General features: G+C 46.4%; 3 protein-coding genes across 3 annotated transcripts in view; 1 reads left to right on the top strand and 2 right to left on the bottom strand.

Annotated features, from left to right (window-relative positions):
* The window catches only part of LOC125758944 (uncharacterized), a 26358-nt gene extending 14639 nt beyond the window's left edge, over nt 1-11719 (bottom strand). Inside the window, exons 1-3 of the mRNA XM_049416731.1 lie at nt 11621-11719; nt 10411-10525; nt 10275-10347 (exon numbers count right to left, since the gene is read on the bottom strand). Of these exons, the coding sequence (XP_049272688.1) occupies nt 10275-10347; nt 10411-10525; nt 11621-11701 (269 nt within the window). The 5' untranslated portion in view covers nt 11702-11719. The remainder of the gene's footprint in view (nt 1-10274; nt 10348-10410; nt 10526-11620) is intronic.
* A 4056-nt stretch (nt 11720-15775) lies between these two features.
* LOC125758826 (uncharacterized) lies at nt 15776-35350 on the bottom strand. Its single transcript, XM_049416472.1, has 6 exons — nt 35290-35350; nt 35147-35222; nt 32408-32547; nt 19947-20126; nt 16669-16729; nt 15776-15925 (listed from the first exon to the last, which is right to left on the bottom strand). Exons 2-6 carry the CDS (start codon nt 35192-35194, stop codon nt 15776-15778), a joined length of 579 nt encoding a protein of 192 aa, XP_049272429.1. The 5' UTR covers nt 35195-35222; nt 35290-35350.
* Nucleotides 35351-43597: 8247 nt separating this feature from the next.
* Nucleotides 43598-44677, top strand: LOC119397168 (uncharacterized). The gene has a single exon (XM_037664607.2). It carries the CDS (start codon nt 43613-43615, stop codon nt 44675-44677), a length of 1065 nt encoding a protein of 354 aa, XP_037520535.2. The 5' UTR covers nt 43598-43612.
* Nucleotides 44678-72089: the final 27412 nt, after the last annotated feature.

Genomic DNA, 72089 nt, shown 5'->3' with positions numbered 1-72089 from the left:
CCCAAAACCAGGGTTAAAATGAACATATATACCCCAGAAAGGGAAAGAGAGGATGGCCGCCGCCGTAGCTCAGTGGTATAGCATCGGACGCGTTATTCGAAGGTCGCAGATTCGGTCCCTGCCGGCGACAGTTATCTTTTCGTGTTGTTTACTTTCTTCACGTTTACATCCTAATTACTACAAATAACACCCCGTATACTTTCCTTGGCGTTACTGTCTGTCAGTTCTCATTATTATTGTTCTAACGGCAATGAGAGGCAGAAGAAAGATTAGACACAGAGACCCGCAGTCCGCTTTTAGTTAACGTACACGCTGCAAATATTTGTTGTTCAACTACGCACAAGAGAAATCTGCCACCGGCACTACATTCCAGGTCAAGATCTAGTACCTCTATATACGCAGTTGCCAGTGAACGGTTGTGCAGCGCGAGCAGTCGGTTTCTTTCTATCAAGAAACTCGCTAGCAGACACTGCCTGCGTCGGCGTTGTCTCCTAGCAGGCGAGGGCACATCCTCGTTCTTTGCGAGCCGGTAATTCAGCGTTCATCGCAGGATGAGTGTTTACATAGGCAACGCGCGCCGTTCGCTCTCTCTCGCCACGCGGCGAGCGCTGAGGCAGTGGCGCGCTCTCTTGCGTTCAAGCAAGTGTGCCGTCACGACAGGAAACGACGATGCACGCCGAGACCCTAAGGTGCTTCGCCCCTAAAAGATGCATCACCAACTAGCCCCGCAAAGTGTCTTGTATTTCTGACCTGTCCGAAATGAAAACACTCATGGCATATAAAATGTGGGGCTAATACAATCTCGGCTTCCTCAGCATTCATCTGTAATCACCCCTTCCCCAACAGGCGCTGAGCCGTGCCCCCGAGACGAGAGGCAGAAAACACCAACTGCCTTTTGGTTTTGTTCCCTCATAATAAACGCGATATATATATATATATATATATATATATATATATATATATATATATATATATATATATATATATATATATATATATATATATATAATTATTTATATAATTCACGAGAAGGATCCGCCACCGTAGCTCAGTGGTAGAGCATCGGACGCGTTATTCGAAGGTCGCAGGTGCTCAAGTGAAGCGGACGAACAAATGAAGTCATGTTATATATATATATATATATATATATATATATATATATATATATATATATATATATATATATATATATATATATATATATATTGCTTGGAGACTCGCTTAGCTTCCCGCAATAACGATTCTATACAACGATGTATCTGTTATGTGCAATCTGTGACTGGAACATTGTATTTTTCCTAATTTATCGGCGGCAGCCTTATCTATGCTACATATTGCATGATTGGAATGATAACGAGGGGTGCGCGGATATTCGAAGTTTCGGATACTGATTGAATGTTTTCCTTATTCAAAGCATCTTCCATTCGAAATGTCCGTGTTTTTATTTTCCCTAATGTTGGCCCATGGTCAAATGTGCTCTTAAAGAGGTGAATATTCAGATAAGTTTGAGTATCCGAAGAATTAACGACTTACGAGCGTTAAGTATTAATCCTTTAACAGTACAACATCGCTTATACGAACCAGTTTTTAAATAGTGCGTTTAAAACGTAATTCCAACGCATCCGCTATCGTTGTGGCTCGCCCTGTGCCTACCGGTACTACGTACCACGATCGGGATTTGTCACACAGGTATTAAGATGAGAACAAACGGCGCTAGACACGATGCGATGATAGGACGACAGAGCCCAGTCTTTCGTTCTATCACCGTCCTGTGTCTGGCGCAGTTTGTTCCCGTCTTAATGATGTACAGCAACCAGCCCCGTTAGGTGCACTCCTGCGGCACGTAGGTATAGTTCGTCCCTGAATTCACCCACGCCACAATGTCCCACAATAGACCCTTTTCATAATCCGCAAGTGCGCTTCTCTGCGCTGCATATTTGAACAACTAATGGCGGCACCTCTCTTGCTTATAGTGGAGACGAGGTCCTAGTTGCACGTGCTGAGGCTTGTCTATTAAGCGTATTTATGTCAAGAGAGCCGAGTCTACATTTTCCACGTCATTGCGTAAGCAAAATGCGCTTGAACACGCTGTTTGCAGTAAGTGACTAGACGCCATTACTTGGGCAAACTGCATGGCAGGAAAGCTAGCTTTACAATTATAAAAAGGGTCTATAGGCCTTTCGTCCTTTGGAAAGTGCAGAGAAAGACCTATCAATGCATCCGACTTTGGCACTAGTGCCTGCGGCGATACCACTAACATAAGCCCCGCAAAGCACTAAAGGGTTGATGACGGCCACCTTTTAAACGCGACACTACCGCACAGCCCCATAACGACAAGAATGCCGATAAAAATATCTGCTAAACAGCGCGTGTAGCTCAGTGCAGTGGTGAGCGTGCCTTGAATAGGCGCCGATCCAAACGCACCGCGCAGCCATCCGATACCGGCTCATCGCAGGTCACTGTATACATGCGCGCGCCACGCGTATCAGGGTAGGCGAGACGAGAGGTCCGTCCGCTCTGCCACCATTTCCGTGCGGTTCGTGCTCCCTATTATAGTTTCGAAATGTTTCTGAGCATCGTCACCATGACCTATTGCAGCGTCGCGCCAGAAAGCCGGTATTTCCTACGTGCTTAATTAATATATTAAAGGTTTTTATAGTGCGTACTTATCGCCAATGGTATCTATCGCTGTTGTCTCGCATTTCTCTCTTTAGCAGCGCAGCACGTCAGGAGCTGCGAATTTGTACTTCGCAGTGTCTGCGTGCTACCGTTCGCTGCATTCCCAGCAATTGGCGATGTTTTATTGTAATCACTGAGAAATACGCATGACGCGCGCATTAATATCGTGCTCCGTTGCAGCCTTATCTCCCGCAAGCCCGAGCGACAACAGCGGTTTATTTTTGTTCAAGTTTTAGTCCGAAGCTTTCTCATACAGCGCATATAGTACTTTCGCGTTTTATAAACAGATCAAATAATTGTCAAGAATATTACCCGAATAATGTTTAAAAGTATGAAAGAAAAACAGCTATTTGTCAGCATTACATCCTTCCTCTTCAATTATTAGTGACAGGGTCTTTTGCACTTTCAGATGCGCTGTTACAGCACGCACAGAGTAATGTACTTGTTGGGGTTTTACGTCCCAAAACCATATAACTATGAGGGACGCCGTAGTGGAGGGCTCTGGCAATTTAGACCACCTCGGGTTCTTGAACGCGCACCTAAATCTGAGTACATTTTCGGTCGCATTTTCGACAGAGGCGAATATGCGACCGCCGTGGCCGGGATTCGATTCCGCGACCTTCGGGTCAGCAGTAGCACGTACACAAGGGTAGCACGTACATAATGCTTACCTTGTGACCATGCGTAGCAGTTCATTTTCGTGCATGATAATTTGCAATGAGTGCATTACCAGAGGTGCCTCAAGGTGTTGCAGCCTAATGAATTCCAGTTTTGTTAATCTATTTTGAAAAGTTGTTCTCAGTCTCTGTCTGGCATTGTTACAGCAGAGCTGTTAAGGTCGCGGTTTGCCATGTGTCGTAGATAGAAAGTTATCATCATGAACCGGCCCACACTCTCTTCATCTTCTACATTGCTTTCCTCTTCTTCACCTTCTACTTCGCCCCCAGAACACGCGCGCCGATTTCACCGGTGGGGGATGCAATAAATCTGATTGGCGATAGAACGAGCACAGAGAGAGAATAAGAAAGAGAGACAGGGAGAAAAATAGATAAAGAAAGAAATTCTTGGCGAAAAAAAATTCTGGCGATGTGAGATTCGAACCCGCGTCCCCTACGATCCGAAGGCGAGCATCGTAACCACTCGGCTATCCAGGCACTCTAGCAGAGCGTGCCTGGATGGTATAGTGTAGTACAGCAAGTGGGTGGTACAGGGAAGTGAAGGTGAGGAAGGCACATATGAGGATGAGAAGGAGGGGAGGACGAGTGCAGACACTGAAAGAAAGAGATAGAAAGAAAGGGAAGAAAAAAGAGAAAAGAAAAGGCGAGAGAACGACTACAACCAGGGAGAGAGCGAAAGAAACACGTAGAAAATAAGGGAAACAGACAAAAGAGAGAAAGAAATGGAACAAAGATAGAAAAAGATAGGCATAGAAAGAAGCATAGAGAGAAAGAGTTAGAAAGACAGAAAAAAGTTAGAAAGCATAGCCATGTATAGTATAGTATAGTATAGTATAGTATAGTATAGTATAGTATAGTATAGTATAGTATAGTATAGCGAGGGGATGGGAAAGACATGTGAGAGGGTGAAAGCCTATCCAAGCCAGGGCCAGCTAGGTGCCCACCAGCTCTGCTGTGACTCAGTTTTGCGCGACTTAGGGCAAGCGGCGCTAACTTCTTTTCTTTTTTTGCACAACACACACATTTTTGATATTTTGAGACAGTTTTCTGCCTTATTCGCACTCGACTCGTATTCAAAAATTTTAATATTCGCCCACAGTGCAATAGTTTGTTCAATCACGTGGATGTTTATCTCGCTGTGGACACGGCCCGTTAATGGTGAAACTAGGGAATCACTTCTCATGGTATATGCGGCCGCTTTCTTCGCTGTCGTAGCAGGGCGGGCTGTCGTCGGCAGCATGCCACATGTCTGCCTTGTATCATATGACTGTCATATGTCTGTGGCACGGAGGAAGGAAAGAAAGGAGATGCCCTGCCCAGCTCGCGCGCCACGAGAAAAGTGTGGAGGAAATAACGTCTTAGCGGCCATATACACTGGGCACAATGGCGGAATTGCTATGGTTACGTGGCGTGCCGTGTGATGGCGGCGGCGGCGGAATGTACGCTTCTTTCGGTCTCGCACCGAACCGTGACGGACAGAATCCATTATTCTGTCGCGTTGTTAGCTCTGCAGTGTGCTCCTGGCTGTAATAGCACCAAGCAATGCTTATAAAAGCTGTTGGTAGCCACGAGCTCTGAACAGTGCGTGGAGCGACCGCCTATCCACGCACCATGCAGCGCGAATCAGCATATGAATGATTTGATGTGTTCAGCAAAATCATGCTCAGGCACCATGAGATACCGGAACCACCGTGCGCGATGAACGCCTTGCAGGTCAGTGACGGCAGTATAGTGTTCCTGCTTGTGACAGCGGACGAAAGATTTGTGCCCCGCAAGACGAGATGAGGATATCATATATAGTTTCGTGTCCTGTGTTGCGATTGGCGAGCCACCCTCTGCCGCGAGGCGCCGGGACGGCATAAAGGCAGCCGCCTCCCTTTGCGGAGATAAGGAAGAGCGCGAAGACGCCCGGATGTTTCTCATACACCAGGAGGTGCATGGTTGCAATTGCTCGAAAGAACGCCATTGTCGCTGGTGTCGGAGCGGAAATGCGACACATGGAGCTTTTATGCCCTAGGAAAGGCCGCGACACCGAGTTTGCGCCGAAGACGGACCTCGGACCACCGCGTTGTGCGTCTCCTGCTGATAGGCAGCGCCAGCTGCCCAAACACATACCATTGGATTTGCCTCGCCTGCGGCCGCCGTTCCACAGCATTGGTGGTCGGTCCGAGGAACGAAGCGAGGGACTCGTCACACCCCACATGCTGGAGGCATGTTTCCCCCGATGCGACATCGTTGCGAGAACAATACGCGTGTTTGGGTTGTGTGTGTGTGTGTGTGATGGGGGCGCTGCCAGCAAAGTGACCCGCAGGGTTTGTCACCTGACTGGATGGAAACGTCGTCCCCTGTTGCCCTAGGTCGGGCATCTAGGGACCGCTAAGGGGGTAAAAGTCGCAAGCGGATGCATGAGAATGACTTTCTGGAACGAACTGTCAAATTGTACAAATGTAAATAAACCTTTCGTACGCTTCTTCGGCTCCTCAGCCCGGTTCCCTCCAACAGCAGCTCGTCTTGAAGACGAGGTTTGCAACCGCCTGCCTGGATGCGAGGAAACCAGCGCAGTCGGGAGAGCCTCAAATTCAAACACCTGTGTAGTAATGACTTGCTTGTGCGTATTAAAACACCTTCTCTGCTTTGCACCTTTGAAGCGGGCGGCGCAAAAGCAAGGACTAAAGAAAGGTACGACACAGCTTTTGTTTTATTTGTCCTTGTTTTTGCGCCGCCCGTTTCAAAGATGCACAACCAATTCCAACTTGCCCATACAGCAATTCTTCTGCAGTACTTCTCTGCTTTGCTTACGATGCTCACTCCTAGCAGTCTATTCTCGGCATTAGAGCACACGCGTTCAAGTGTAATTTGCACGCCTGCGCCGAGCACAAAGTCACCGGCTGCACAATGCTGACGTCGGTGTGTTTTACGTGGATCACGGGCACGGTGACCGGGCGCCCCGTGAGAGAAACCACGGAAGACGGCGCGCGGCCGATCGTGTTTTCTGTACAGAGCGTGAATGAAGTCGTAAAAACATTGACACCATCATACCGTATTCAGTGTATCCAGTCCGCAGCGTTTTCATTGTGCTTGCCTCCTTATTGGCGCGCCGTTTCGATCGCCACATTTGCCCGGTGCGTGGCCACCCGAAACTTGTTCAGTAAGTTAAAACGGTTCTTCAAGCCACGACCAAAATACGTGTTCGTGCAAGTCCCGGCACTGACAATTGGGCGAGTTGGTACAGATGCATGGCTTCAGAACGGCGCAACAAGGAAGACGAAAAGACGAAAAGTGTTCGTGTAATCTTTCGTCTTCGTCTTCCTTGTTGCGCCGTTCTGAGGCCATGAAAGTCCCGGCAGTTTAGCCATGGGTCTATATGTTTGAATGTACGTAACGTAAAGGAAACACGAGCGCTGCTGGTCATCGCCGAGCATTTTTGGTGCAGTGAGAATGCGCGGACTTTTTCATATCACCGCGTCCAGCTCGCAGTCTGCAGCTGAAAGCCCGAACAGAGAAAAATGAAGCAGCAGCATAGAACTAAAGCGTTTAAAAAAAGCTACGCAAATTGGAGGCGCTTGTCGTCGGAACAGTAATTTGGCTGGCCCGATGAATCATCATTATTTTCACATAAGAATAAAAGCAAGATATAACGGTATAATTTAAAATGATCATATAAAGTTATTTCGGCGCAAGAGGAGAATACTAGCACGAAATTATTTATAGTAGCCGGAGAGAGTGACGTGCTTTCTACTGTGCTGTTCGCATGTAAACCAGAGAGCAGAATCTTCCCAGTCAATATGGCCGACTTCCGGCTTCACCGCGGCTTGACAGAGAATGACGTCAGGGCCTCTCCTCAGTTCTTTCCTTCCTCCGCGTGTCTGTGGTTTCTGTGGCCATTGCGCGATCTGATAGGCGGGCTGATGAGCGACGGTTGCGGCTCCTGGCGGCGGTATGGTGGCCCAACAGGGCGCGAAGTGGGGACAGTCAGGCGAGCGGCCGCGGCGTAGCTCATCACCTTCGATTCACGTTGTGGTGGTCAAGGAAGTTCATGTGACCAGTTACTTTTCTCGAGAACAATATGTGCGGTCAGCCACGTCCGGCTTCGACTGCACATAATGCGATCGAAGCGAACAACGGCAACGTCCGACGCATTTCTTTGCGGACAATGAGCCTTATGCATGGTCTCGCGTATGTGATCAGAGAAAAATTCTGCGAGTTGTGCGCAGTATCGTGTCGAGCGGCAACTGAATCTTCTGACACGCACTTGAAGTGTCTTTTGGTTCGTGATTGCATTCTATAGAAAATCTGTTACAATCTTAGGAAAGTTGCGCATAAGCCCAGCGAACAGCGCTTGCTTAATACGTACCGCGCATGAGAAAGCGATCATATTTCTTGTCATACGTATTCTCGTCAGCGTGGCGTAAAATAAGGGTTAGCTCTTCTGTGAGTATATTCGCGGTTTCATTAGGCAGCCGTAATCGGTATTGCAAAAGGGTTTCCACCCATTCCTTGCAAGGTAGTCCAAACTGCGTAAAAAGGTGAAAACGCAACGCAAAGTGAAAAAACAAGGAGGGAAGAAAAGAACGTCCGGACTAGATTTGTAGACTTATTTATGAAGCCACTTCATAATACCTCCCACTTCGTTACACTGAATCTGAGATTTTCGAAATAGGCTTCCTGGCCGTGCCTACTAAAAAAAAAAAACATCGCTGATTCCGCTTTCATAGGAATCGGTATGACACGAATGTGAAACATGTCTTCGCAGGGGTAGTTGAGCGTTTATTGTGCACTGTTTCGCCACAAGGGCGAATGAATGAATGCTATAGCAGCAAATAGTAATGTCACGCAAAGAACGACAAGCAGCTTGAAACTTGCAGAGCGCTCTAAAGCAGAAAGGACGCACGAAAAGAACACACAGAGGATGAGCACGAACTAACAACTGTCACGATTGTTACTTTTTGTGTGAGCAGCGCGGTCCTTTCGCAAACGCGGCCACTACAGTGAGCGAAGTGACCTTCGTGCTCTCTGTAACGTCAACGGAAACTTGCGGTGAAAGCACAAGAAGTACAAACTGCCCCCGTCACGAGATAAGCGTGCGCGCACGAGAGACATCCCCACGTAGTGACGCACTCGGATTGCAACGCGCGGGGCGACGACCTTTAAAGCGCGCCTTGCACGCTCTTCGTACCATCTCGCTACTGATAACAAGAACACGCTGAAGCGCGAAAAGCCGGAGACAAAAGGGAAGAACACGGGATGAGCGCTCGTCCCGTGTTGTTCTTGCCTTTTGCCTGTAGTTTTTTGCGCTGTTTATTACTATGAATACAGACCAATTAGCCCAGCTTGCCACTCTCTATTGCCATTCGCATGGGGCATGGAATTCCATTAGAGAAAAAGAAAATTTTCGGGAGGTGTCCAATATATCAAGGCGCGCACCGAAATGTAACAGATGACAATGATAATTCGTCGCTAGACTAGTTCGTTCATCGTGATCAACTGCAGAGCGCAAATTAGGTACGGCACAAAGAATAACACCCATAGCGCTAGTCCTGTGCTGTGTGTGTTCTTATTTGTCCCGTATTTAATTTGCGCTCAGCACTTTAACATGTAATAGTTTCAGCCTCTGAAACGCGGTACACTTTCAGTTTAGGAAAGTAACAAGGCAGCTACGCGTTTCATACATTAATCTGATAAGTGATAACACTTCTTAATTAGCTACTTACATCTTTCAACGCCTCACGCAAGTAACGTCCGTCAGTTGAAGTAATGAAGCTGACGGACAGCAATTATCCTATCTGCCGAAATTAATATGAGGAATTATCTATGCTTTAGGAAGAGAGAGGGAAATAGGTGAAAAGGAAGAGGCAGGGACGTTAACCTGTGCTGAGTGACCGGTTTGCTATCCTGCACAGGGGTGGGGAAATAGGGGCAAGAAAGAAGAAAACACTCGCTTTACCAGTGGGGTACAGAGCAAACGACAGGAACAAAACCCTAGCAAGCTAGTCAAAAATTTGCAGTGGCTTAGCTCGGCTATGCCAGGATATATGTAGCGTTAGCAAGGGTTCAGCTGAATATTCTTAGCTTTCCAGATTTTCTAGGATTATTAGCCTTCTTCTCTTCATTCTTCGTACGCTGAACCGCTAATTGCCAGGCAACTACTTCGGGATCCGTTGAGATAAGCTTCTCGGCTCTTCTGCGCCGTCGAGCAGCATTTGCGCTCTCCTTCTCCATGGCGTTACCCACTTTCAAACGCCAGTCAGAGGCGCTATCAAGCGGCCCCAGCGCAGTGTCAGACGGCGACTGCACAGCGAAGGCGAATAGCTGGGCGCGCGCCGACGCCACTGTGTCTATGGCTGCGACGTCACTCCTCTCGAATGCGGCGCAGACCAGCAGCGGCGAGCCGCGCGCGGCGGTGGCGGAGTCAGCGCGCGCGCCGGCGCCAGCGTGTCTGCCGCGCCTACGATGCCACTCCTCCCGAACGCGCTAACCAGCAGCGGCGAGCCGCGCCCGGCGGTGTCGGAGAGCGCGTGAGATGCCAGCTTCGGTGACCCAGCTGTGTAACATCAATGATCCTCGCGCATGCGCAGCACTGCTCATGAGCATCCACGTGAAATCGGCTCCGGCTAGGCAAGTGTAGCTAACTTTACAAAAGGATGTGCTTCCAGTGAAAAGCTGCCAGACAAGCGGAAAGGCGTGTTGTATGAAAGGCTGCTCGAGCTTCGACCTCGACAAAGTTTTGCCTGGCCCATAACAGAGGCGAAATTGGCGAAATAGGCAGCCGTAAGTGATACGGTCTATTCCTCTGGGGGTGAATGGGTTTGTCTTGACAAAGCTTGCACGTCGATGTAATGGCCAGAACGCGTGCTTCTTACGAGCGAGGCTGCGCTCACTAAGCATATCGAAAAGAGACGACCGCCGCTGGCAGCTCACCTGCATGGCCTGGTACATTGGTTCTGGCAGAAAGGTAGCCAGTTCATTGTCTTCATGTAGTCGTTGCACTTCACTGAAAAACAAACAAACAAATCATCTTATGCATGGACAATGGGTAGCAAAGGATCGCACTCACAGTGAGCCAGGTATTCGCATAGGTTGCCCTTCAGAACGTGCTTCATAGAGTAGAGCTTGGGGTAACAGTCGCACTTGTTCTTCCACTGGTCTGCCAGGCACTTTTCACTGCATTCCTGTACAGTCAAAAGCACAAATTTCTTGAATATTTTCTTCCCTCAGATTTTTCCTGTTTTTAGCAGCGGAGCTGTTTAAGCTTACAATAGCGCGGTGTGTCTTCCGCGCAAAACACGGCGGGTATTAGCCACAGAAAGCGGGTATATGTCAAGCAGCTTCTAGCATAGCATAGCCATGCGTATTATAGTATCGCAAGGGAGTAGGGAAGGGAAGTGAGGGTGAGGGTAAGGAGGGAGCAAAGGAAGCGAGAAGGTAAAGCATGGCATAGCCTTGGATAGTATGTTTAGCCAAAGCGATGGGAAAGGGAAGTGAGGATGAGGAGGACTGATGTAAGGGTGAGAAGGAGGGAAAGCAGGAGGTGAGAGAGTAAACCATGGCATGGTATAGCAAGGGGTGGGAAAAAGAGGTGAAGATGGGAAGAGTGATGGGGGTTAGGAGGAGGGAAATGAGAGAGAGCAACATAGAAAGAAATAAAGAAAGAAAAATTAAAGAAGGAAGATGAAGATGATCAAGGAACATGAAGAAAGAACCCAATCTGCATTCGCCAGGTGGTGGCGCTTGCTCCACTGCGAGCGCCACCACCTGGGCAGCACTGGTCGTGAGATGGCTCAATCACACTGCGGATGTTTTGCTCCAGTACTCGGTAAGCGCCGTGTAAATGTGACAAGAGCTTGATGGAAAGACCGAGAGTAGTGCATGATACAACAGTCGAACCAGGCCTTCCGAGGAAATGTGGACGCTTGATTTTCAAGCTTCATGGCGACTCCTGTGTTGCGCAGGTAATGAGAGGGGAAATCGGTGACAGAAAATCGAGCAAGAAGCGGTAGTTATAGAGAATAACTATTTTGACCGTAAATTACTTCCTGTCACACTCCGTGGAGTCGTCAGTAAGACATAGAGCGCGCATGCGATGTGTAAATGCGGAGGCACGAAGCGCTCTCGCATAATTTAAACAGCCTTCGTAGATAAACGCTGTCAGATGCTTTCAGATGAAATGTCAGATGAAATAGAATGAAAGGGGCAGTCGTAGAAGCAAATACTGGTAGCGTTCCATTTATTTACATCAAGACGAAAATACAGACAAGTGCACTTACCTCTTGTTGGATGACGTCCTTTGTATAGTTGAATTGTCTGGTCATTTCTTCGTAGTCAGTGCACTGTGTTTCGTACGGCATCTTTAACGACAACACGTTGGTCTGTAATCAAGACAGGTGACAGATTACACACGGCCTCCATAGTAACTTTCAGTGAAACTTAACAGATTTTTGCCTTTGCGTGGCCGCTCAGCAGAAACACATGCAAAAATAGGGAAGTGTAACAAGAGGTTCACTTTGCACGCATAGTTAGAGAGAAAGTAGTTCATGCAAGTTTCATGCACAGCATATCAAATGTAACTTGACATTCATCTTAGTGACAACCTTATTGATTGTATATTAACCCACCCCTTATGTAATACCCCCTCGGGGGTCTTTAAGGCAATACAGATGAATCAGTGAATTCAGTGCCTAAAAATAGAGACGGGAAAATATATTTTGTAGAGAGTCTATAAAAGAGATGACTGTTTCTGGGCATGCAATGTCGCACTTCTTATTCGTAGGCGATCATAGCCTTCATTCGTCATAGCCCTCATTCATCGATCATGACAGACCTACAGTTTTTCAGTTCTGTTCAGACCCGCGTGTTCTCTGACACCTTTTGATGCTTTCGTGAATCAATTAGGCACACAAAATGTATTAACTAGGCTTATTAGGATGGTCCTGGAGAGAAGGGAATTGTTCCGTCCTAAAGGCATAAAGTTTTCACTTAGGCTGCAAAGCAATATCTGCCGAGAGGTTTTTTGTAGCCATGTTTATGGCTGATGTCAAGGTAGACACACCTGCTGTGCGCTTAGAGCGTACCGCTTCCCAGGTCGAAACATGGCGCTGCTGCTCACTCCGCCCGTGAACTGTCCCTGCTGGTGCAAGAGAGCCGACATGATGGCCTCCTTAGCCGGAACTCCTTCAAGCTCGGTTGCGAGCCTGAAAGTGACGCCTGCGCAAGAAATATTGTAGGAACGCATTAAAATGACTGAACTCGTAGGATCTTATTGCGAGAAGAGTCGTGCACAGACGTGGAGCAAGGAAACGGTGACACTTCGGAGACAGTGGTGACTTCATGTGTGAGGGCGCTGGTTATCGCGATTGATAACTTATGTTAGGATTTCAAGTGTCGTCTATGAATGCTCACCCGGCGATATCTGTGACCACGCAATTATGAAATGTAATCACCGCGAGCATGTGTAGCGTATTTTTTAAATGCTCCAGCGCGATGCGCGCCAGCGGAACATTTCACATTACTCGGCACCTCATGTCGAACGTTGACACACGTGCCAACGTTCGAGATGCCACAGAAGTAGAAAGTAATATTTATTGCTGAGAGAGCACGAGATGATGGGTTAAAAAGCACCTCTTTATTCTGCTACACTTCACTATAAGGTCCGCCAGCTCAGACAGAATTATCGCGAATCAGTGGGCTAGGGTAAATAACACAACTAACTGTTTGACTTATGAGTACAAAAATACGTTCATCTTTGCATCAACCATCGTGAGTGAAAGCTGCTGTCATTTCCTCTCGGACACTCGCGTGGCCTTCAGATCTGTATTACTCTGCATGAACGTCGCGCAGTACTCACTGTATTTCCAGGGCTCTCCACACGTACGATACGCTTCAGAGTGCGTTGGGTCCATTGTGTAGCACACGCCAGTTTTGTAGTAGGAATACTCGATGTACCACCTGAAGTGAGGGAGCACAACATAACTGTTTTAGCCAAGACGGTGGTCGCACTGCGCACTCTTGACCAATCTGTTGAATTTGCTGGCCATCAGCGCAGGCGTGGCGTTTTTTTCATTGTCCTTCTTACCTGTATGTTGGAAATTTGTGATGTAACATGGTCGATGTTGTTATCGTTCTATCTCTCATGTGCACGGCTTTCTTTCCTCCTTTTCTTCCCCTTCTTCTTCAGTGCTTCATGTGTAACTGACATAAGGTGATTATGCGTTTTCTGCCTTGCTTAATAAAATAGGTTCATTAACATGATTATTTTTATTATTACTTCATGTAACCCTTTCTACCTATTCTATATATCTGTGAACGTGTGTATCGCAATGTCTGTAGACCCTCTCAACCCCCTCTTGCAAAAATTTCTGAAGGAATTAGCAATATCACGAAATAAATAAATAAATAAATAAATAAATAAATAAATAAATAAATAAATAAATAAATAAATAAATAATAACGTGACACCGACAACTGTTAACTGAAGTCCTGCAGTACCGTGAACCGCGTTGGATATGTAGAAATAAGCTCACATGCCCCACTGGAGACACTAAGGGACATATTTTATTTATTTTATTTAGAAGTGCCTTACAAAACTATCATGGGGTAATTTGCAGGTGAGGTGGTACACGGAATACACAAGAACTAAAACACACCACCAGCCTAACAAAGCAAAACATCGATTAGCACAGCATGATATAAATTAATCCCAGAACAAAATACACGTTACATTAAGGCAGTAACAGTAGCATTCAAAGTTCACTAAGCAGAAATGAGAGCGCAACAACGAACACATAGAAAGCATTGACTCAACGGCAACAATGCTTGCTACAGAGAGCGGGAACTGACCGAAGATCGTTTCCACGTATTGCTATAATAATGTACAATACGTGACGCAAAATTCCCCCATGCGCTCGCTCAAGACGTTCTTCGTGTGCGTGCGTGCGTGCGTGCGTGTGTGTGTGTGTGTGTGTGTGTGTGTGTGTGCGTGCGTGCGTGCGTGCGTGCGTGCGTGTGTGTGTGTGTGTGTGTGTGTGTGTGTGTGTGTGTGTGTGTGTGTGTGTGTGTGTGTGTGTGTGTGTGTGTGTGTGTGTGTGTGTGTGTGTGTGTGTGTGTGTGTGTGTGTGTGTGTGTGTGTGCGCATTCAAGGTTCTTTCTTTGAACAGAGCTTCAGATCAGTGTAGCTCTTTGTGATGATTTGATGAAAATAATTGCTGATGTGAAAACAGCGTAAGTACCGCTGTCTGCGTGAGAGGTCACTGCCGATCTTGTCTCTGCAGTTCTGAAGCTGTTCGCGAAGCTGTTGACATGAAAAGAAAAACATTGCATGGCTTAGATTGGAACTTTTTAATTACATTCCTCGTTTCATTGAAATTGCCCTGAAACGCGACAAGTCGTCTTCAAATGGTCCTCGGCTTGTCGGGCGCAATGCCGGTTACCCGACGTCTTCGTTCAGTACAGCCTTGACGCCTGTCTGCTGCGCCGTGTCAACGTAATGTGCGGTGGTTCGGTGCGCCACCGAACTGAGAAATCACAGACTCTTCCACTTCACCCGCTGGAACCTTCGCTAAATTGGGCATAGACTTGCCACACCATTCTGACACTGCCACAGCAGACGCAACCCAGCAAGCCCACTCGACTGGATTAAATCTATCGCTTGCTTATCACGTGACTAGGACCTTCTTCTGCTTTAATTTTTAATGATTAGGCTTCAAGATTATCACGTGACGCCCTCTCCGTGTTTTTGCCTTCCTCCATGGTTGAACCCAACGGCACGCGTATGCTCCGGCTCAATCACAAAGGCGGCGCCGCCCGGCGTGTCACAACCCTAAAAGGAGGGACGCGGTACTATCGAGGCACCCTAGCGCACTGCGTGAATTCAACGACACTTGGCAAGTTTTCACTCGAAACGGAAAAGAACAGCTCACGCGAATGGTCGGTGCATTGATAAGCGCACCCAAGTTCAACACGTGGCCACCGACGTAGCATCTATAAAGGGAGCGCGCCTTTCCTTCCTGTATTATATGGCTATATAATTGACGTCGGCTGCATCGCATTGTACCTTCGACCGCGCATCGGTAACCTGGTCACGTATGACGAAGTCATATGTGCACACACAACACTGTGGCGGCAGTGCTACTTCGATTTACCCCAATACTTGAGATGCATGCTACCTCGACGACGAAATAGTATACTATGTGTAAAGTGTTGTCCGCATAAAGGGAGGTGCGTAATTGTCCGCCTTATCAGTTTGCCTTCAACACAACTCGGCAACACCACTTTGCAACATCCCTCTGGGGCATCAACCTATAGGCAGAAGAAACGCCTTCGTGTTTTTGTCTCATAAGAATGTGCTAAGGGATCCTCTACAACTTTTTACTCATTAGATGTATGGAGCTCTCGCCTTAATGGCATAACATCAAAAGTGGGAACACTTACATGTTGGTGCAATCAAACGACTGACAGGTGTCAGCGGTTGTCTTCATGTAGCAGTGCAGAACGAGGCTCTCGATGGGGTAGGAATACTTTATCATGTCCTTCATGATGTGTAGCCGGTTGTTTAAGATCGCTTCTTGGAAGTAGGACTGAAAAATTCGCCATTTAGAGTGCAACCACATCGTGTGCACGTCACACGCATTCACATTTCCCATGTTCATCTCCACATTTGAGATGTACATACCGAATATACATGTCCTAACACAAATATTAACAAAAAGCGTGTTTTTAATAAATGAGAACCTTTCGAGTTCCCATGAAATTTAGTAATGAAATTTATTTTGACTTCAGTATTAAAGTATCATAAGCCTCAATTACGCTTTCCCTTTTCCAGCTTGATTTATTCCGTCGTCCTAACCTTTCGCCGCGTAATGTCTCTGCTATAACATTCCTAACATAATAAGAAGTTGGTCGACACAGACGGCGTGAAAATTGTTTTATATTATTATTTTATTGCACTTGCAACTATACCACTGCAAAGTTCCTTAGGATAATTCAGCTCTTTATTTCCTGACTTTTGATACTTCTACTTCTGTAAACAGCGGCATTACGCAGTAAAACCTGTTAACTCTGAAATGCTGCAGCATCGGTCGAAAACGGAAAGTATACGTCAGCTTGTGACACATAACATTTCGATTCCCTCCTTATCATCCAGTATTGCATTTTAACAATGGCTGTTTACACGTTGTCGTATATACATTAAGTATTTGACCTCAGTTAAGTGTTTCCTGACTCCTGGGGCGTCGTTATTGTTCCTAGTAATCCTAGCAATCCAGACCTAGTAATACCTAAACGTGTAACGCCAACTGCACATGTAACAGGTAAGTCGTACCGTGTCCAAGGTGGCACATCCTTTTCCGGTGTGTTCCCAGCAGATCCGTGACAGATTAACCCTGCGCATGCAAACGAGAATGTACAGCGCAACAAGTCTTCAATAACAATAAAAGATCAAAAAGTCTTGCACATCATTGGGAAGGTTAAGGTTACACAACAATGCAGTCGATCTGATGACAAATGACGGGGGACACAGTACTCTAACGCCTTCTGATATTTTCATTCTATCGTCCACGCCAGTTTGCCAGCTCCAGCTACCATGCTTGAATAAGCAAGCTTCCATAAAGACACGTTGAGCGATGTCGAGACCTTTTTGAGAACGTTAGAAAGTGCTTTAAAATAAATGAATACTTTTCGCACGTATTAATTGGGCTGCTGGTACTTGTAAATCAGGTGACTGCTTCGTTTTGCTAGAACGTTCTTCAGTGTTGAAGCGTGTTGGATTCCTATAGGGGCGGCAAGGACGCTTGCTACACCGGATTCGCCTGGGCGTCGCCTTCACTTTCCTTTTTATTATATAATTTTAGCCTTTTTCTTTCTGTTGCCTATGAGCACCAAAAATGTAATAAACTTCGCTCAAGACAAGCTTACGTGAGTGGCGCCACCACCATAGTTCCGGCGACGGCCGCTTTCCAAGTGATGGCCAATAATCCGGCAGGCACTGAAAATCTTTGCTCTCGCACTCGTCAGTGTTTCGGACAGCCCCATCGCACACTCATCCCGCGACCACCGAAACGTGTGTTTGGCATCAAAGTTTCGCAAAGTTCGATATTTTCTTATGTGTACAGTCGTATAACTGTCCTGCAGAGGGCTTTTGTTCGAAATTCAGAAAATTTAATAAAGCCTTCATAGAAATACGTGTTATCATTCCATACTTGTTTTACACCGCAGATACAACGCATTCATGTAGGCAAGATATATTCATATTTTGCATGCACGGATGCGTATACCCTGTCTCACAAGCTGGTAGCAGCAGGATGGAAGCTACAAGGTGTAAAAAAATTCACCATATACGTAGTACCTAGTGTGAATTCTGAGCGCAGCTTCGTGTTGGGGCAACACCAACTGTGAAGTTTTGGCTATGCGCAGTTGTAGCAACGCAACAGGGGCGTAGCCAGAAATATTTTTCGGGGGGGGGGGGGTTCAACCATACTTTATGTATGTTCGTGCGTGCGCTTGTATGTGCGCGTGTATATATACGCAAACAAAAGTGAAAAATTCCGGGGGGAAGCTTGAACCCCCCCAACCCCCTCCCCCCCCCCCTCGCCTGGCTACGCCCCTCCAACGCAACATTCGTTACATATTGTCATAGAAACTGCCAGCGCTCGAGTGCTACGCACACCACTCTGCTTTGCAGGCGTCACGAACCAAGTGAGACGCCGACAGCCCGTTACGACAAGCGAAGCCAGCCGCAGTCCACGTGCCAGCCCTGCATGCGTTCGAGCTCCCACCGGGGGCCCAGCGCGCGTGACGGAGGAAGAAAGCGAGGTTAGAGGCCAGTGGATCGTTATATCGACAGACTCCGCGTTCGCTCTCTTTCGTCCTCGTTCGCTCTATCTGTTACGCCGACGCCAACGGCGACGCCGCTCAACGCAGGGAACGGGCACCTAAGAGCTGCGCTCTCAAAGCAACATGTTTGCGCAGCAAAACATAGCTGTTTGTGATTGCATTATAATTGCCAAGGTCAAGACAACTGCGTTTGTTTGCACGTGCTACGTCACAGTCATACGTGATACGCTAATCACGATTCGCATGTACGTCGTATGCATTTATTATTGTAGCATACCGCCAGTAATTGCAGTGGCGAAACAACATGGCAGCGCCCATCCAGACACTTCTATCCCACATTGCGTTTGGTACTTGCCCACTGTTTTGACATCAATAAAAAAAATGATGGAATCGGCAATCACTCTGCGTCATCTCCCGCTGAGAGCTAAGTATCAAGTATGTTTTGCCATTATTATTCAGATCAGCTGTGTGTTCAGCCACGCCTGCTCAACCTTGTCTCCGAGAGTTGAATGTATCTTGGCACCAGTGTAATGTAGCCACGAATACATTGCTGTCGAAGCGTCAGGACGCAAATATAATGCAAATACAAGCGTCGGTATCGAACTTACCGGCAACACATTACATGACCACGACATTATAAATCCGAGGTGGAAGGAACCAGCTTCGACGAGTTCTGCCATGTTATTTCTTCCGTGTGAGCTCAGACGCAATGAAGACATCGAGCATACGACGCGGCGCCGATCGTGAGGGAATTTCGCTCACCCTATTGGCTAAACAACCCCGTATCCTCCACAGCGCCGCAACCCGCAAGGGAAATCGACTATAGCGTATTGAGGCAACAGATTTTGAAGAACATTCACCATTTTTCTGGAATTGCACAGTGCTTTTATGTTAGCCTTTGAATGTTTGCCTGGTAGATTTTGCGCGATTATTGTCGCTAGGTGATTGAAGCACTGCATCATAGCACCTGTGGTAGTTTTTAAATACGAAATGTAATAAACACCATGAAAGAAAACAAAAGTGGGTGTGTAGCATAGTGGGTAAGACACTCGCCTCCGAGCTGGGGGGCCCGGTTTCTAACCCGAGCACTAGAGTGAAAATGTACTTTTTTTTACTTTTATGGCGCTGATCGTCTTTCCTGACAGATGCACGTACAGACGATAGTTATCTCATTGAGTCGGCATAGAAATGCTTGCGCGTTTAATAGTGCTGTACGATTAAACGACATTAATGAGTTAAAGCATAGGCCAGCCGTTTCCTTAGGGCCGGTTAGCTCGAAGACACCTTGGTGTCAGTCAATGAGAACCCCATAAAAAAGGCTACGTCAGACGCGGAAGCCTATTGGTGCAACAGCGAAAGTCCAAGCGCGTGTCCCGTGGCTGCGACATAAATACCGAGGTTGTCCCAATGGCAGCGACCAAGATAAACAAACTAGTCCGCTTCGCATATACATCATTGCTTACAACGTAAGTCATCGTTGTTTACAGTGTAAGGTTATAGCTAATAATACATCATCGTGGAACATCGTGTACAAGTGCAGCACATGCGACAAAATACTAAGGTAGCCTTTAAATAAACCTAGCTTGATGCATCGTCCATTCGTTCATTCATGTTTAGTGTAAAGTATCTTAATGCATTTTTTCGGCCTGTTTGAGCAGTATAGAGATACCGTCAGTGTGAGCTTTGGGTATTTCCTTGTGTTTTTAAAGATTAAACATTTTCTCTAGAAAATTTTCATTATTGCACAGGAAATGGAGCGAAACGTACGCTTCCTTGTTGCAAACGGTGACGGCTGGAAAGTGCGTCCCCTCCATTGAGTTCTGCAGGAGTGCCACGGTCGTCTCGAAGCGTTGGTAGTTACTGTAGTCCAGGTGTATCATGTACGCACAAGCGGCAAGGCTGGTGCTGTACGCCACAGCGCGCACAGCCTCCAGCACGCACAAGAGGCTGCAACAAAACCATCGTGCACTTAAAGGCACTGTAACAGCGCGCACTAAAGACAAACACATTGACAGAAAGGTGCATATCTAGAAAAATTGAAACTCCTCTTGACGACAGAGTCACTAGAAGAAACAGTTTCAGAGTACCACATTCATTTTCTTACCCTCTCATTGGCACATATCAGTCACGTGGTTCCAAGCACCGGCTGGAAAATACTGCACGGTATGCTCTAATTGTGCGCATGCTTAAAGGGACTGTCTACCGCTCGGAAAAAATTTTCTGATTGTGGTGAAAATGAGAAGATCGTTCGTCACATCGGCGGCATCCAGCATGCATTTGCCCCATAAAAAAATAATTATATTTTTAATTTCATGTTACAAATCGTGAAAGAATGACCGCTAGCGTCACTCAACAGCGATGTGGTCAATCTACTCGTAGGACAAGAAATACTCGCAGGCAGACCCATTTTGCTTGAAAACAAACATTTATAACTTGAAATTCTTTTTTGAGCACTTGAGGCAGCTTTCGGTTGCGTCAGAGAATAATTTTTCTTTTCTCACGCATCCAAAATGGCGCCAGATGGCGCTGCTTGCGGCGCCGTTTTCGATTTCGTCTGCTTAAACTCATGCACTATGCCATGCGGCCCTCCGCGCTGGTCGTACTGTGCCGCTGTATTGTTGTTAGGATGTCTCACATGTGCTGCGCTGTGAAGGCGTGCATTTATCGTCTCTTTTTGATGAATCAACGTGGCTTGGATTGCGGCAGCAGTGCTAAAATAAACGCATAGACAGCGATTACAGCAAAACAAGTGTTCTGTAATCGTATAATAAGGCTTCATTTAACCGCTAGCGCGCTGAAAAGTACTGTTACATTCATTACATTAGTGTTCAGCTAAAATAAAATAATCCTACAGAAATCACATGTGCTTTCGGTTTCAATTTTTACCGGCGCTACATCATCGCGTCCACCAACCAATGTTGTGGGCATGTTTCAGGCCAATGGAAGAAGACCGAATGCAGATCGAAAGATTGTGTTTTAAAAATTTCTACTGACTTTCGAGAGAAACCGCTGCAAGGTCGGACAATGCAAACGGTACGCTTTCGATTGCAGTACAAAACAGAAAAGCGATGAAGGACGGTAGACAGTCCCTTTATTATGCCAGTGCACTATATGCCAGTAAGCATTAATGCAAGGTGGCATGTGAGTTTGAGGAGCTTTTTCTTTTTAGTGGCGTCTCGTCATGAAGAGTGTGCCGCAAGACCATCCCCTGTGCAGCAGGCTGCCGAAATAGCCCATCTGTAGGCACACCATTGAGTAATTATCGCGTCTCTTTTCAGTGTAAATATCACGTGATCATTTTAACCGTCCTTATATAAGCGTGGGGCCACAATGAAAATTTCAGCTGCTATTGTCAGCTTCGTGTTCGCCTTCATTTCTACCATCTTCGCTTTTCGTTTCTTTGGCGCTGCTTGCCACAAGAAAGGTCATGAGGTGAGACATGAGCTGATGAAGAAGGCGGCACAATCAGGACCGCACGGAAACCGCACTTCTATATTGACGAAGTCAGTAATGGGCGCCTACGTTAAGCTTCGCTTGCCCCCATTTTCCCGATTGGGGAAGGGCTCCTGAAAACTTTCATCTCCAACGAGCTTATCGCAACACGTCTTTCCTTTTCTAAATTTCCACCTTGGTTACTCGACGGCTTTTTCGTCATTGCCTCGTAGTAGGAAGGTGGCACTAATCGAGGAACAAGGAAAGAAGATTATTTTAAAGGCTCGTTTTTCGTTGTTAGACATAATAACTAACAGCCAATAGTGCAACGGGAAGTATAGGAGGTGTATTTTTAACAATTAGGATATAAATGTGAAGAAAGTAAAGCGGACGAAAAGATTAATTGCCGCCGGCAGGAACCAAACCTACGACCTCAGGATAACGCGTCCGAGCATTGGACGCGTTATTTGAAAGTCGCAGGCTCGGTTCCTGCCGGTGCCAAGTTATCTTTTCGTCCGCTTTACTTTCTTCACATTTACATCCTAATTGTTAAAAACACATCTCCTATACTTTCCGCGGCATTATTGTCTGTTAGTTCTCATTAATATTATGTCTAAACCTAGGAACAGTCACTCAAGCAATGAAGCAGGCTTTACGCAAGCGTTAACACAATACCGCCAATGGGTTCCAAAAAAGTACATTTCTAAAGGCAAGTGAAAACGAGCTTTATGGAAGACCCCGTTAAGAGTTTGTAAGGGATTTTATCGAGATGTCTATATCCCTTGCGCAACTTCATCCCTGGAGCGAGCGTCGTGCGCCCGCGCTGGCTGTTGTCATAGGCCAAGTATCTCATCGACACTATACTGCGCGTCAAGCAACCATCATCCTCGGTGAGACTGCTTTACGCCGTGAGCGTACCTGAGTTTGAAAATAGCGAGTTGTTGGGCTACTTGGTTGAACATTTTGCGAAGGGAGGAGAACCACCAATACACAAAAGTCGCGTGGTGGGAAGATTTTTCATCATCAAATCACTCGCAACTGAGCGACTTTCATGTCCTGTCTACTTTCTACCGAAACAACGTTGGCGTTTCCTTCCGTAAGATGATCTTGAGTGATAGTGTGTGTCATTAGGTCTGATGTGCCACATGTGCAGGAGTCGTTATGTTGTGTATATCCTGTGTTTCTGGGTTGGCGCTTATAAAGTTTTACGCAGAGGACAAGCTTCCCGCTTTTAAAGAGATGGTTAAATTCGAAATCGACGCCAGGCCACGGTGGTCTAGTGGTTATGGCGCTCGACTGCTGACCCGAAGGTCGCGGGATCGAATCCCGGCCGCGGCGGCTGCATTTTCGATGGAGGCGAAAATGTTTGAGGCCCGTGTACTTAGATTTAGGTGCACGTTAAAGAACCCCAGGTGGTCGAAATTTCCGGAGCCCTCCACTACGGCGTCTCTCATAATCATATCGTGGTTTTGGGACGTTAAACCCCAGATATTATTATAAATTCGAAATCGACTTTTAATTTCACTAGATTTCCTAATTCCACTAATTTTACCTTTATGGTAGGACTGCGGAAACATACAAATAGCTTGCTGAGCCCACAACCACCTTTTTAAATGCATTTTCACAGCAGCAAGTACCATTGTTCCATAAATGATGTATGAGGAAAGCGAAAATGAGGGTTATATAAAAAATTCCGCAGATCTCACGCCCTGTGAGAATCGGTTTCATGCGAAGTAGGCAGCCAGTAGTTCTATGCTGCACTTTTTGGCTTTGAGCCAAGCGTTACGAGGTGGATCGACGTGTTTTTCTCAATGGAGGAGTTGTGTGCACATCGTGGGCTTACGACGCACGCCGACTGCACTGACGTTTAAATGGTAACTCATGGTTTGACGTAGTATCAGCACTCACGTTATAGCACAGACGTCTGTTTTATCGAAACGAAGTGCACGCTACGGTTACGTAAGTTGTGTATGATGTGAATATCATACGTAACTTTCGTTAGCGTGTTCCTCCGGGGTCGAGCAACGCTTGAATATAGCATGCTGAATCATAGGAATACAACTGTAATCTTTATTAGACTTCTCTAAAAATGCAGCCAACACTGTAACCACATTGACGTTAACCCGACATGGCGCCTGTGTATAAATGTAGGTGTACACATGTACTGTTTATTGCTTCCCACTTGCTGCTTTGTTATAAAATTACATAGCCAGCAGTACAACCACAATTGACGTTGCACCGAAATTACGCCTTCATAGGGTCTTTTTCCAAAGCAGTTTCTAGAGATGGCTCTGTGGTAGAATACCCGACTGTCACACAGAATGCTTGGGTTCAATTCCTGCTGGAATCCTACTTTTTATTCCTTGCATTCCTCGGCTCAACGTTGCCGGTGTCCGTTTTTCTTAACGTTCTCGCATCTAAATTACCAATGTCTGTTCTCGGCGTTCCTGAGTAGATATCACCTATGAAGCATACCCGTATATACGGGTATGTGCCACACGTGTCTGAAGGAAAGGGTTTGACGACGTATGCTACAGGATTTTCACGTTATTCATGTTATGACCAGACACTCATATTTGTCAAACTTTCTTAAGCTCCCATGCCACTTTTGGTCTACACTAAGTTAAGGAGGCGATCACGAGAGCACCTAGAAGTAGGCGGCTAGATAGATAGACAGATAGAAACGCTCAAAGTGTCTTGGTTTCGCTCAGACATGCTTCACATCTAAAATTTTTTAACAGTTAGACAATACCTAAGATGGCACGCTGGGTCAGTGATCAGAGCTTCTTTAGTATCCTCTGAAGACATGGTGGACAAAAATGCACCACCACACCGACGGCGTTATATATTGACGTCACTTTGACTTAACAATTTGTGACGTCATCAATTGACATCGTGGATTCTTGAGAGGTTGGCCGTTTCCGAAGGCAGTGCAACACTATGTGAGGTGAAGAAGGTTTGTTTTGCCGCGGAAATTTGTATATTTTTTAGGCGAAAAAATTTCTTTTTGGTGAAACTAACTTCGAAATTACGTACCGTATTCGGTTAAAACCTGTGCATAGAGTAAATTTTATTAAAATCGGTAGTGGGGACCGGAACCTCGTGCTCGTTGTCATATGGACACACCCTGCAGCTGCTTCGGCTGTGGGTTGCACTGTCGAACATGTTCATTCTTATGCACCTTGCAACCTCAATGTTGTGAACGCGATACCACTGTTGCACAATCGCGTATATGTGGGACAGATGAGGTGCTGCCTCAACTTGAGATTAAGAGAGCGCCACAACACACATAGAGGCACGGTAAGTTCACTTATCAGTAATTTACCAGCAATGTGGCTGTAAGCGTGCTCTGGCTCCACATCGTTTTTTTTAGGCACATGATCCGAATGACCCGTGAGTTCGGTCTGCACACCTCTGAGAGCATCGCAATATGGGTCAATCAGACTTCTGGGGCTCTTCACGAGGAAAAATGGCGTATCGAGAGCAATAAGAGCGAATGAAATGTATGTTGGTGTGTAAAGGTGGTGTTCAATGCAAGTGTTTGCCTTTCGCGCATGCACTCAATCGATTGAACTTTTTTAAATGCGAAGCATTTCTTAGCGAACCTCTGGCAGTTTGAGCGTTTCTATCTACGTATCTATCTACTATCTATCTATCTAGCCGCCTACGTCTGGGCGCTCTCATGATCGCCTCCTTGACTTGGTGTAGACCAAAATTTGCATGGGAGGGTAAGAGGATTTGACGAATATGATTGTCGGATCATGACATGAATAACGTTAAAATCCTGTCGCGTACGTCCTCAAACCCTTTCCACTAGACACGTGTGGCACATACCCGTTTACCACGGGCCGCGGTGTACAGGTATGCGCCACAGGTGATTGACAGTTTATATCTACCCAGGAACGGCGAGAACAGACATTGGTACTGTTACGTTGCGGGGTTGTGGGGTTTTCCTTGGGAAGAACCACACCGCTCGGCTGCTGGGTACGAACTGCTTTATTGCCAAAAAACGGCGCCTGCTCGCGAAGGCGCGGTCCGTGCGCGGCGTCCCTCGTGAAGGGGAAAACGCAACCCGATATGCCTTGTCGCTCTGGCCGCGCGGCTGAGTGACCGGAAGCCGGTGCTTGCGAGTCCCGGAGCGGCGGTACGCCTATTTGCCGGGAGCGGCAGTGCGTCGCCTGTAGAACATCACATCCCTCCCCTCTTAGATGGAGTCCCCGTAGCGGTCTGGGGGCTGGCGATGTCGTTGCGGACGTGATGTCGTTGTCGTGTCCGGCTGCGTCGCTGGTTGTTGTGGTCCTGGCTCTTCTGTTAGGCTGAATCCTGATGAAACAGGGGAATCTGCTGGTGGATCCAGCATGTACGGGGCCGGCACGGTAGCTTGCCGAGTTGTTGCGAATTGCTCTCCGTGCTCGCTTTCTATGCGGCTTTCCGCCTGACTCTTCTCGACACCGGGTTTTATGTGGTCTAGGTGCCTTCGAAACGTTCCCGTTTCACATTTAATCATCCAAGACCTGTGTCCGAGCCTCTCCGTCACCGTTCCCTCCATCCATGCAGGGCTGCCGATGAAATTCCGGATGAATACCGACTTCCCCACAGAAATTTCCCTCGCGGAGTTGTACCCCCTGGTGTTCGAGGGTGTTTCCTCAGGCGGCTGGGGCTGGAGTTTTGTGAGCGCGGTGACCATGTCGCGCCCGAACATTAATGCGGCTGGTGTTTTGCCCGTTGCCGTTGATACGGTGCTGTGCTGCTTAAGTAGGAACCGCGCCAGCCTGCATGCAAACGTTCCTGTTTGGTTCTTGGCTAACGCCTGTTTTGTTTCGAACACCATCCTCTCTGCCTGGCCATTAGTGGCGGGATGGTAGGGGGCGCTTGTGACATGTGTAACCCCGTTCTTCTTTAAAAACTCCTCAAATTCTGAGGAAACAAAAGACGGGCCATTGTCCGTCACTAGCTTTTCGGGGAGCCCAAACGTTGCGAAAAGGTTTCGCATTTCCTCGATCAATGTGGTAGTCTGGATGTTGCGCATACAGCGCACCTCCAGCCACTTGGTGTACGCATCGACCACCACTAGCAACATCCTCCCCTCCACAGGGCCAGCAAAGTCCGCATGAATGGTGTGCCAAGGTGTCGTTGCGCGCTCCCACTGAGGCATAGGTGCCTTGCCTGGTGCCTTTTGGTGCTGGCGACATATTACACAGTTCCTTGCCACTTCTTCAATATCGCTGTCAACACCTGGCCACCAAAAGTAACTTCTAGCGCAGGCTTTCATGGCGACAATTCCTCTGTGGTTTTCGTGGGCCAGGCCCAACACGCACTTTCTCGCTTTTGCAGGAATGACCACCCTGCAGCCCCTAATAAGGCAGCCCTCCTGAATAGAGAGTTCGGCCCCGAGCTTTCTGTATGCTGCAAACTCTCCATTGGCAAGCTTGCGAAATTCGCCGCTTCCGACAGCTGCCTTCACTCGAGACAACACTGGGTCTTGTCGGGTCATTTCAGCAAGTTGGTTTGGTGCTAGTTCAAAGCTTGGCGTGGAAACCAACATGAGCACGTCTCCTGGCGGATAAGGCTCATCGACCTGTGCTGGCAGCGGGAGCCTGCTGAGAGCGTCTGCGTTTTGGTGTTTTTGGCCTGGTCTGTACACCAAATTGTAATCATAGGTGGCTAGCTTGAGGCACCAGCGAGTCATTCTAGGCGATAGTACCGACGGCACTTGTTTCTTTTCGCCCATGATACCAATCAGTGGCTGATGGTCTGTCATTACCGTTACGTGCCGACCAGCGATGTACTTGTGAAAATGGCTGACACCGTATACTATCGCCAATCCTTCTTTGTCAAGCTGGGAATAGTTCTTTTCCGCGCTTCCCAATGTTCGCGAAGCGAATGCTATGGGTGCCTCTCGGCCAAGAGCGTCTTCCTGAGCCAGCACCGCACCGATACCGTACGGTGACGCGTCTACGGACAAAAGAAGGGGCTTGGTTTCATCGTAATGAGCCAGTACTGTGCAAGTGCGGACCATATGTTTCAGTTCCTCGAAGGCGGTTTCGTGCTCCGATTTCCAGTTCCAAGGCGTATTTTTCTCTAACAGTTTGTACAGCTTGGCTGCGACATTTGCCCTGTTCCTTAAAAAGCGGTCGTAAAAAGATATCAACCCAAGAAAAGCTCGGAGCGATGTTCTGTCAGTTGGTTGTTGTGCCCGAAGTATGGCCTCGATTTTGCTCTCGGTGGCGTGCACCCCATTGGCGTCAATTCGGTGTCCCAGGAATTCAACTGACGTGATGCCAAAGTGGCACTTATCCTTCTTGAGGCGTAGGCCTCTCTCGCTTAGCCTTGTTAAAACCTGGTCAAGACGATGTGCGTGCTCAGAAGCATCTTTCCCGCTGATAATAATATCATCAAGGTAAACACTCACCCCGGGAATTCCGGCCAGTGTTACCTCCATCATGCGCTGGAAGATGGCAGGTGCGGCGGATACTCCGAACGGGAGCCGATTCACTTTAAACAGTCCCTTGGTCGTGTTCACCGTGAGGAGCGCTGCTGTTTCGTCGTCGACTTTCAGCTGTTGGTAGGCTTGGTACAAATCCAACGTCGAGAAGAGGGTTCCGCCGCGCAAATTCGCGAACACCTCCGCTGTAGTTGGAAGAGGGTAGGAGGCCTTCTTCGCTGCTGCGTTAACAGTACTCCTGTAGTCACCACACACACGCAATGTTCCATCATTTTTCCGAACGAGGACCAGTGGTGTCGCCCAGTTGGAATGCTGTATCGGTGAGAGGATGCCCTGATGTTGCAGGCGATCAAGTTCATCTTCCATAGGCCCTTGCAGGGCAAGAGGCACAGGACGAGCCTTACAAAACTTGGGGCTTGCGTCTTCTTCCAATTCCAGGTGAATCAAGGGGCCTGTGTAGCCGTCAATGTCCTCTCTGAACACGTCTGGGTGTCGTGAGATGACTTCCCTGATCTCATCTGTTGGATGTTTCACCTGGTTGATTCCGTGGACCTGGATATGGAGAGGCGCGAACCAGTCCCGTCCCAAGAGGTTGCATCCAGCTCCTTTCATCACCAGCAACGGTAGCACGCAATCGTCCGACTTAAACTTCACCCGAACATGTGCGGTTCCCAGAACACGCAGTTCTTCTCCCGACCAAGTGCGCAAGTCGAGTGGCTCCCTTGAAAGTTGTGGGGCGTTCCTTGGCCACGCTTTGTGGTAGGTCTCCTCGCTTATCAGGGAGCGTGCGGCACCAGTGTCCACTTCAAATTGCAGGGATTTTCGCTCCACTTCTACGTCTACCAGGAACTTGGGGCAGTGTGTGCGCCCATTTACTGCATGCAGCTCGTACGTGGAATCACTGCTTACAGTTTCATCATACGGTAGTGGGTTGACACTGTGCGTTTGTTGCCTGGGTTTTGCACGTGCTTGCTTTTCTTGCTTCTTGCGTGACATGCAGGCATCACCGATATGGCCCACTTTGGAGCAAAAACGGCACTCTGCTGTTTTGAATTTGCACGTCGAAGGCTCGTGCCAGCCATCACATCGGTAGCAACGGCGTCGGGAAGGCGGTTTCTTGTCTTCTTGCTTGTTGGGAGTAGCCTTGTTGATCTCTCCGGAGTTCGTTGCCGCTTTGATTCCCCGCTGCTGCCTTGACGCACTCTCCGCTGATAGGGCTATATCCAAAGCACGTTGGAAGGTCAGCTCCTTTTCTGCAAAGAGGCGCTGTTGGGGATGTTCGTCGCGGATGCCGCAAACGAATCTGTCTCGCAGCATTACGTCCTGTGGCAGCATTGTTGGGTTCCGTTGTGAAACGGGCTCTTGACTTCCCCCTGACGATGTCGATGTTGCAGGCGTAGCCGCTAGCACACCAAAGTTGGAGTCCACTGTCAAACTCCTGAGGGCTGCGACATAGCTGCTTATCGATTCGCCTGGGTTTTGGTCTCGTCGCTGGAACACGTACCGGCCGTAAAGCTCCGATGGTCTCGGATCGAAATGCCGCTGGAGAAGTGTGACCAGCTCGCTGAAGCTGACCTCTCCAGGGGTTTTCGGCGCGACCAGCGCACACGCAGTCTCGAAGGTGTCCGCGCCGCATAGCGTGAGGAGGAAGGCCCGTTTCTTCTCTTCGTTGCTGATGTCGTTCGCCACAAAGTAGAAGTTGACGCGCTGGATCCATGACGCCCAGGACTTTCCCGAGAAGGGCTCGATGGCGCCGTACATTCCTCCTGTAGCCATGGCCCGTAACCTCGAAGCTGCGCTCGCTTTACAATCCCATCCTCGTCGCCAGTGTTACGTTGCGGGGTTGTGGGGTTTTCCTTGGGAAGAACCACACCGCTCGGCTGCTGGGTACGAACTGCTTTATTGCCAAAAAACGGCGCCTGCTCGCGAAGGCGCGGTCCGTGCGCGGCGTCCCTCGTGAAGGGGAAAACGCAACCCGATATGCCTTGTCGCTCTGGCCGCGCGGCTGAGTGACCGGAAGCCGGTGCTTGCGAGTCCCGGAGCGGCGGTACGCCTATTTGCCGGGAGCGGCAGTGCGTCGCCTGTAGAACATCACAGGTACCCCAAATGCTAGAGCGCTAAGGAAAACCAACATTGGCAGCGTTGACTCAACGAATGGAAAGAATGAAAATTAGGATCCCAGCAGGAATCGAACCCAAGCATTTTGCGTGGCAATCAGGTATTCTACCACTGAGCCACGCCAGGTCTATAAACTGGTTTGGAAAAACAGCCTACGCAGGCGTAATAACGGTGCAACGTCAATTGTGGTTGTGGTGGTGGTGCTGGCTATCTAATTTTACAAGAAAGCAATAAACACTACATGATACTCCTACGATACAGGCGTCATCAGATTAACGTCTGTGGTTTCAGTGTTGGCTCCGCTTTTATAGCAGTCTAATAAACAATATGTTTGTATTTTTATGATTCAGCAACCTATATTGAAGCATTGCTCGACCCCGGAGGAATACATTAACGAAAGTTACATATGATATCCACATCACCGCACCGTAAGGTCCACTTCGTCCACCAGAACGACGCAGTGTCCTCTTCATTTCTTACGAAGCTGGGCGATGGCCTCATGCTGACCGAGGATGACGCCAGATTGATTGACAGCCGCTTTGTAGACTAGGCTACGTAGGCCACATACGCCCAGGTTGTCGACGAATACGACAAACCCCATCCACTGATGTTGGTCTACGTAGCACTATCCAGGCCTACCAGCCTCGACGGCCTATACCTCACCAACGCGAAGGATGGTTTCAGGTTCCGACATGTCGCCGGCTCTGTCGACAGACAATTTGTCGACGAAGTGACCGAGGCATCCACAAATTCCAACAGCTCTACTATACCACATACTTCACTACACATGGACCCCTCGTCACCACGATCACGACCGGATCCTGTAACAAGCATGACTTGCTGCTGGTGCTCACTGATCACGGTGATGATGCCCTTGTTCAAGAACTGTCAAGAACTTCTTCCACACATGCACACGGGTTCGTGAAACGTGCGTGCGTTCTCGGGACACGTATAAGCACTACATATCAGCTTACCGCTTCTAATGTTGGTAATACCCACGTTGCCATTGGCAGCCTTACCCAACCGTAAACAACTGGTTATATAACACATATGCGGCTCTTCAACATATATATATATATGTATATATATATATATATATATATATATATATATATATATATATATATATATATATATATATATATATATATATATATATATATATATATATATATATATATGTGCGTATAGAATTTATACAAATCTTTAGCGTCATTTTGAACGTGTCGCCAAGTAAAAAAAAGTTACGCTACAGTCAACTACCCGCCGCATGCTTCGCATAACATCGACTCCTACGGTACGTGGGATCTGCCGAATTTTTTATGTATATATTGCCCTTGTTTTGTTTTGTTTTGTTTTTATTTTATTTGAAAGCTTCATTGAAAGTCGGCGTTTGTTCTTGTCCTTGTCTTCCTATGTGCTTGCGTCTCCCTTTTCGCGCTGTGTTCACGGAGAGTCATTTTATTTCACAGCACTATATTATAATCTATGTTGCACAAACGGTCTCTCAACGAATTTTATTCACGCGGTAACGCATAGGATCACATGTTCGGCGAAAGAGCAAGGCAGGGAAAGAACGCGGTGTTGTGTATATATGTGATCACGTGAAAAAAACCCTAAGTCGTTATTTCCGCCGAGTTCTGTCTTGCTCTTTCGCCGTCCATGTGATTCTCTGCGCGACTGCGTGAATTATTTACATCCAACTTTGCAACTGTAATTGCAAAGAACAGCAACGAAAAAACCCGCCTAACTATTGAATCTCACAAGATCTCATGGCTCAAAGACAAATGCATCAGCATGCCATCCATCTCTTTATCAGCCAAAGAAATTGCTTATCTAACTTGTACGACACGTGCATGTTAAGGTTTCGCCTGTGCTTTGCTTTGCAATACGTAATGCGTGTTCAAATTTAATTATAAGTAAAGTCTCATTTCCCGCCAATGAATCGTTGTTACTTTGGGCTTCGTCTGTGTATCTGCGTTCCTTCTTGTGTCTCTGCGTTTTGTCCGCAACAGTCCTCATCCAACTAGCCCATAAGTCGTTCCTTTTGAACTTTATTCTCCTTTCAGTGCTCTACTTTTCACAAACAACATCATCGAATAGATGAACACAACTGACTAAAAACCGCTGCGCACAAAACAGGATCATCCTTGCTACTAGCCGCAGCCTCATCGCACTTTACCAGGAACACCAGCCAATCATTATTCCTATAGGTACACCAAAGAGACTTTACCTGGCCCTGTTTAACGCTGAACTCAGTCGGCGCCGCAGCGTGAGCAGCATCCACTTGGCGCCAAGGTACACGATCAGGTACAGCGACAGGCCCAGCCACAAGCCGAGGTAGCCGCCGATTATGCCCAGTATCTGAGTGCCCTGCGCAAAAACACGTTTGTTCCTGTTAGGAACGCAGCACATACACTCCAAGGCAATGCTACCCATACTGGAGTAATTGTTAGCCGTACCTGCCATCGGGCCTGCACAGCTTACATTTACGCTGCCAAGAAGCCATCATTTAGAGCTATGTGCCGTGTGCAAATCTGAAAGTCTAACCGTTTACACTCCCTTTCTAGACAGCGCGCCATGTGCGAACCCGGAAATTGGCAGTTTACACTCCGCTTCTATATTCTCGTTTGTCAACGGGGCGAGCCATCCCCACTGCTGGCTCAGTCGTGTTCGCGACGCCGTGCTGACGGGCGCCAAGCACGTTACAAATATTTGAAACACGTAAGAAGTATGCTTCGGTGCCCTAGACGTACAAGCACACCCACGTGAATGAGTGTGAGTTGCTGCTTATTGCGTTTTATGGCGTCAATACAGTGTAGACACACTGCGCCACCGCGGTGCATTTCTCCGGTGCAGTCAGAGCACTGTATCGTCATCGGCTCCAAATAGCGCCAGGCCGCCGCGGAACACGCAGAGCAGTAGTCAGAGTGAGCCGGAGGAGGAGCCTTCTCAGATCCCGCTGTGAACTCTCTTATGAGAAGTAGCGAAGCAGCGACAACGCACCAGTAAGACAACCTGTACACCTGCGCTGCCGCGCACTTTGTTGATGCCGCGGCTGATAATGTTGATGAGTTATGTCTGAGCCGTTCGTAATGGATGGGCAGCTTCAAACTACACACTCGTTGCGCAATTCACATGACTTGACGCCTGGTGCGATTATATGCATCTGCCACGCAAAAGATAACTTTCAATGAGTCTCCTCGGCCAACATGACTTTTGTATATAGGGTCTTTTCCCGAAGCAGCCTCAAGCACTAGCGCAGCTCTGTCGTAGAATTATTTACTGCCAAGGAGAACTGCTCAGTTGAAACCCGCCTCAAATCATTTCTTCGTCTTCTTTTTCTCGTTGTGCGCGATAGCTGTGAGACACCGGCGGCGGCAGACGACATCGCCACCAAAATCGGGTGTTATTGTGAGCCCTTAACAGGTTACGCTGTAAAAGACGCTACAGAGGCGTCGTATCGGGCTAGAGTTCAACTAAAGAGCTATGCACATATTGCGTGACAAAAGACTAGAGTTGCACCTGGCGTCACACTTTGTGCGATTCAACGCCACGGTGAATTGCGTAACGAGTGGATTGTTTAAAGCTGCTTATCTATTACCAAGGGCTCAGCCACCATTTATCCTCAACATAATCAGCCAAAGCATCAACAAAATGTGCAGCTGCGTACGTAAGTGCACATATTGCCTACAGACGCGTAGTAGGTAGTTCGCTGCTCTGCAATACGATGACGAATTAGGCCGTAGTGGGTTCTTCGCGCCTGTACTTCCAGTACGCGTCCTCAGAAAGTTCGCAATAGGCTCTAAAAAGGCCGATCCTCCGGCTCATGCTGTGACTATGGTGCACGTTCCACGCAGGGCTGGCGTTTTTCTGGAGCAGGCTACTTTTGTTTGTTCCATTTATCTTGCTACATTTGCTAACAGTTGCTTTCCAGTGCGTTGTTTTGAAAACACATGTGTGCCCTCTTACGTTATGAAATGGGGCCCTTAAGGTGTGTTAAATTGAATGAAATGAGCAGCTTCAGAAACAGAAGAGAAGTTAACAAGAAACACACAATGGATTCTTGAATCCTTGTCTTTGAGATATGCTCTTTTATGCCCTGGAGATTTCTAACGAAAGCACATGGAATCCTGGAACAACTGCAATGGTAAAGTACAGCAATAAAATGCGGACTTTCACCCCAAGATGGCAATGACGCTAGGCTGGCCGCGGCGCCCGTTGTTACGGCTCATCTTATGCAGAATATAAAAATCTTAACATCGCACGAACAATCGCCGCCTAACGACGCAGACAATCTTCCTGGAAAATGAGGACAGTAATGGTTCTTTCCCAGAACAGGGGATGATGCACAAATTGTAAAAGGAAGCATAGTCAAAGTCATAGACGCAATCAAGCTTTCTAATAAAGAAGCTAGCGCTTTATAGTACATGAAATATTGTGCTTTGCATGTTGCATATCCATGTATCCTATAGAACCCAAAATTTCACTACGCTAATAACGACGCGCAATATTTGTGTCAAAATATCCGACTATTTGGCTAACCGGTTCTTCAAGCGGAATATAGTAAATAGTCGGCCTTATAAGTAAGAATAACCAAATAACCAGTTTTTATATCCTGTTAAACCGGAAAAATGATCTGACAGTAATTTCCAAGCGCTCTGTTAGATATACAGAGACAGTCTCTCATGGAGCGTACGGTTAGGTCACTGTGAGGGACCAGTCAATCAGTGCGAGCTGGCGGACGTTCGAAAAGCTTCATCAACGTCCTTGAAAGAAACGTCTCCGCAGGATCATTTATTACAAGATATTCATATTTGAATGCTCCACTTGCATTTGGGTCGAAAATCTGCAAGTGTGATTGTATGCTTAGTGTATTTTTTTTCTCTACACTGCTCCTCGGTATGAAAGTAATCATGTGCGGACTTACAATTCAGCAAACGCGAAATTAAGCGAGCTGAAGGAACATCACCTTGATGAGGGGGATGATGTGCATGACGTCCACGGAGCGAGAAGTCATGAGGAGCTTGAGACGGATGTAATATTCTCTGCGGGGAAACAAGGGCGCCAGAATTAGCGAAGCGGCATGCAGCTGCACAGGCGACACAAACTTACCCTTCGTTTTCTGGGTCATAGGCCAGCCAAAATGACTGTTTCGTCTCGTAGATGTATTCTCTGCGAGAAAAAACTTATGGCGTTTTTTTGGCAGTTCATGCGAAGCAGTGCTTTGTGAAATGGTAACAACCATAGCTTCTCACCGAGCGCGTGAGCCAAAACTCCTACTGCGCTAATGCTAAACACAGGCGATCTCATACCAGAACATGCATTACTTCACTTAACCTGTTTGAAACAAATCAGTGTACGGATATAACGACCACTGTTTCGCGTTTTCACTTAACACACAACATGACTCAAATTGCGACAGATCACTATGTTATGTTTATAGCTTAGGGCTTCATCCAAAAGACGGATGCCGGCTCTCTGTTGTATACCGCAGAGGGCAGCCCAAAGAAATGTGCGTTGGTACACCCTTGAAATTTTTTAATAATATCGCACGGGCGTCGTCCCCTGGATACGGTAGTTTTTAATATCGACGAGGTGCAACGACATTAGGGACTTGACGATCGGCGTAATACCGGCTTTCTGAACACGCGATCGCACATATAAGGCTGATAATGCATATTTAAGCAAAACAGCGTAGCAGACGGCGCTGGCGCACGAGTGTGCTTTCCGAGCTTGCACATCATGTAGGAAATCTCGCTACTTCTCGCCTTTATTACGCGCTCCCATGTCCAGGGGTCACTGCTGGCGCGATATTGTTAAACACTCTAAGTCCAGCCCTAAATGTAGCGCTAATTCTGCTGTAATACAGCGCTAATAATTCGGTTAATATAGCGCAAATGTAGTTCTTCTGTAGGTCTTGGTGTAGTCCTGCGCTTAATGCAGCTTCACTACCGTGAAACCTGAGGAAGTGCGCAGCGCGGGCAACCCAGCGATTCCCTCGGCAATCGCGCGCTTGCCGAGACGGTGGTGCCCTCTCTTACGCGGCGCAGGTCTCAGCCGGATGTTTCAGAAGTGTTTTTCGCGATGTTAGATAAATTATTGAGATTAATTCTTGGTTATTTGTGTAGTTTATAATACTTTATACCTCGTCAGCTCATTCTGCCCTGGTTTTGAACATTCGTAGCCTTGTTTTACGCCTGTGTAGACCACTGCGTGACCATGCGGCATGAGAAAGAGGATGGACGACATGCCGCGCCCCTAAAATGCTACGCAGTTAAAAATTGCAAGGGGACGTGGTCACTGCCGTGACCTTCAATATCTGAGAACCAAGTTGGCAGATACGTGAGGCAAGGTGAAATCACGGCGACGTCGAGCGCACTGGATCAGTCATCCTTGCAGAAGATTGACAGTCCATCGTTGAGAACGATCGGGTCATTTTTATGGGCCAGCTCAAGAAAGAAGCCAACCATGTACAGTCAATATCTTGCCTCCCAGGACTGAATGATGCGCGTTGAAATCGCCTGTTAGAATATCTGGTCCAGGCTTTGCATCTAATACGTCCTGCAGTCATCCACATGAAATGCCGCTCGAGGTGGTATGCATGCTGCAATCATTGTAATGTCAAAATGCCATACTTCAACGTCACTTCCACATATTCATTTGATGTGTCAGCTGGCTGAGCGCCAGCATTTAGCATCAGATTACTCTCCGGGCATCCACTCCAATCGACGAGAAAATTAGACTGTATCCAGAAAGGCGAAAGTCGGTGCGCACTCGCGATCCTAATAAGCGATATCCGGGAAGCGGTGCACCTCTCATAGATCTGCGGGCACGTCGTCGTTGGCATAGGCCTTGCATCGCTTAGGGGTATTCTAGCAGCCGCCGTTGCCTTTCCCGTTCCCTAGTATTCTCTCGTCGTACGTACTCAGGGTCTTCGGCTCGCCGCCGTCGCTTCGCAGCCATTTGTTGGACTAACTGTTGCCTTCTTCATTTTTAGTGGACCACTGGTGAGGAGTCGGACGTAACCAATTTCAGTGGCACATACCCGTTTATGATGATGATAGTTTTTTGGTTCGGCGCACAAGGAACGATTTGCTGAACAGCTTCGCGGTTAAAACAATATTTCAGAATCGGCGTCCACATTTTAGTCATTCTGGATATTAGTGTCGATGCGTTTCTCGAAACCTGACGTCAAATCCTTTCAAGAAGTTAGCCATGTAGGAAATATAGGAACGGCCTTCTGTGAAATGGCAACGTTAGAACATTTTGTTCAAACTTAATACAGGAGAAATCCAAAATATCACAGCATATCCACGGAGTGAATGATGATGAGTGGGCGAAGCTGCGGAGGTTCATCGGTAAACCGTGAATCTTCCGTGAATTCTGCCAAGTACATCATCACCGACGTGAGATCGGGCGCGTTTATACTAAAGGTTCGATGAGTTATGACGACTTGCAGCTCACTTTAATTTTACATGTACGCTGTGAATTTTCATTGTTTAGAAAACCATTGCTTTAGAAAACATCTGGCGTCTTTCGTTAAGCAGCTGGCGTCTTTTCGTTTTGCTTTAGAAACATCTGGCGTTCTTTCGTTTTGCTTTTACAAAACATCTGGCGTCTTTCGTTGGTTTATTTCATCAATCAACGGCGTCTTGAACAAAATTTTTATTGTTTAACCACGCACAGGAGAAATCTCACCAGAGACTACCTTGGAGGTAAACAATGGCTGCTAATGGGAATGAGAGACAGAAGAAGTCGGCTTTTAGCTAACACTTACACTTCTACTTCTACTAACGTTTTCTACTGGAACATGCCAATGGCTGCTAATGGGGAATGAGAGACAGAAGAATTCGGCTTTTAGTTAACGTGCACGCTGCGAATTTTTTATTGTTCAACAACGCACAGAAAAAATCTCCCACCGGCACCACCTTGGAGGTCAAGATCTGGTACTAGCGTTACGACTGGTTACGCACTACGACTACGACAACTACGAGGGACGAACGGGTGCCGCCTTAAGGAGCTTCGCCCCTAAAACAGCAGGAAGGAGAAGATGGAAGCTTGCGATGAGACACCAGATACAGAAAAATGCCAAGAATCGAAAGACGAAGAACTTAACTTATGCAGAACACGAGGTCCTGAAATAACTTTTAAACAGAAAGGACATTGTTATAAAACGAGAGGACAAGGGTGGGAGTATAGTAATCTGGCCTATAGAAAAATATAAATACGAAGCTCTCAGACAACTCAGCAACAACACGCACTATGAAAAATTAGCCTCGGACCCGACTCAAGAATATAGTAATAGCATTCAACATACGATCACAGTTTTCCTATCCAAGGAAATAATCACACGCTCCGAGCACCGGTTCCTGATGCCTAAAAACAAGCAAGCAGGCCGCTTCTACCTTCTGCCGAAGATTCATAAGGTGTCCGTAGATGACCTGCTTATCGCACAAATCTCGGGCAGGCCTGTAGTATCTAACAACAATACACCCACTGAGTCGCTATTAACATTTCTAAATCATCATTTATCTAAAATATCATCTCACCTACCGTCTTTTGTTCAAGATACGCCTAATTTCCTTCGAATAACAGATTCTCTTAACGAAACACAAACACTCTCGGATCAGGCCATTCTGGTAACATCATATGTCTGCTCCTTGTATACGAATATACCTGTACTGAAGGGATTGAAGCGGTCTCAAAATCACTCATAGAAAGCAAGCAAACACATAATGCTGAAGTTTACCTATCGTTACTGAAATTAGTCCTCACGCTAAATTATTTTGAATTTGATTCGTCCTACTACCTGCAAACTTTCGGCACTAGTATGGGAACCCCTTTTGCGCCAACATGCGCCAACATTTTTGTGGGACAGTTAGAATCAGAGCTGTTGAGTGAAGCCTTCCACCTATCTCCGTTACATAGACGACATATTTATCATATGGGAACATTGCGTAAGCGCACTAAATGCATTCACTGACCACTGTGACATGTTTCACTTTAGTATTAAACTCACCATGCACCATTGTTTCAGTGAAATTAACTTCCTAGACACGACGGTATATATTGAAGCAGGAAAATTAAAGACGACGCTTTACAGAAAACCAACAGACAGACAGCAATACCTAGATTACACTGGTCATCACCCGCAACACTGCAAACAAGGGATACTTGTAGGACAGGCGAGGCGTATAAGAAGGATCTGTAGCGACGACGGTGACTACGTTCACCACTTAAGCAACCTAAAGGAAACATTAGTTAAAAGAAATTACCCGCAAGATGCTCTAAACAAGGTCTACAACGAAGCATGCCATTCTAAAAAGACAGGGCGTGCAAACACGGACACAAGAAAGAAGTCAGGACACCACAAACGCCGACTAACAGTTGTTAGTCGGCGTTTGTGGTGTCCTGACTTCTGTCTTGTGTCCGTGTTTGCACGCCCTGTCTTTTTAGAATGAATATTTACCAACTAGCTCAGCTCTCTGTTATTCGAAGCATGCCAACTAGATAGGAAATCATCACTAGCTCAAAGGGTATTAAATTGAGGTATTAGCACAGCCCAACCAGCCGCCAGCATTTATAACCAAATACTCAAATGCGCTACCAAACATAAATAATATCCTCCGTAGGCATTACCCAATACTGGCAAGCAACGAGCGTCTTAGAAAAGCGTTTCCCGGAGTACCAAAGGTCGTGTATCGCCGCATTAAAAATTTTAAGGCCATGTTAGTGCACGCAAAAATAAACCCTCATTCTACTGTCCACATTACACCTTGTTCTCGTCCAAGATGTAAGACTTGTAAGCACCTCCAAGATGACGTTATAGTTAAAAGCACCAGAAGTGATTACGTCCATCATATAAAATCTAGTTTTACCTGCACTATTTCAAACGTTATCTACATGATCGAATGTTCATATTGTCAAAAACACTACATTGGCGAAACGGGACAACCTGTCAATGTTCGATTAAACGGGCATCGCGCGGACACGGCGAAGAAGTTACCCACAGCAGTGGCACAGCATTTTATTGTAGCAGGTCATAACTTCGACGATCTCAAACTTTACATACTTCAGTCAGATGTCCGGTCCCCAAGAAACAGAAAATATACAGAGTCATACCTTATTCACAAGTTCAATACACTCCATCCAGCAAGTATTAAAGTTTATAAGGGGGCTCTTGATTCTATTCGGTATGGCACATACACAACGAAAGCCAATGAGAGTTTAGCCCTTTTTCTAGCAATTTCGAACCTACCATTGATAAAGTGCCACGTGCTTCCACTGACAATAATTCAGCGAAGGGTATATAGTCCCCTCTCCTCCGCCCCGTTTTTTTTTGTTCCTTTTTTTCTGTCTTTTTTTTTCTCGCCTTCCTTATGACTCACTCAGTTCGTCACTGCGGCCTCTCCCCCCCCCTCCCCCACCCCCACTCTGGCAGTTGCCCTCCCCTTCTCCCTTTTGGTGGAGAGGGCACGAAGCATATACACACAGACGCTAAGGAAATCAGTTCCAGCCTTGAAGAAGACAAGTCCAGTTGTCGAAACGTCGGCTCGAGCACCCACCCCCTGTTTACGGATTTTTTCATTATTACAGGACAAAAATTCATGATTTTTCTTGCAGTTTGAGCACTTCGGTTTTTCAATTTCGAAGGAAAATCCGTCGTGGTTGCCTCTACAGCATGAGTATCGCGCTTGTAGTCGACAGGTAGCAGCCACATGCTCAAAACGTTGGCATTTGGAGCATTCTATCGGAGACGCAATGTACTGGAACACTCGATAACGTGTACAACCCAGAATGGCTTATTCGAGCACAGTTTTTGTGGCAAATATAACGCGGAAATTTTCTGACTATCCCAGTAGCCATACTGACTTGATAGGGGCCCTTTTAAGGAGCACCGAGTGAATACCCTGTTGATCAACGTCCGCACGAACTCTCTTGATGAAGTCTACTCCACAGTTATCAAGCCGCGGCTCGTAAGGCTGAAGATGTATTTCCTCAATGCTTTTAGTTCCCAGAAGGCATTCGGAGACATCTGCACCTGCATCATGTGTGTCCACAGCCAGGCGATTGAAACGCTCATTAGTTCGTACTCTTGCCACGCCATCTGGTGCTACCTCTTCAAAGGCGGCTTTCAATGTGAGTGGATTTTCTCAGGATTCCGTGGCTTTAATATAACGGTTCAGTTTCATTTAGGCATATTTTCAGGAGTTGCATTTGCATGTGCGATCTTCACTATCCGCGACATCGCTAAGGAGGTTTACATTGCATTTTTCTGGGCCTTCAGAAGACTCCACAGTAGCGTCCATGTAGGCAACTGTGGAAGAAGATTCAGACTTATCCGAAAAATCTCCCTGACCTTCAAGTAGACGGGGGGCCTCAAACAGCGACGCGTGGACCTCTCGCTAGCGGACCGACCAGCATATGACTGACTTCATCCCATAATTTTTTTTGTAATAAGTATGTTCATGAGCTACACAGACGTGGCCGGTCTCAAGCACCTTTGTCGTGAAGCAGCTCATGCGGTCACCATGTGATGAAACATAACCTTGGAACAGCAACTCTATATCTCAGAATCGGTGTCCCGATTGCCGTCATTCCGGAGAACACAATCTATATGTTTCCCGACACCTGACATTTGGTTCACTTCATTAATGACCCATATATGAGATATGTGAAAAGCCTTTCAAATGGCAACGTTGGCTGACATTCCGTTTAACCCCTCCGCTGCAACCTCCTTCACTGCCCCGGCCCTTGCGGGAGGCAATTTCGTGGACAGACGTCAAGGTAGGAGATTTCTTATTCGGGGAACCTTGGACAGGTGCCAGCGGCAAGTTCTCAGCATATTCTGTGGAGTTTTGGCCTGTAGCTTCACCAGGCTGCATTAAGGAGCTAGAGTATGCCCCGAAGCTTTATGCCGGTGCATGCACCACCATAATTCGATCTGACTGGATCTCAGGAGCTTTGATAGGGTGCGGCCCGCAAGGTGATCAAAAGTTGCAAGGTGGGTTTGTTTGTGGTATATTTTTTTTCTTACTAGGATAGCGCGAAGTCAGAACACAAGAAATGTACACGCTGTGTGTGTGTCCTCATGTGCCTTTCTTGTGTTCTGTTTCTTGTGCTACCACAGCAATCAACAATACCATCCGAAGGCGCCGCATCCGCTGTCAGAAACATGCCCGATGCTCCTAAATTAAGCGTTGAAGCGCTGTGAGACAGATATACCAAAAAAATTGAGACAAGCGAAACAGCACAGCCGCTACGTATCACTTCAAGCAACACTGCGTATGGTATGGTATGGAAAACTTTATTTAGGTCCGTCGGGGCGTGAACTAGCACGCCCCGACACTGCGTAGACTTGGTATAAATACCTGTTGGCTGCAGTAAGTTATATCTGTGCAGGTGGCTTCCACACGAATAAGCGTGGTTACAAAGTTTAAATTTATCTACAACTCAAAAAAGAAAACGCCAGGTCTGCGCGGATAGCGCACCACAGTCACAGCGAAAGCTGGAAAAGCGGCATTTCTAGAGCCCGTTATAAACTCTCTTGTGGCTATTAATACAAGTACACTAGCAACGTACCCACTACGCCACAAACCTACGCCAGCTTTATATGACCCGCTAGTTACGTAATCCGCATTGTGTGACTCCCGGTCGTTATTTTAACTCTCCCACCACGCTTATAACATACGTTAAAGAGAGAGAGAGAGAATTACCTTTATTGAGACCCTGAGAAAATGGATCATGGCACCCTTATGGGCTTTCTTGGCAACCAATAGAAGTGCACTGCGAGGAACCCACTACGCTATAAATCATAATTTTTGTGAAGAAGGGAAGCAGCCACTATGCAATTTTTCGTCATTCTGCGGAGAACCGTGGTACCCGCTAAATACCTGTAGGACATTATGTTCACTTTGTTGATGCTGTGGCTGATGACGATAAAGAAATAATGGCAGATTCCTTTGTAATGGGTTGGAGGCATTCAACAACGCTCTCGTTGCGCAATTCGCGTTGTGTGACGCCTGGTTACAGAATTCGCGTTGTGTGACTCCTGGTTGTCTTCTACCACACTACATTACATATGTTAATGTGGTTCCTTCTCGACATCAAGCCTGTAAAGGGTCATTTTGCAAAGCATTTTCAAGTACCGGCATGGCCCTCGAGAAAGACGAAGACGACGTTCCGAACGGTCGTGTTTTTGATGTTCTCCGCACCAATGGAATCATCGGCTTCTAGCCGAGGTACTGCTCAGGCTGCTGCCAGTAGTAATGAATACCGCACCGTACTTCCACGTCTGCCAACCGGTAAGCTCGTCACCGACTCTGTATTTCTTCACGCTGACCTAGCCGGCCGCCCCTATCGAGTTCAAGACTTCAGAGATGCCCTACGAAATGCTATCGACCTGAAGGAGATAAGTTCAATTGGACAGTTCCAGATGTCGCATGTCTGGATGGTTACCTGCAAGTCGGCGTTAGCAAAGGCCAAACTCGTTGCACTCAGTGAAGTGATGGTTAAAAACCGCCGCTGCATCGTCATAGACCCGGAGCCGGCAGAGGTCAAGATGAAGCTCTTGTGGCTTCCAGAACGATTGGAGGACATCTATATACGTGAAGCACTTCAACCTTTCGGAAAAGTGACTTCAGTAAGCAGAGAAAGTTGGCGTGTAGCGGACATGGAGGACATGAAGACCCTTAACCGTGACGTTGTGCTCTCGTTAGCCGATGGAGTCACTGTTGCGGAAATTCCACATGTGCTTGCTGTCTGCGGCGTACAGAGTCTTCTATTGATTCCTGGGAGGCCACCTCTGTGCCTCCGTTGCAACAGAGTTGGTCACATACGTCGGCATTGCCGGACGCCTCGTTGTGAAAACTGTCGCCGTTTTGGACATTCTGCGGATGAGTGTGTGGTGTCTTATGCCGATAAGCTAAGGCACCGAACCCGGCCTCAAGAGGATGCCGTTAAAGAGCACATAATGGATGCTACGGAGGTCATTGATGCGAAGGGTGACCTTCCAACAGTTAACGCTATGGACATAAGCACAATGAATACGTCGGTACCAGCAGACGCGTCAACAACCAGTGTTACGTTATCCGAGAGCACCTCCGTGTCCGAGAGATGCGAGGCAACTGCGTGTCGGAGTGAGAAGCAGCCACTATGTGCTGATGAGGCGTCTCTGAACGTCAAGTCAGCCAACAACAAGGACATCACGGCAGATGCTGTCGTCGCTACGAGCAGTGCTCCTGACCAGCGACATAGCCAAGGTAATGCTCCCGTACCTGCTCTTGAGGTGTCCACTAAAATGGACACAGCAGTTCCCAAACGCCGCGCCTCCTACGCATCTGTGTCCTCTGAGGAAAATGACATCAGCGTGCCAAAGCAATCACGTGGTCGGCGACCGTCTCAACACAAAGAAAAGCATCGACGATCAAGGTCCAGACGGCCTGGTGGCAGTGCAAGGGAGGGTTCTCCCTCACCTTTCACGCCTGACAGCTTGGAATAGAAAAGCGGTGTGTAGTCACCATGGCGTCCATGCAGCTCACCTTCGCGACCTTAAATCTACGAGGGCTTAGGTCTCGGCAGAAACAAATGCAACTTCGTCGGCTGCTTACAGGCAAGCGTTTCGACTTTGTCGCAGTTCAGGAGACAAAGCTTGAGAGTGATGACGAGACTGAAAGGGCCCTAAGGCTCTTTCAGCATGATTATAACATATGTGTGTCACATTCTGTGGGTTTGTCGGCAGGTTGTCTTTTGTTACTTAAGAATAATCTCCCTTATTCCGCCTTCAGCTATGAGGTTGACACTGAAGGACGGTTTATACGTTGTGATTTTGTGCTGTATGGTGTTGCATGGCGTTTGGTGAATATTTATGCATTTAATGACATAGGTAGACGAGCTGCTTTCTTTGAAAGTATGGCTCCCCTGCTAGATTGTGATAGAGAGACAGTGCTTATGGGCGACTTTAACTGTGTTTGTGATGATAATGACCGTGTAGGGCGAAGTTCTCGCAGGGACAAGAGCGCTGAGGTGTTGGCTGAGATTACTGAAATTGCGGGACTTGTGGATATTGGAGCCTCATACAGAGGGAGTTGTTCGTACACGCACATTCAAGGACTTTCTCATGCACGTCTCGATAGAATTTACATCTCTTCAACCATTCTTTCGCGTGGGTGGTCATGTGTTACTGAACCGGTATCGTTTTCAGACCATTGCATCGTCATTGCTCAACTAGGAAAAAATTCCAATGTAAAGTTCCGTCCTCGTTGGGCTCTTTGGAAATTTAATTCCACCCTTTTAAGCGACAAAGCATTTACTACTGAGGTGTGTAAAACTATGACCACCTGTTTTAACGCTGATTTACCTTTATTTGCTGCATGGGAGTTGTTCAAGCAAGAGGTGCGCGCACTCGCTATAGAACAAAGTTCTGTAAAATCGTTCTATAAGAAAAACGAAGAAAAGATGTTAGAGAATAGCCTCAGAAGCCTTTATGAGATAGAGTGTGAAGCACCTGGTTCATGTGTTGAAGAAATTGCTAGTATCAAATGTGAAATTCAACATTTTAATGCAGAACGCTACAGAGGCGTGCGTATTCGCTCGCGCAATAATCGAGCACTAAATTCCGAGAAACCAACTCGTCAGGCTCTGCTTGACGAGCATCGAAACGCAATGTCAAAAATGATATGGGAAGTATACTCTAATGGTACTTTGGTGACCAATCCAGATGATATCATGGCAGAATTTGAGAACAACTACCGAAGATTGTTTAGTGCTAGTACTTCTGCTCAGAATGTTCAACTTCTCGATCAATTCGTGTCCCTCATTAAGCCATTAACAGATGAAGATTGTTCACTTGTAAGCGGTCCTGTTACTCAGAAAGAGCTAGAACTTGCCATCGATCAATTGCCTTTATCGAAAACACCAGGCCCTGATGGAATATCAGGTGAATTTTATAAGGCTTTTAAGGGACGTCTATGTCCCATTCTAATGAGAATTTTCTCAGAGGCGTTAGAGATCGAGGCTTTTCCACAGTCTTTCACAAAAAGTCACACAATTTTGATTCCAAAGAGTGCTGATAAAGAAAAATTACGTCATGCTGATGGTTACAGGCCCATAACGTTATGTAACGTAGACTATAAGATTTTTGCCAAGATTTTAGCTAATCGGTTGCAGTTTGTAATGTCGATTGTTGTTGGACCCCATCAAACATGTGGACTGAAAGGCCGTTCTATACAGACTAACATCCACATCGCTCGTACTATTCTAGATTTTTGCTCAAATTCTTTTGACCAACTTGCATTACTGCAAGTTGACCTCGCAAAGGCATTTGATCGTGTTTCTCACTCGTTTCTGTTTTCCCTTTTAAAGCAAGCTAATGTGGGCTCAACATTGTTAAAAGGAGTGAAACTTTGTTATAATAATTGCTCTACGCGCCTAATAGTGAACGGTCATCTCTCGCAGCCTATATCTATCAGCTCTTCTGTTAAGCAGGGATGTCCTATGTCGCCGCTCCTTTTTTCTCTATACTTAGAACCGATGTGCTTGCATATTATTCAGTCTCACAATATTCATGGCTTCAGACTGCTAGAGAATGAAGTTAAAGTTTTAGCATATGCAGATGACATTGCCTTTTTTTGTACTGACAAACCCAGTATTGAAAGGATTGTTGATGCAGTAGAGCAATTTGGTAGCGTCTCAGGCGCACAGGTAAACTATTCTAAGAGTTCAGGTTTGTGGTTTGGGTCATGGGGATCTACACCTGATCAGTTTGCCGGTATTGAGTGGTCTGTGGTGCCACCAAAATATCTTGGTGTTCCACTAAGTGCACACAAGTCAAGCGCACAGTACTGGAAAGATAGGGTGGCAGGCCTTGAGCGTTATGCTAAATCTTTTATACCACATAACCTTTCAATTTTCGGTAAAGCGGAAACGTGCAACAAGTTTTTGGCTACAAAACTTTTCTATGTACTACAAGTGCTGCATTGTGCTAGAGCGCATATTCAGAGCTTTCATCGTAAATTTGCAACATTTATATGGTCATCAACATATGAATCCATGAGACGAGACAATCTATTCAGACCAGTTAGTGCAGGTGGGCTAGGTCTAGTACATCTGTACGTGTGGCAAATTGTATCTCGCTACTTCTTTTTCCGCGACGCTTCTCACCCTATTATTCGAGCATTCTTGCAGGTAAACCTGGTAAATGTGCTACCTGATCTAGTAGTTTCATCCGATTGTTCTCCACGACCATGTTTATGGGGATTTATGCGAGAAGTTTATTTCTCTGTTCGTTTTTTAACAGTTAGGTTTTCAAATGAATATTTGTACTGCGTATCACGCAAAAATCTTTACAGAGATTTAATAGCGATGCTGTTTCCGCCACCACTTTATCGTGCAAAATACTTGGGACTGCCAGGACATGATGTCATAGATCGAGTACGTAAAATGCCGCTGACACCATCGACAAAAACGTTCTTTTTTAAATTACATTCAGAGACTTTGCCTGTGAAGACTTGGCTTCGTTCAAGAGACATTTTTGTGTCGTCCGTTGATTGTCCTCTGTGTGATGTGCCAGAAACAATTGAACATTGTTTTATAGACTGCAGAGATGCAATCTTATTTTGGGATGTGCTCCAACGAACTCTTCAAAAAGACTTTGTGCTAAATTCCCATTCCGTGCGATATCTCTTGCCAGCGAGTTGTAATGACGTACCATTCGACATGTTTCTCCTCATTGGAATGCATAGCCTGTGGAAGACGCGCATGTTGCAGAGAAACGCAGAGCCGATAGTTTCCTCAACAGCCCACTTCATTAGGTTGGTCACTCAGCTAAGAGATGTCTACGAGCAAATGGAATATCAACCAGAATGGTATACGGCATTGGTGAGGTGCTTATCCTTACCGCTGTTCTAGCACACAATTGAAAAATCAGTTATGTGATGTATCCGCTATAGAGGTGATTGCGAATTCTGTAGTGTCTTCTGTTCGTCACTGTGTTGCGATAAGAGCATAATCAACATATTAGTTCTTTGTCTGTATTCAATTGCTTTCAAGTGATATCCTATGTTGAATAAATACCATGAAAAAAAAAAAAAAAAAAACACCGGCATGGCCCTGAGGTAGAGCACTGGGCTCCCACTCAGAGGGCCCAGGTTCGAACCTCGTTCCATCCCGGATATTTTTTCTTATTTCGTTTTTTTCTTATTTCGAGCGATAGTGGTTACGGACACCGGCGGCGGCAGCTGCGGTCAACTACGGCGCCAAAAACGGCCCTTGTTGTTGTGATCTCATAACAGCTTTCGCTGTAAAATGCTTACCTGCAACCTTTACCACACTCCCGTGTGCAGGTGTCGATCATCTTTCTTCTTGTTTGACGAACACAGGAAACTGCAAAGCAAGGATTGTCCCATTAAACGTAGATGCTAACGTTTCAAATAGCTCGCCTGTTTTGAAAGGCTTTTTAATATCACAATCGCTTACCCATATATGCGATCATTCACTGCCTACTCGGGGCGTTATTGTGAAGTATGCAATGCGCAAAAGTTACTATTTTGTACAAGTCTCGCGATATAAACAGCCTCTTAAATTTTTGGCGCATGCTAATGCTTCCAATTTTTCAGAAGGACTCTAGAATATAATATGGAAAACGATTCTCTCATTTTGTGAAAAGCATTCTGTTAACTCCGCATCATTTCGGACCTCGTCGAGGCATGTCAACAGAACTGTCTCTGTTAAACCAAAAAGACCTAATATTGCGAGGGTTTGAGGAAAAGAAACTAACACTGTGTTTTCGTAGATTTCTCTAAAGGATTCGGTAGAATTATTCATACTACCTTGTTCATAAAATTAGAGAATTGCGGATTTCGCAACTTGCCTCCTGAACTTCTTGAGCCGTACTTGAACAAAAGGAAATACTGTGTCAGCGTTGGAAATGGGCAATGAAGTTAAACACACAAAGGGGGATCCTCTAGGAAGTATATTAGGACACGTGCTTTTTAACATGCATATCAACGACTTCATAAATATTACCGATGAGGCCAGAGTAGTACCTTGCATCGATGATAATGCCCTTTCTTTGCAGTCGTACATCCTAGAAACGTTTTCGCAGCTTGCCAATACTACGTCACGCAATATATGTAGCCGAAAGTGAATTAATTAGAGGTAAATGCAAAAAAGAAAAAAAAACGTACCGTTTACGCCGATCGCAAAATGTGCATGTCGTGATTTGCAAATGTTTCTTGGAAATGAAATAGTTCTTATTGCAGCTGATGTGAAAACACTGGGGATAACCTTCAATAAACACTTAAAATGTTATGAGCACGTAGAGCACGTAACAGCAAAATTCGCCTGAGTGTGTGCTATACATTGTAAATTCCGATACACTCTTTCTGAGAAAATAAAGGTATTGCTTTATAAATTTACATTTCCTTCTCACGCAAACTACTGCGCAGCCTCGTGCGGGGAACGACATCCAAAAGTGATATAGATAGGCTATCTCCCTTCCAAATAAACCTTTACGTCACGTTACCCAGACTGCGTATGACGCCCACACAGGACTTTTCTGAGCTCTACGTCCTTCCGTTTTATCAACTGTATAGTTTTTTAATCGCAATTAAGTACGTGTGCAACGTAAGATGCAATGACAGCACGTTTATTGAACGGCAATTCCGAAAAACCCGGTAAAGTTCAGCACGATATTAGAAATTGCCGAATGTGGGTGGTTCCTTTCTCGCGGATTGAACCAGCCAGTAATAGAATAAAGTGTAGCATGCCGACGCCACTCATGAGTGAATCGACTCATGAGTGAGTTTGCTGACCTATAATCCCACGCATGTGAAATCTGCAGACAAAGCGGAGCTGTGGTTGTGCTCTATTCTTATCTGTTGTTGGCACGTATTCTCTACTGCATTGCTCTTCCGCTTCTTGGCTCGTATTTGCTGCTGAACGCTTGCGTTCAGCCCCTGCTTCTCTAGCACTGAGCTCCGGATCAGCTTGTTTTCGTTGGCGTAGCGCTGCTCCTTGCTTAGCGAGGACCGACGGATCTTTGGTTCTTTGCCGGCGTTGACTTTCCCGCAGCAAGCGCTTGCTTGCGTTCTATACGTTCAATATCGGATGTTTGCGGGGCGAGGACCGGCGAGCGAAAGCAGTAGTAGAAATTTTTGAGGTAGATATAAGAAGGCGCTCATTTCTGCGACCAAATAGGGAGCACGGCTAAGCGCCCAGGGAACCACCGTCTGAAGCGCGGGCCCTTTTATCCTTCCATTCTCCCTTCTCACCACCTGGCGTGCACTTATTGGCTCGCTCCTAGCAGCTGCAGCATGCGCCTCTAGGGTGTGCACAGCAAAGTACCGATTTTATTTTTTTGTTTTGCGGTGTAGTGAAAATATTGTGGCAGCTTCGTACTAGTGGTATCAACCCTCAAGAAAGATGAGTGGTTCTGCGGAAAAAAAAAGGCGCTAATTTTTTTCTCCCAAGTGGGGACACGGCGAAGTGCCTCCTTAAGAAGAGCGCACCTGGCTGGCCTTCCCTGTTATTCTTTATTTTTCTCTTTCTTCTCATTCTCTCTGTTTCTTGTATTTCTTTCTTTATCTGTTTCATTCTATAGCTTTCCTTCTCTCTCTATTTCTTCCTGTTTTTCGCTCTTTTTATCTTTTTCTTTCTTGCCTTTCTCTCTCTCTTTCTTTGCTTTTTTCTCTCTCTCTCTCTTTGTCTCTGTTGCTCTCTTTCTTTCGCCTTCTGTCTTGCTCTCCGTTTTTTCTCTCTCTTTTTCCGTCTGTTTCTATCTCTTTCTCTCTCTTTCTAGGTCTTTCTCAGTCTTTCTATATTTTTATGTATTTATTCCCTTTATCACAGCAAAGCTGCATGCCTCTACCCCCAACGGTTTCGTCTCCGTGGGCAAAAAAAGACCGCGTCGCGCTCGGACGCGTGAGCAATAAATGCGTGTGCAAAACAACGGAGTCGTGCTCGGACGCTCCGTTTCAAGGGTGCATATTCTAAATTTAACAGACGTTCTCGACGCCGCTCCTTGTATGCGCTCAGCGTAAGCGACGAAGGTACGATGCTATGAACCGCTTCAAGGGTGCAGATTCTGAATTTATTAACGTTCTTCTCCAGAGTCCGCCCTACAAGTTAAACAACATTCGCTTCAACCCACAGACTTTCGAACGTCTCCCCGACGAAAGGGACATAGACGAAGACGAGGTCGAGAGGCTGATGGACGTCGACGACTTGGATGACCCAAAGCAATGCGTCATGGCTGTGAGTGCGTCGAGTCAGACGGTTGTGTACGGTGAAATATGCATGCCCGGTCTACAAGACCAGACGCACTTCTTGGCCATGCTCCTGGTGAAGGTCAGGCGCCAATCTCACTTCTGTACGATTCTTATGCGGAAGATCATTCAAGCGACGTCGCAATGAGTAATCGTTCTGGGTGTTTACAGCTTCGCTGTCCAACCATCTTCGCTACGTGACTTGGAGCCATAATTTTTTTTCTCTCGCTTTCAATTTGCTCTTGCTTTCTGTTTTTTCTATCTCTTTTTCGTGTCTGTTTCCTTCTATCTCTTTGTGTGTCTTTGTCGGTCTTTTCTATCTTTTTATGTCTTTATTCTCTTTATTTCTCTCATTTTTTTTGTATTTCTTTCTATTGCTTTCTTTCCGTCTTTATGTCTGTCTTTCTTTCTCTATCTCTGTTTTCTCTTTCTTTTTTATGTTTCTTTCTTTCTCTCTTTCACGTGTTTCATGTGCTCCACTACGCCGAGCAGAGCTTTCCTTAACGCTCGCACCAGCTGTACTCGGTAGTGCGGCGTGCCCAATTCTTATGGCGCATACCCACCTGAAGAGTTATGCACGGCGGAGCACAAGTTACCGATAGCTTAAACAGCTTGACTGTGAAGAGAATGAAGAGAGCGCGTGCCGGTTCATGATGATGATAGTTTTTTACGACGAAGCACAAGTTACAGACACCTTAAACAGCTTCGCTCTTGAAAAGCTTGTTTTTTGCTGTTGTATTTGATTCTGCTACTTCGGGCACAGCAGGTGGGCATACCGAAGCATGCTTAACCGCCGCACAAACAGACTCAAGCGCGGTCGAGCACACACAGTGCGCTCATCAAGTAAACCTAGAAGCGGACAAACAGGACGGCGCTTGATCATCTTCTAAAAAGCTAGTGCGTCACGCTCAAAAATCTAGAAATTTCTTAGTGCCGCCGAGCTTGCAGTGGCGCTGCCATCAGGAGCAAGTACTTTCGCTACTGCCTGATTACGTATCGTAATTTTTACACTGTCGGACACCTCGAAATACGCTACTTGTTTCTTTAGACATGACATTGTCGTATTTATCGTTATTTTTTCACATTCTTTATTTCGAGGACCTTTCCCACTTCGCCGTTTAGAACCGCAGCTCGGGCGCTCTGACGGAAGCAGGGTATTTTATTCATTCACTTAAGACGACTCCAAGGCGAAAGCCATGTTTTTCTTCCCAGTCCGGCCAAGAGTCATCTACCGCGGGATTGGCAGCTCAACTAACTTCATTTGCAATCTACAAAGTACACGAGAGTAGAGATGTCTGTACACTCACACGAATGGTGCTATTTTAGTTATTTTTCGGGGACATTCTTGACCCAGCAGGGAACCTGCAGGAAATGTCATCTGTATCCCAACCGCGAGCGGGACACGAAGGACCGCGAAAAGGCGAGAGCCCCCACATGAAAATGAAGGAGTACATTCCAGCTGGAAAGGAGCATTTCCAGCTACATATCCAGCGGGAGCACCAATATCCAGCCGGAAGAGGTGCATTTTAACTGTAAATTTAAGATTGCTTTGCTGGAAATAACATGTTCCAGCTGCAGCTGCATTTATTTCCAGCAGAATGGGCATCATTACAGCAGTCAACCTTTCCAGCTAAAGCCAAGGAGTGCCTGTGACAGCTGGAATACTGCTATTTCCAGCAGGCAGCATTTCCAGAAGCCGGAAGGTGTTTGCAGCAACTGGAAACAGCCATTTCCAGCCGCTTAAACTGGAGTACAACGGGAACTATAATGGCCAGCTGGAAAAAATTCTGTTTGAAACACCTCTCCCAGCTGGGTTCCATGCTACATTGCTGTGAAAAACTTAGACGGCTAGTATTACTTAAGAGCCCTGTAGTGCAGAATTCCGCCTATTCTAGGAGAAGATTGAGAACAACACAAATCAAGTTCGGCACGCAGCTACAATTATTGTACAAAATGTTCAACGCTTCCACGGAAACAGGCTTAAATGAAAAGAGACAATGGAGCCGAGAAACACGATGTAAATGAGTTTTCGTACAATATAGTCATCAAAGACAGTTACCGACGCATTACATGTAGTATCAGTGCATTAGAGCTGAACAATTGTGCATATTAATCTCAAACAATATTTAATGCCTTTCCATTTATCTTAATTACTACGTACACCATCAAAAAATTTGCAGTGGTTTAGCTCCGCTATGTCAGGATATATGTAGCGTTAGCAAAAGTTCAGCTGTTTATTAGCTTTCCCGATTGTCTAAGATTATTAGCCTTCTTCTGTTCGTTCTTCGTACGCTGAACCGCAATTACCATGCAACTACTTCGTGATCCGATGAGATAAGCTGCTCGGCTCTTCTGCGCCGTCGAGCAGCATTTGCGCTCTCCTTTTCCGTGGCGTTACCCGCCTGCAAACGCCAGTCTGAGGCGCTATCAAGCGGCCCCAGCGCAGTGTCAGATGGCGACTGCACAGCGAAGGCAAATAGCTGCGCACGCGCCGGCGCCACTGTGTCTATGGTTACGACGTCACTCCTCTCGAGTGCGGTGCTGACCAGCAGTGGCGAGCCGCGCGCGGCGGTGGCGGAGTCTTCGCGCGCGCCGGCGCCAGCGTGTCTACCGCGCCTATGACGCCGCTCCTCCCGAACGCGCAGACCAGCAGCGGCAGTGTCGGAGAGCGCGTGAGATGCCAGCTCCAGTGTCCCAGCTGTGTGACAACACTGATCCTCGCGCATGCGCAGCATGGCTCATGACCCTCCACGCGAAATCGGCTCCGGCTAGGCAAGTGTAGCTAACGCTACAAAACTACAAATAATATCCCCTATGCCTTCTGTGGCTTCATTAGGTTGTGTCTAAAAAGAAATGAACGCTGCACTCTACTCCCGTCTTTCGTTCTTAGAGAGAACTGTAATTATCAAAACACTTAATGTTTTGCTAGTAGTTTTCGAGTAATCAGCAGATGTGCAAATTACCGAAAAAAGAAAGTTGAAATAGCCAGCAGAACATTTTGTCTATAGACATGTCTACAGACAATATCGCGTGGTAAAAGTGCAGTTTATAACGTTGTAATACATGTATACATGCACAACGTCAGTAATGAAAGTTCTAGGTCACAAGACAGAGCCTTAACCTAACGAACACTACAGCATCTCATGCTTAGCAGAAGTTGTCTACGTGGCGGTACAGAAGTTATAGTGTTCGGCTGCTGACCGAAAAGTCGCGGGTTTGATCCCAGCTGCAACGGTCGCATTTCGATGGAGGCAAAATGCTAGGGGCCTGTGTACTATGCGATGTCAGTGCACGTTGGAGCACACCAGATGGTCAAAATTTCTGGAGCCCACCTGTACGGCGTTCCTCATAATCGTATCATGGTTCTGGCACATAAAATTCCAGATATTATTATTATGGTCTTAACAGAAGTTTTGAGTTCACTCCATCTGGAGCACTGGGAAAATATCGCAGCTGGCGTATTCCTTGATAATGAAAATGCTAGCTGCTGAAAGAACAAGAGCACATTAGGTTTGGAAAAAAGGGCATTTCATTAGGTTGTGTCTAACAAGGAAACGAGCCCCTCTTCCAAATGGCACGACTATTGCCTAGGCAAAGTACAAGAGAAGTATCTTGCTTTCGCTGAGACACAGTCAATATGTTTCCTTTGATTTTTTTTTCAATTTGAGATATGCATTTCATGTTGCTGCCCGCTATTCCAAACATTTGCTTCAAATCGAATTTTACTATTGGCGTTTAATTTAAAAGTGCTCGAGAACCTAAACACCAGAACTTATATAGCCAGGCAGCTAGTGTAGCTCGACTAGTGAATAGCGCACATATACAAAAATCTTATGTTGTAAATATAACTCAAGCATGAAACACAAACTTACCAGTACCAAGACTGCCCCAAAACACCGTTTCGAAAAACAATAAAAGTCACATCACAAACACAACAGATATTTAGTAGTACTACTGTGTGGATTATATACAACACAAAGCACATAACCGAAATACTAACTTTTTCCTGTATATTCCTTTGAGTAAAACGTTATTTTTGGAAATGAAGTACATAATAAGCATCATTCGTAACTTGAAAAAAAAAACGCCCTACATCATTTTGTTCATGAATATTATTCAACAAGATATATCTTGAATGCAACCTTCACAAAAATATGTGAAATGATGGCACATTTTCTTTGCTTAAAGTTCAGATTAAATGTTCTGCTTATACTAGGACGTGCTGCCGCGGTGGTATAGTGGTTATGGTGCTGGGTCGCTGACCAGAAAGTCACAGGTTTCATCTCGACCATGGCGGTTACATTTTGATAGAGGCGGAATGCTAGAGGCCATTGTTTTAAGTTTAGGTGCACTTTAAAGAGCCCCCGGTGCCCCGGTGGCGATCGAAATTTCTGGACACCTCCGCTATGGCGTGCCGTATAGTCATACTGTCATTTTGGCAAATTAAACTCCAGATGTTATCATCATCACACCCTACGATCACTCGTAACTATTTAGTGTGTGCCAGTTGATTGTGTGTCAGTTGAATTACCAAGTATCAAATGTGAAGTGTTTGCCAGTGAACCAAAGGCCCTTTGACCGTTTCATCTAAAGGTCCGTCTATCTATCTCTCTAGCCGCCTACGTCTTGGAGCTCTCGTGGTTGTCTCCTTAACTTGGAATACACGAAAATTGTCATAGGACGACATGAGTATACGATGAACACGACTTGCAGGTCATGAATCACGACATTGCAGGCCACGTGCAGCACATGACTAACACGGCTTCCCTGTCGCATACTCAACGATACGAGAAACAGCGCGACACACGGGACAGTGAAAGAGACGGACCACTGTTTCACTGTCCCGTGTGTCGCGCTGTTTCTCGTATCGTTGAACATGTACCAACCGGCCCAAATACGCACCTTAGTGCTGTCGCATACGTCAGGGAACCCATTCCATCAGTGACATGTAGCACATACCTGCATACCAGTGCCCGTGGTATGCTGGCCCGTGGTATGCTGGTTATTCGCCGCAGGTGATTCAGTCTTCAATTCATAATTGCCGTTGGTGTAATATCACAAGTGTCATGTGACACCAACGCCAATTGTGGTTGCGGGGTGCGTATTCGCTTTTATTATCATATAATGAACATTACATGTGTACACCTATGACTCCGCAAGCTATAGTGAAGTGTTGCTCCAATATGCCGACGATCACTACTTATGACATGCCCATCATCGCACCGTAGCTTGCACTTCGTTGCGATAGAACGAATGCCCCTCCTCTAAAGCGAGTGCCTACACTACGTCGAACCAGGAGCGGAACTTTAAATGCCTGTGTAATCGGTGGGCCTTGCAAGCCCACGATATGAGCACAACTACTCAATTTACACAAAAATGTCGATCCAGCTTGTAACGTGTGGCTCAGAAGCGAGAAATCCGGCATAGGTTTCTTCTACTCGGTGACTGCTCTACATGAATTTGATTCCAGCAGAGTTACCAGGTCGAAAAGACAAAAAATAGCCAAAAAATTGGAAAAAGTTGTCAAAATGTAGACAACTTGAGCCAAGGGTAAAAGCAGCCAAAAGTAGCCACGCATATGTCAAAACCACGTCCACATTTTTATTTAAATGAGTAAATGCAAAAGTCCTTCGGCGGAAATGTAGATATGTGCTGCATGAAGAATTAAACATCATAATTCTTGAGATTCCAGCATAAGTTGCTGACTGTAGCAATCATTTCATGCATGATGACGTAGTATTCGCGCTGTTGAAAAAATGACTCTCTCTTCACGCATCTTGCACGGCTTTTCTTGGAAGGACTAAAAGTTGCGACAACAAAATTAAGTCTACGGCATGATGAGCGCTATCGAAATCTCCGTCCCTGCATTGAAGCATAAATTAAAGCCCCTTTCGGAAAAATTCTTCCGTGATGACGAATCCAGAGTCGCAGTCCGTACCTGAGACCAGAAATGATAAAAGCAGTTTGTCGCGTATCCTAGAACGATTGCTTGTTCGGCGAGTTGGTACAGCATTCTTTCTAAAAGAGCACTATGGAGGAGCAATAAACGTTTATTGTACGAAACGGTGTCGCGGTGCTAGTCCCGCGCCTACCCTAGGTGGGAGGTCTCCTCATTCCAGGAACCCTCTACCCTTCGCTGCCTCTTTGGCCCTGGCACTAAAAAACAAAAAAAAAACAGGACACAAGAGGCAAAGGCGGCAACACAAGCGCTCACTAACAACTGTTTTCAGTGAGCGCTTGTGCTGCCGCCTTTGCATCTTTGTGTCCTGGTTTTTCAGGGCTCGCTTGTAATTTCGGATATCCTATTTCTAATGTCGATGAGTGAAGCGTGCTCTGGATGCGGAGCGCTTCCGATTCTGTTTACTTGAAAACTGGTTTAAAGCCGCGTTCAGCAATGGGTGATCTGCAAAATGAGGCCCCATGCAACAGTCCTTGCTGAGTCGCAACCAGGCATCCAAAAGCATTTTTTTCAAGCTGAACGTGATATGCAGAGGCTCTTTTATCACAATTTTAGAGGTTTTCTTTGTCTGTGCATTTCTCTTCTTTCAGTTCCATCTTTCCAACAATATTCGCATCACACATGACCACACAGCAAAGCTTTTCAAAAACAATAAAAGCAACTATTTTGGTGAGGGACTCTGCCCAAGTTGTGTGGTGATCTGAACACTTGCACAGAGGAGTGTAAGCGGAAAATGGGCACCCACGAAGGCGAACAGTGGGCAAGAGCCATATAAACAGCTTACGCCAGGAAAAGTGGAGTTTTTACGGGTAGTCTTTTTTTCAGAATACTGCCCTTTAATTTGAATGAGTTTAATGCTTTTCAAAATTCTTTCGTTGCATGGCTGCCTGGCTTACTGGGGCCAGGTCAACAATATTGATACTACACTGGCACACCATAACATTATGCGCACTACAAGTGAGAAGATTTGAGACTGCAAAAAACTGAGTATGAATAATGTGAAGGCGAGCATGCATGAACAAACGGAGGAAGCAAATCTACATTTTTAATTAAAATACATAATAAACTTTGCACAGCGGTGTTCCTTGTTTGCACATGAGCTGCTGGTGAAAACCACGTACTGCAGTTGCCTTTTTTCTCGCTTCTAGTAAGTTGAAAGTAGCTGGCATCAGCTGTTTTTTGTAATCAATCTAGGGGACTGCAGCATGAAAGCTGCGATCACTAGAGCCTTTTAGCAAGTTACGGAAATACGGTACGCAAATACGGTAAGGCCGTACAGTAGCGCTCCTCCTTTCCCGCTTGTTGTGCTTTTGCCAGTGGCCAACACCACAAAAGCTTCTTCAAAAATTGCTGTGGGGTTGTCACGCCTTATTGTTGCCAGTCAGCCTACGTATTGTTAACGACGAACCTGTCGTTCAGGGGGCGCACTGTCACTGGAACTGGGAGAGGGTTAAGCACAACGAGCGGGAGAGAAGGAGCGCAACCATACTGCCTTACCGCATTTGCGTAACGTATTTTCGTAACTTGCTAAAAGGCTCTACTTTCTCTAGCAGCGAAATATCATATTTTCGGGCTGCAGCAACCAGTGCTGTGTACAACCCCGGACTATGTATGTAGCTGGGTGCTTCTGGTTGAAACGTCTTCCAGCCGAATTCCAGCTGAAAGTTAATGCAGCCAGCTGGATCCAGCTGGGAAACATTCCAGCTGTATCATAGAACCGGAAATATCATCCATCTGGATTTTTCCCAAGCTGCAGCCTTCCTGCATTGCCAGCATTTCCAGCTGGATTATGGAACCAGAAATTTCATGCAGCTGGATTTTTCCCGCTGCCTTCCCAGCTAGAGAAAGCTCCGGATGGATGAAATTTCCGGTTCCATAGTCAAGCTGGAAGTAAACATTTTTTCACGTGGTGACTAGCTGTGGTGTTAAAATTCTATCTGAATGCTGCAGCAGCACTTGTGCCCTTTTTGCGGGATTCATGCTACAGTATGAGGCTGTCACCATGGCTACTAACATCAGTAATAACACTTAAAGGGCGGTGCCATTACATTTCTGTGGCTTGCGCATTCTTTGTTGCAAACGTTTTTATTGCTCTAGGAAGCATGATACACGCTCCAAGATTCATGTATTGGCGCTAAAAAATTTGATATCACCTTATTTATATGAACGACTTTCGCTTTCGGTATCTGGGCACCGAGTTGGACAGTGAGGTCACTGCGTCGGAAGCTTGAACATGTTGGCTCACAAAGCTGTGACGCACGTAGTGCTGCATCGTCTGCTCTCGCAGACACACGCGAGCAACCTTCCGGATGTCTTCAAAACTAGCTAAAATTCTTTTATAGAGAACATTAGCGTGTGCGAAATTCCGGTATGTATACGCCAGGGCTGGGCAAAGATGCCTTGAAATTGTATCGCGATAAAATACAAGATACTCAGACAAGAAGTATTTGAGATGCAGATACAAGATACTACAACACTGATTGTATCCGATAGGATACATTCCAATTGTATCTTAAATTAAGATACTTCGATACATTCGCAAATTTCTTGTTATTTGTCGGTATTATGTAGCACTACAGGGGCGTAGCCAAGGGGGGGGGGGGTTGGGGGGTTCAAACCCCCCCGAAATTTTTCAGTTTTGCTTGCGTATATATACACGCACACATACAAACGCACGCACGAACTTACATAAAGTATCGTTGAACCCCCCCCTTCCCGAAAAAAATTTCTGGCTACTCGTAGCACTAATCTCCTATGCACAAACATCTTCGCTTAAAAATTTATTAAATGCGACCAATTTGGTTTCATTTTAATGAAATGCCTGTTAGTATCTCAAATTTATTGTACTTCTTGCTCAAGGTATATTAGTTTCATGCCGAGGCAACTTATTGGCGTTGCTTTAGCTGCTTAACATGACAGCTCTTTAAAGACTTCGGGGACAGCGGTTTTTGCTTGTCGCTGTTGTAATTGATGGGAGTCGCTGACCAGCTAGCAGGTTGTCATCTAATCACAAGAAATTAAATAAGGAGCATGCGCGTGATGGTGCAGATACCGCTGTGGAGTTCTACCTTGCTTGTAAACGTACGTGTATTACGGTTTTCGCAATAACGGATCACCAGACAGGTGTACGCCACCAAGAACATGCTCAGCCCAGAAACGTTTCAGACGTATTGTACAGTTCCACAAAGCACAGCAGGACACAGCCGCTATTCACACTATTCCCACTTGTAGTTTCGATCACTTGGTGATTAGTAGAACAGTAAAAGAATTTAACGAAGCTAAAAAGGAAAACAAATATATCTGAGCAAAAGAGAAAAGCGATTCCGTATAAAACACAGCGAATAAGTATAGAGACACCATACAGGCGGTACCTCCAAGAGGTAGTAATAATTGTTGCGTTTTACGTCCCAAAACCAGAATATAATTATGAGATGCTATAACTGAGGGCTCCAGAAATTTCGACCACCTGGGGTCCTAAAACCTAAATATCAACCCACAGACCTCTTGCATTTTCCCTCCAACGAAATGGGGCTGCCGCAACCTTCGGGTCAGCTAGCAGTCAAGCACCATAAGCACCGGATCACCGCGGCGGGGAGCCCCTAATAGCTATGACAATTCAATTCGGTGCCTATGGAAAATAGCGTAAAACGGCTCGTTGGGGCGCAACGAGAAAAACGGAGCGTTTAGTATAACAATGTTTGAAGAGTACATTTGCTAACAAATTTTATAGGGCTCCTAATAACTTAAGTTATTATAAGGAGAATTCAATTTACCTATTTTACTTAGTAGTAAGCAGAATTTTAGTTACTGTAGACACCAGGCGCTCTCGGCTTATTATATGATTGTTCAGTAAATTCAACTGGAATATAAGTATGTAAACAAGCAGAAATGACGCAGACAGTTAAAAGTAAGAACAAAGCAGACATCTTACCTTGGCAGCACGTTAGAGACATATTGCAGTAAGCAAGTACTGCAAGTTGGTGCATTATGAGTAAGCAGACCGGAAAAAACTACATAGACGCATAGGTAATGTATGGGACGGAAACGAAGGACATCTTAGCAAGAACTTGTGCTAACAATCAAGTTAGGATGTTAAAAACTGCCTGAATGACATAAAAAGAGATGTACGCCAAGATAGCGTCCGTTAGGTGAATGCTTGTTCTGTTAGATCCAGCATCGGTACTGGTAGTGCTATAGCTGTTAGAATCCTATTCGCAATAAGTCATGCAATCTCATTGCATGTAAGTCAAACTTACATCCACGAGATCCTTTAAATCAGCAATATGTGAAAGCCACGAGACGCAAAGCAACCCCCTTCCCCTTTCTTGCATTCTTCAGACTTCGTAACGAAGCTCCACGCCAGAGAAACTTCGATAATGACACTACAGGGGAATCAGAATGTGTGCGATAGACGCCGCAAATTCGAGTACGCGTCACAGGACTGCGGCTAAGTGCCAAGTGTCATGGCAATGACACAAATAAGAAGAATAAAAAAAAACGAGAAAAAATGTCGGCTGGGTGTAGACGAGGGTAGCTGCTTAACCAACAGTAACTGCTTAACCAACAGGAACGCTCAGAGCTCAACGGTTATCCTCGCCGGAAAACTCTGGCGGAAAGATAAAATAATGTCACTGCCTTTAGTTTTACTCTGGTGACTTAGTGGCAACAGTATCAGCTTGAGACGCGGAGTTCAGTCAAAGTTTGTTTCGCACGGTAGTGCTGCGATTTGAGTATCTTGTATCTTAAGATACACGATACGTTCTTCCATGTATCGGAAATACAGATACTGATACACGTTTTTCGAGACGTATCGCGATACAGATACAAGATACTCAAGGAGTATCTAAGATAGTTTCTAAGATACATGTATCTTCGATACTGCCCAGCCCTGGCTATACGCAGACATCTTTGCGGAGTACTGGGTTACCGAGCGATGGTATCGACATCTTGCGACGCTTCGTGCAACCACAAATATATGTGCGTTTCTGCGTTTTCGCTGAGTGACCGTGGCGAAAAGATGTTTAAAAACGCAACGCATTCGGAACTACATAGTTGACGATCATTTATACCAGCAGAGAAGTAGAATATATTATATTTCTGCAACAGCGATTCTGTGCTTGCATGGTTCATCTTAGTACCGCCAGGTGCAGGCACGTAGGCAAGGGGGGGGGGCCCGGGGGACCCGGGCCCCCCCGAAATTCGTCCAGCCTTTTATGTTCCCGGGCAATTTCTTTTCTTTTTGCCATGAAAAGACTTTCTTTCGAATAATTAGGCCTTGGGCCCCTCCCGAAAAAAAAATCCTGGCTACGTGCCTGGCCAGGTGCCCACACCTATTCAGTCTCACGTAGAGTCAATCGAAAAAAATTACAGCATATCCACGGATGAATGATGAAGAGCTTGGGCGAAGCTCCTGAAGCAATCATGTGTACACCGTGAAATGTTCAGTGGTTTCGCCCAGCAGTAATCAAAGCGGTACGCCGCTTTGATTATTTTTCCTTTTAGGGGCGAAGCTCCTTATGCCGTGGGTCTGTCCATCCTCCGTTTGTTTGTAGTAGCCACCTCTAGTTCGTGAGAAGCGCGCGTTCTGCTATGCCGTAGACGAAGAAGACGACGTTGACGAGTGAGACTCTCGTTTTTGCGTGTTCGCCTGTGTGGCGTTCTTTCTTCTTTACTACGTCTCGTGTTTTCAACGACGCCCGAAGACAACATTTCAGAAGTAACGCCTCATTAACGCGCCATGAGGCTCCCTCTTGGCGCCCTTTCTCTTCCTCTCGGAGCCGCCAGATGGAAGACAAGGCTGCGGAACGGAGGGCACGGAAGGCGGCTGCAGCGCGCGCTCGCAGACAGAATCCTGAGGTGAGAGCCTGCGAGGCCGAAGCTGCACGTCGACGCCGCGAAGCAGATCCAGCCGTTCGCTATGATCCTGAAAGGGTGCAAATGTGTCCTATTCTACATTGATGACATCATCGTGTATGGGCACTCCCGAGAGGATCATTTGGGCAATTTGCGCGCTGTTTTGAAACGTCTTTCTGATGCTGGCCTCAGGCTCAACCACAAATGTGTTTTTGACGTAGCAGAGTTGACTTTCCTAGGCCACGTTGTCACCGCCAGAGGATTATTTCCGTTGATGTCATCCATTGAGGCGATAACCAAGGCACCATCACCTACAACCATAAACGAACTTCGCTCGCTGCTGGGACTTGCAGGCTTCTACTCCAAGTTCATCCCTCATTTTTCTGATGTTGTCGAGCCAATGCGTGCCTTGCTTCGGGGAAATGCGCCTTTCGTTTGGAGCGCGGCAGCAAACAGCAGTTTGGAGCGGCTGAAATCTCTGCTTACATCTTGCGAAGTTCTTCATGTTTTTGATCCTCACTTACCTGTGTACGTTACAACTGATGCCTCCGGATATGGACTAGGTGCTGTACTTCAGCAGGATAACGGAACCTCGCTGCAAACTGTCGCTTTTGCCTCACGCACACTTCAACCGCATGAACGGAAATACTCAGTCGGCGAACGTGAGGCCCTTGCCTGCGTCTGGGCTTGCGAACACTGGCACGTTTACTTGTGGGGACGACCTTTCATCTTACGAACAGATCACGCGGCTTTGGTTACGCTCCTTTCGACGAAAGGCACTGGTCACCGACCATTAAGGATTGCGCGCTGGTCCTCACGGTTGCTCTGCTACAACTATACCGTTGAATACAGGAAGGGCAGCGAAAACGTCGTGGCCCACGCGCTCTCCAGGTTACCCGTACAGAGTTCAATCCGCGATACATCCGAAGAAGAATTTATATGTCTTTTGTCTCCAGTAGTTACCATGCAAGAACTTCAAGAAGCAAGTGCCAATGATCAGGTTATTTGTGAAGTTAAGCACTTCACGACTACTTCTTGGCCTGACAAGAAAGCATTGTCAAAAGAGTTGCTGCCTTACTTTTACGTGAGAGCTGAACTCTCTGTCGTCAGTGATATACTGTGCCGGGGTGACAGGATTGTCGTGCCTGCGACTGTGACACGGCGTCTTATGGATCTGGCCCACGAGTCACACCCAGGCATTAGTCGTACCAAAGCGCGCCTGAGAGAGTCCTATTGGTGGCCATGCATGGATAGCCACATTGAAGAACTTGTGCGCACGTGTGTGATTTGCCAGTCTTGTGACAAGTCTGCACGTACCTCTGCAGCGCCGATGCAACCCGTTCCTCTTCCCGACAGAGCCTGGGAAAAGATTGCTATCGACATCGCGGGACCTTTCACGCAAGCTTCAGCCGACTGTCGATTTGCCATTACTGTTATTGACTATCACAGCAAGTGGCCCGAAGTGGCTTTCGTACGAGATGCGACCACTTCTACAGTAAAGAAGTTTTTACTTGAACTTTTTGCACGAGAAGGATACCCACGTGGTCTCGTATCCGATCATGGACCACAGTTTTCTTCAGCAAGCTTTGAAGAATTTCTCACAGAACGCGGAATAACGCATTACAACTCTTCTGTGTATTACCCGCAAGCTAACGGCTTGGTGGAAAGGTTTAATAGGGTGCTGAAGTCATATATTCAACTAGCCCTGTTTGAACGCCGTGATATAAGAACAGCCATGCTTGATTACCTGCAAGTATATCGCTGTACGCCTCACGCGACTACTGGTGTGGCACCCGCTGTTCTTCTTCATGGACGTCAACCTCGCACAAGACTCGACATCGTGGGATTGCCTGACAAATGCTTCAGCGCGGACCCGTCAAGGGCGATTGAGCAGTTGCGAGAGCGCGTAAGAAACAAGCAAAGGATGTCGAAGAGCTACACCGATGAAAAACGTGGAGCCAAGGTACCCAGCTTCGTCGTTGGTGATTACGTACGGGTTAAGTTATCCACAGTTCATGGCAAGCTGTCTCCACAATTCTCCGCGCCCAAGAAGATAATTGAAAAACGTGGACCAGCCTCGTATCTGTTGGAAGATGGGCGAGTGTGGAACGCATCGAAGTTAGCCGCTGTTCACCATGGAGCTGTCAACAAAATGAAATCCGGCACCTCTGCTGTCATGAACTGGTCACCGACATCTAATCAGTCATCTAGTGCATCACAACCTGACACATCAGGAGTGGATAGCCGTGAAAATGCAGACCCTGGAGCATATGCGGCAGAGAGCACGCAAGTTTCCCCTAACCTGTCAGGATGTGATGCGTGCGTAAGAAGAAGACTCCGAAGAAGTTGAAGGACTATGTTAGACAGTAAAGGAGAACTGTGTCTTTTTTTTTTTTTTTGCAAAAGGGGATATGTTATATAAGGCGTCGCTACCGACGACGGCGCTGTGAGATGGCACGCGCTTGGCGGCCGCCTCAGGGAGAAGGAAGAAGATAGAATAAACAGTGATGTCTTCGCTAATGCTGTCCTAATCATTATGCACGATATAACAGACGCCGCGAAGCAGATCCAGCCGTTCGAGCCCGCGAGGCCGAAGCTGCTCGACAAGCTGCACGGCTGCGGCGAGAAGACCTCGCCGTTCGAGCCCACGAGGCCGAAGCTGCTCGACAAGCTGCACGGCTGCGGCGCGAATCCGATCTTCAAAATGTGAAGGACCTTGAAGCGGCAAGAAAGCGCGCGTACCGCTAGGCAGAGCCCGAGGCTGTGCAAGCATGTGAAGTGGCTGAGAAACGCATCAGGCGGGCTCTGCCTGAAGGCGCCGACGCGCGCTTCCAGCGGGATTTCCTTGACAACAGTTTCGGCCATAGTTGTGGTGTGTGCGACAGATTGTCGTTCTCAAACAATCTAGTCACAATATCTTCCATCAAGAAGGACCAGGCTCGCGCCAATGCCATCACCGTGCTGCAGCGCAAGTTCCCCGCCACCAGCGATCACAGTGAGTACAAGATCTGCTCCAGCTGCAAGGATTCGTTGGTGGCGGGGAAGGTGCCTCCGATGAGTGTCACGTATGGCTACAGATGCCCGGCAAAACCCGAGCACTTGCCTCCGCTCAACCCGGTCGATGAACGCCTGATCGCTCCTCGGTTACCGTTCATGAGCATCAGCATCAGGCGACCACAGGTTCTAGCATGAAGACAAGAGCGAGGATAGGGCAATGCTGACCGAATTTCAACGTCTAGACCAACATCGACTACCTACGTTGACGCAGCGGTACCTCCGAGCCCTGCAAGAAGACGTTGACTGTACCAACGAGTTTGCCATTGCCCTCCTCAACGTTCGATCTTTGCATGCCCACGTAGACGATGTGGAACGGGATCGCATACTTACTGTGGGGGACGCTTTCCGTCTTACCAACACGTGGAACGCCAAAAGACCGTATATCAAAGGATACGTTCCAGTCGTGTGCATCGATGATGCAGAGCGTTCTGCAGGTGGTGTGGCCGTATACGTCAAACAAACAGAAAAGGAACAAGATCTGAAACTACTACCAATGACACAGAGCCACAACGGTGAATATCCTCCCATCGATTTTGATGGATGCATCATGACCATGTACCTTGCATCCAATTTGTCGAGTGGGAATATCAAGACATTCATTGATACGGCATTGTGTAATTATGACAAGTACAAGAATAAACCATTTGTGTTAGTTGGTGACCTGAATGTCGATATTACCGAAAAGAACAATGAGTGGTTAATATAACATATGGTAGCCAAATATGCTCTCACGTGCACGTCCTTTGATCATATGAAACCAACGGCCGCGGTGAAACCAACGGTGTATAGACCTGGTATTTTCAAATTTCCAGTTGCAACGCGTACAGGAACCGCTATCCCTTCATTTCACGGACCATAAAGCCGTGATAATGAAGGCACAACGCAAGCCAAGCATCATCTAATTAAGAAAAATAAAAGTTTGATGTTTGTAATATACACACAGTGTTTCTCACTCTTTATATGATGATAGATGGGGCGTTACACAGAAGATTCACGGTTTACCGATGATTTCCTCCGGAGCTTCGCCCCACTCATCATCATTCCGCACGTGGATATGCTGTGAATTTTTTTTTCGTTTTTCCTTCTTTTTTATTTTTTTATTTTTCTATTATTTATTTATTTTTATTTTTATTTATTTTTACTTTTTATTTTTTATAATTTTTTATTTCTTTATTTTCATTTTTATTTTATTTTTTATTTATTTATTTTTTTCTATCTATATGGGACAGCGCCATCTATTATACTGTTCGGGTGATACTGCCGGTTACGCTTGACAGGGGACAAGGTTAGACTAAGAGGAGCTACGCCCCTAAAATTTCAGAGTGTCGCATCTGTTTTCCACGCGCCGCCGCCAACGCGATTGGCTTACTCGCATCACGTGACCTCTCGCCACCATATCCCTTCGAAGCGCTTTGGATACAGGCGCGTTGAACGCAGAGCGTGGCCGGACATTTTGCAGTACCACGGTCCCTATAAGCACTACGTCGCTTTTTAAACGCGTCATGCAGATTCCAGAGAGTAGGTCACCAGCAACCGAGCGTAATCTGGGAATCTCGTTCATTTCTGCATTTCGTGTGGGAAAAATTAACGTCAAAAAGCGTCGTTCTACTGGGCTGCATAGTTGGCCGGAATGAATTCGCCCCCCTCGAAGAACACACTCCTTTCTGCAGTGAACTAGACAAACTTTGCTGGAAAAGCTCTCATGCGACAGGATACTTTACCTTTTCGGTTCGCTATGTTCAGCGATATTTAAAACTACATACTACATACCTTTGCATTTGCGCGGCTGTTTATATCTCGATCTCTTGAACAAATTTTGCATGCATTTCGAGTTTTAGGCGTGTCACGCACGAGAGCGAAATCAAAGATTTATTAAAATAATAACACTTTACTGGTATACCTCGACGGCAATTGCGGCATGATCATTTGCCATTGCGCAAAACAGGAACGTGGGACTTCGTTGATGAACTTAATATAACGCAATGTTATTTAGGTGTATTTTTAAATTTCTTACAAAACAAATGTTGCTAATGCTGCAAAGCGCCGAGTGTACCCTTACAAAACTGTTAAGTGGGTGAAAAATGGTCACAGAAAAAAAAAACGGCAGATACCACACATTGAGGGAATCGATTTCATTCGAGCCCTAGGTCTATTACTTACTGTTACAGTAGCATGCGCTTTAAAAGTTTCCGGGGTGTGCTGTTTCTGATCAAAAGAACATAAAGCACTGTGTTGAGTAAGTTTTAATAAGAGTGCATTATGAGAAAAAAAGTTGAAATTAAAAGCAGAGCAGGAACCGAACCCCAGCCCCAGCTGTTTACATGCTGGCAACGTCAACAAAAAAAAAACTGTTTGTCGGAACACAGGAACATATTTGCAAGTGCGCTGCAACATTGGGAATATTAAAGAGACAAAAAATGGGAAATGAAACACTTAATTAGTGAGGCCAGCCATTTTTGATGGCCTATTTTCTACGTATCTCTTAGGAAATGACAACGTATTCGGAAAATAAGATGCACCTTACCTACCGCACGCCGATTCGGCAATGCGTTCGGCTGCTGGCGTTCCGAACCGAGACATAAATATGTCGCGCACAACTTCCAATTACCGTACACACACCATTTCTATTACACATAACACCCAGTAGAACAGCAAGCGTGGTGCGCCAGCAAGGTATGCGTCAGCGATCAGTCGAAGGACGCAGTGTTGAATGTTCTCGATGTTGTTCGATAATGTTCTCGAGTGCGCTATGAAGTGAACCTGAATACCGACTGCAAAGCTAGCGCAAACAGTCAAGATTCACCAAGTGTCGAAGTAAATGGCATCTCGCACGAAGTCACTGCGCAAATGAAACCATGTTTACAGCTCCGGACCTAGCGAACACACCCGGCCGTGACACGAACAGACACCGATGAAGCCATGAAGAGAATTAGCGAGCACATGGCAACATTCGCCACACGTTTCATTAGTTACATCGCTTACCGCGCAGTCTATTCATAACTGTCCATGACTCTAGATCACCTCTAATATCCTCTTGAAAACACACACACACACACATAATGCAGTTCCGCCGAGCTTAACAAGGCTCCGAGGCTAAAAGATCGGTGACTTCTCAACACACGCTAGCAACGCGCCGGACGGTCTGGAAGGGAAATGGCCGCCGCCGCCCAATGTTACTTGCGTGCAGCCTACCTTTGCGGTACTCTGATTTTCCAGTGACTCTAGTTTCACGTTTCCGGCTACGGTAACCCGGTACGCTAAAGCAGTGTGCGAACAAACTAAAATTTTCTAAAGTCGCCTTCGCAGGTTCGCGTGACGATAGGAAGCACTTTACAAAATGCGAGCAAGTTTGGCTACTTCAGCAACACGCTGAGGAAAAGAAGTGTTGGTTCGCTACAATTCGTAGCACTTTCGTTACACTTCCTACACAGTGACGTCGGCATCAATCGCGCTGGGAAGGGTCTCGATCGCGGAATGAGCATTCAGGCACGCTTTGGAAGCGAATTAAAATATATTCTGAACGTTTGCTGTGTCCAACACTTTGTGATGAGTGTCCCTGCATACAGAGGAAGTCTACAGCTGGCTTTTTATAGCCTAAATGTTTGTTGTCGCCACCCCTTTAAATAGAAGAAGAAATAACGACGATCACACCTGTTTGCTGCCTCGAACAGGCAGTACCATTCAAGCGATGACGGAAAACATAGTCTTGCAAGAGACAGTTGCAATCTGTCTGAATCACCCTTGCTTTGCACTCTTCATAGCACAGCTGCAATGTAAGAGAAGGAAACACAGTTATTGTTTTTCATGCCTATGTATGAGAAGCTCTTCAGCAATGATAACCACTGATTGCATAAAAGAAGATTGATGACTTAAACCCAAAAAGTATTAAAGTATGGCTCAAAATTAATAGGCTCAGGACAGCGGTGAATGAATAATCATCCGTCGAAATAACAACAGTTCACCATCGGCCACCAACACTTAGAGTCTGTAGAAAGGCACGCATGCCTAAGTCAGTTTCTGATCGGGGAGCCTACTAATGAAAAGTAAATTCACCGAAAAATAAGGAAGGGCAGGAATTTATACAGCAGGCATTTTGAAATCATGACTGCAGCTTACAGCTGTCCTTAAAATGAAAATTCATTCATTGCATATATTCAAAACATTAAAAAATCATTCCATTCTATAGGTGTTAACGTAATAGGGAGAAATTTAAGGAATAACAGTGAATTTGGAGAAGTCAAGCACTACGCAGCCTGCAAAAGCCGCCTCATTTCAAATGACCTAATTATAATAGTTTATTCTATCCCGAATCTGTCGCCAGCACTCTTTTTTTCTATCCCTTCAAGCATAAGCAAAATTACAGGGGGTTACCGCAGGCTTCGGTCGGTTTCCTTTAATCCCAACAAGCGCGCTGTAAGCGAGAAAGAGGTGAATGATAGGAAGGCAAAGGTTGCGTGGGCGTGCGTCATGACCATGACAATATTTCCTTCGGTAGTTCACTGTATTTGTTTGCTGCCACTTTTGGTTCAAGCGAGCGCGGCGCCGTCACGTTAACGCACCCCTTGGCGGCCACGGTGCGTACTGAGCAGGATATACAGCGCGCAGCAGAACAAGCGACGCACAATTGTCGTGCTACAGTCTTCCCGAATTCTCTCAGTGGCTGAGACGCATCGCCTTCGTCGAGTGCCAGCATGATCGCCAAATAGTAGCCAAATACGGAGAGTGCAAAGTGGCCTGCCGAGGCGTGAAGAGAGCTATCGCACGCTGGCAAGCGCACCAGTGTTTTGGAAACGAGAATAGGCATCGCTAAATACTGTTCGTAGCGGGCTCAGTGCGCGACAAGTGGCCCACAGCAAGCACGTAGTATTTTAAACAGCACTTGTGTAGTGGACTGGATGCCGTATCACATTAACAAAAACGCTGTAAAATTAAGCAGTCGACTTTTTATAGAGACTGCAAATACCAAGACTTATTTTTTCTGTGTTTTTGAAGAGGGAGACACGTTTTCTTTGAGGTATAGAAAACAAAACAAACAATAGAAATATTGCTGAGGATATTTTGGCGAATATGAAATCAACCAACGCCAGTGTCGTTTTCGCCCGCTGCATGGCAGGTTCCACCTGGTGTGTAGTTTTTATAGGGGAGAGCGAGCAATTTTTGGATGCCTTTTTCAGTGAATTCTTATTCACCTGCGATGGTCAGTGCCGTTAATTTAGCTCAGATGTTTGCAGGCGCCTTCGCAGCAGATTGAAAGTGTTTTCTGGCTATGTCTCGTTTTAGTGTTCCTTTAAGAGACGGGAAGACAGCACAGTGATCAGAGAACACAAAGGGATAGCCGGTATTCAGATAATATAACGAAAGAAACACCACTGCACGCATTGTACATGTAACCGGCGGTCCTTAAGAGTGACGGAGCAGGTACCAAGCGATGGGTAGCACAAACAAGGACGGCAGGAACCTTGTTCGCATAATGAAATCAGAAAATTTGCAGGCATAAAATGAAATCAGAGCGCGCTAGAGTACCCTGGAGATCACTGGGAGAGGCACTCGTCCGACTGTAGGAGTAAGAGTTATGCGGTGAGGGTGAGGATAACACGTGTGAATTTGTGTCTCCTGAAATATCAGTGATTGCTGTCTACAACAATCTGCCCAGGTCACTGGAAAAAGCGCGCAAGAATAACGCTCCTGTTCATGATTCGCTAGGTACGCAACAAAGCAGTAAGAGCAGGTTTATTTGGAGAATGCGAACGAATGCGGTCCGTTGACGCTTTAATTGTCAT

This window comes from Rhipicephalus sanguineus, chromosome 6, assembly GCF_013339695.2.
Source record: "Rhipicephalus sanguineus isolate Rsan-2018 chromosome 6, BIME_Rsan_1.4, whole genome shotgun sequence".
NCBI classification, from domain to species: domain Eukaryota; kingdom Metazoa; phylum Arthropoda; class Arachnida; order Ixodida; family Ixodidae; genus Rhipicephalus; species Rhipicephalus sanguineus.
Note: the sequence above shows the minus strand (reverse complement) of the source record. Positions and strands in the feature narration are given on the sequence as shown.

Excerpts from the sequence above, each read along its gene's own strand:
- LOC125758826 (XM_049416472.1), bottom strand. The coding sequence starts at position 35,194 with ATGACTTCTCGCTCCGTGGACGTCATGCACATCATCCCCCTCATCAAG. Across the intron at positions 20,127-32,407 it reads TCAGCGTTAAACAGGGCCAG|CCTCTTGTGCGTGCTGGAGG; the intron begins GTAAAGTCTCTT and ends GTTTTGTTGCAG. Across the intron at positions 15,926-16,668 it reads GATGTGCCACCTTGGACACG|TCCTACTTCCAAGAAGCGAT; the intron begins GTACGACTTACC and ends CGAATTTTTCAG.
- LOC119397168 (XM_037664607.2), top strand. The coding sequence starts at position 43,613 with ATGTCGCATGTCTGGATGGTTACCTGCAAGTCGGCGTTAGCAAAGGCC.